General features: G+C 34.8%; 2 protein-coding genes and 1 long non-coding RNA gene across 4 annotated transcripts; 2 read left to right on the top strand and 1 right to left on the bottom strand.

Moving 5' to 3' along the window:
- Window positions 1–11,176: 11,176 nt before the first annotated feature.
- LOC122299182 lies at window positions 11,177–14,414 on the bottom strand. Its single transcript, XR_006239618.1, has 5 exons — window positions 14,272–14,414; window positions 12,949–13,033; window positions 12,191–12,215; window positions 11,893–12,051; window positions 11,177–11,465 (listed from the first exon to the last, which is right to left on the bottom strand). It is a non-coding gene; the product is annotated as an uncharacterized LOC122299182 (long non-coding RNA).
- Window positions 14,415–23,667: 9,253 nt separating this feature from the next.
- On the top strand, window positions 23,668–27,254 carry LOC122301974 (1-aminocyclopropane-1-carboxylate synthase 1-like). Of its 2 annotated transcripts, XM_043113313.1 has the most exons (5): window positions 23,668–23,927; window positions 24,033–24,164; window positions 24,294–24,454; window positions 26,087–26,939; window positions 26,984–27,254. In XM_043113313.1, the coding sequence occupies exons 1-5, from the start codon at window positions 23,763–23,765 to the stop codon at window positions 27,164–27,166; spliced, it is 1,494 nt and encodes a 497-aa protein (XP_042969247.1). In that variant the 5' UTR covers window positions 23,668–23,762; the 3' UTR covers window positions 27,167–27,254. The 2 variants fall into 2 exon arrangements, with proteins under 2 accessions (XP_042969247.1, XP_042969248.1); XM_043113314.1 differs by having other exon boundaries at window positions 26,087–27,113.
- Window positions 27,255–54,450: 27,196 nt separating this feature from the next.
- On the top strand, window positions 54,451–55,803 carry LOC122301659. The gene has a single exon (XM_043113055.1). It carries the CDS (start codon window positions 54,451–54,453, stop codon window positions 55,801–55,803), a length of 1,353 nt encoding a protein of 450 aa, XP_042968989.1.
- Window positions 55,804–72,089: the final 16,286 nt, after the last annotated feature.

Raw genomic sequence — 72,089 nt, 5'->3', positions numbered from 1 at the left:
TTTGTTATTTTTATATATTGTTAAATATTTTAATGAAATTTTTTATTTTCTCTTGCCATTAATTTTTTTCTTTTCAACTTCTAATAACTACAACCTAGAAGGGAACAAGTGGAGAGAAGCTATTAAGAGGCAACAATATTTAATCATCTATGATTATTTCTTTGATCCTTTTATCTTGGAAACAATATATATATATTATTATTATTCTGGTTGTATTTATTGGAGTTTGTTGTGTTGGTGGTTTGTTATTCTAGAGTCGAGAACATGTTGCATTTGTGTTATTATGATTAGTTGATCGCTAAGTAATTGGGAAAAATATTGTAGTTGTGTGGGTTGTAATTGGGTCAAAGTTGTGTGGCAATGTATTTGGAATTGTGTTGCATTAGGCCTTTAGTGAAGGCTGGAAAATGTGTTTTTCTTGAATTTTTGCTTTGTTATATATTGAATGCTTAGATGATGTAGTTTGGGCAATTAGGAATGATAAATCCTTTTCTTGAGTCGTTTCAGTGTTGTGTTAACTCATGAACATTTGACTATATGGGTCAACCCAAATACGACCCATTAAGCTAAACGTGTTAAATTTTTAAACTCTAGTACGACCCGTTTAAACAACGGGTTAACAGGACACAATTCGTTTTGACTCATTATTAATTAATTAGACACTGGTCAACACGATACAATCAATTTCAATTTGTTTTAATCTGTTTTATGTAAATTGGTTGAATTGATCCGCATGTAACGCCCCAGTCTTGCAGGGGTTAGATAGTTACTTTCTATAACTTAAAACTCACATTTCATCACGATAATTATAGACTCCAAAATATAAAGTCATCAGAATACCGTAAAATCTCTTAATAAAATCCGCCAATCCTTAGAAATCTTTTATGAGTAATCCACTATGCTTAAATAATCATCTCACCCATGCTCCATAATCTTGATTCTTAGCTGAACTATTCTAAAAATCACCTGAAAAATATTGTGGAGATAAGGGGTAAGTTATCAACAATTCAGTAAGTAGAGGACATATACTAGTATGTAAATATGAGCATTTATAGAAATCAGAATATAGAACAGAACATTTTCCTTTTCATTTTTAAAGTACAGAAGCAGAACATGTTATCAAACTATTAGAGCGAAGATTCAAAAATAATTTCATTTAAAAATATCCTTTAGCATGGCGTAAATGATTATCATCATTATCATCATATCAGAACATAATATCAGAACAGAGGCCAAATATAACCCTTGTGGTAGGGTTGTGCATCTGCGGATTGCCAAGCAAAACATAATCACTCTGTTACCAACGCGTGCACTCAAACAGAAACCACTACTATAACCCGTGGCAGGGCCCTTTCCACTATTATAACCCTTGGTTGGGCCGTATCCACTATTATTACCTGTGTTTGGGCCGTATCCACTATTATAACCTATGGTAGGGCCTTATCCACTATTATAACTCGTGGTTGGGCTGTATCTACTAGTATTACCTGTTATTGGGCCGTATTCACTATTATAACCCATGGTTGGGCCGTATCCACTGTTATTACTTGTGGTTGGGCCGTATTCACGATTATCCCCCATGGCTAGGCCATAACTGAACAGAGCAAAAACAAAATCAAATTCATAATTAGAAAGACATGTCAAATGTTTTTCTAAAGTCACATCTTATCAAAACAATGTACTGAAGAAAATCATATTGTCTTTAGAATCAAAACGGATCTAGAGCATATTCATATAATCATGCACAATTTTTTTGTATTTTCTCTTTTTGCATAGTTCAGAAAACAACATGCCAAAAATAAGCTCATGTCTACACTAGTCATGATAAAAATGCTTTCTTTTTCATTAGAGTTCATGAGTAATGTCGAACAAATAACTGAGGTTGTTTTCAAAAATCAAAATGCATATTTTTGAAAGTCAATCTTGTTTCATTTTTTTTTTTTTATGTGAAGTCTATTATGGGAACCCCACTTACCTGAACTTCTTAGTCTTTCAGAAATTACTTACAATAGTGCCAAACGAATAATCAATCGTCATTGTGCAGGAAGGAGTTGCATGAAGAGTTGGGAGGTGGACGATGGATACATCGGAGAGCTAGGTGGCTGACCACAGAGAGAGAGAGAGTGATGAGAGAGAGACCAATTGATGAGAGATAGAGAGATCACAGAAAGAACAAGAAAATGTAGAGAGGCTATGCATGGGGAGGATCGGCTTGAGCTTACTGGGAGGTGGTCACGGTGGACCCAGGGTGACATGCGGTTCCCAATGGAAGTTGCTGTGTAGGCGACGATGTCGGGGTGGGGGATGGCCATGTGTCACACGATAGGAAAAGTCTCCCTTGTTTTAGCGTGTAAAAACAAAGCCTTTTACATCCAAAGCCTATTAGTGGCTAGGCATGGAGGTGCAAAGACGCTTTGGGTGGTTTTCGTTGTACGGAGTGATCTCGGCATGCTTGGTTTCCCGTTCGAGGATGTGGTGCTGTGAGATGGAGGGGAGTTGCCACTTGAAGGGACTCACGTGTGCGGTGGCTATGTGGAGATGCAATAGGTTAGGAGAAGTGGTTGCGGCACTACGTGAAGGGGATTTAGTGAAAACTCAAGCTATGACAACTTTGCAATAGAGAAATATGTGTGTATTTATAGAGGTGATTGGAGAACCTAGATGAGAAGAAAAAAAGAGAAGGAATCGTGCATGAGAGTCGTGCACACATTGAACAAAATTGGTCTTTGAGTTTTTTTTTTTTCTTTTTTTTTTTTTTTTTTTTCACAACGTTGGGTGTGGAAGGGTTTGGGCTTTTTCTTGAATTTTGGATCTTGATTCAACCTTTAAAAAAAATTATAACTTGTCCCACTAATTTTCTTGGCCCAACAAAATATTTCACGTAATCCAAAATATTTAAAGAGTTAAACCTACTTGGCAATCCCAATAAAATAATTCGATATTTGTCAAAAAAATAAAATTTATGCTCGTAGTTTATTCCAACAATATTCACAAATCTCAAGTGAGCTTTTCATATGTATAAATCTAAACAAAAAAAAAAAAAAAATTAGAAAGTAGTTGGGTACTGGACCCAAGTGTCACACCGCATGACTCATTCAAACTGATTAACATAATTTTACATATAAGTGAAATCACAATATCTCCCAAAAGAATAAAACTAACTACTAATGAAAAATATCAGTATTTTTAAAATTTTCACATATAATAAAACCAATATTACAAACCTAACACTAATAAATATGAGTATGAGTCCAAAATTAAAATCCTAACATTACTAAATATGAGCATAAGTGCAAAATAACAATCCAAACAAAAAAAAAATATAAATATATTGTAATAATATTAATGTTACAATCCTAATAATAATAAACACAAATATAAATATTTATAGAACTTGAATAAGGAAGTGAAGTGTCATTCTTTCCTCTTGTTGATATCCAACTAAAAAAAACTCCACACATTTGATCGGCTCCTTCATTTCGCTTTAGTTTCCTCAGTTTGAAAACTTGTTGAGACATCTTCCAAAGAATCCAACTCAATCAAATCATATTTTTGCCTTCAATGTATGGGTCATTACTTGCTGCCTTACTCATATGACATTTTAAAAAAATCCAAGTTCATTTTAGTACATGGTATAAATTATAAGATTCTAAACAAACGTGTAGTGAGGAAAGTGGATTAGACAAAAGAATCAACATATGATAGGGAAATAAAAAACATTTAGAAGAGTAGAGTGAACCTTGTAGTTCCATCAAATAAAGGAATTGGTTCAAAAGTGGCGTCTAAGGATGGGGAAAAGTCTCTTTCAAGCTCTTGTGCAACCCATACAAATAAAAAAGTGAACAATCACAAAAATTTTGATAGGAATGCACAAATTAGGCAAACCTTATACAAAACCCCATTGAGATGATGGAAAATCCATATGGGGGAGTTTTGGATTCCGAGACACTTATACTGCAGCCATTGATGGTGATGCTGTTTGAAGAAATCTTATCCCTTCTTTTTCTATTTTTGTTTGCAATCCCACTAGCTTTTATACATTTTTCCGAACCAATATAAGGGGCAATGGTGACCTTTTCGTAGAAAACTTCAAAGCAGTGAAGACGTGTGTAATGACGAAATGAGAATGAGATTTGAGATAGAAGGAGACCAAGAGAGGTGGAAGTGGGGGCGGCGTGAGAGAGTAGGCCGAGAGAGTGAGGTGGGAGACTAGGAGTGGGAACATTGTGAGGTGAGACCGGGATAGTGAGAGATAGGTTAGGATTTTCTGGTTTTTAGGATTAAAAGGGTATAATTGTAATTTTGAATAAAAAATAAAAATGGGTTGACCTGTTTTTTAATAGTGTCTTAATAGGTCAACCCGTTTTGAATTGAACCCTTTAAAATTAAATACAAACCTGCTATTTCATGTCCATGTTGCATGGGTCGTGTCACATATTTTTACTCCTAAGGGCTAGTTTGTTTTGTTTTGTGATGGTTTTTTAAAATGTTTATGATGCATACTAAATGGTGGTTCATGTAATTTATTTTTTAACGTTATGTAATGAATGCCTATATGGTGGTTTTTTTGTTTGTTGGTGTAATTTTATTACCTATTTTAGCATTTTCTTTTGAGAAACACTACTTTACAGCTTGAAGTGTACCACTCGTTATTTTAATTTTTTTTAAATTTTTTTATTTAATGATTAAAGAAGTAATTTTACGTGTATTGGTTTTTTTAAAAAAATATTTAAATATTAAAAAAATGTGAAAAGAAAAATAATTGTTTTTTAAATATACTAGCAGTAACAACGAGCAGTGTTATTCAGGTGGCTAGCATAACTGAATAATTGGAGCCTTTCGTTTATTCTTAATTTTTACTTTGTAATTTGACAGGTGATCATTTGTATTTTTAATCCTAATTTTTAGTTTGTATTTTAGTAAATATAGTAAAAGTATTTATTTTCAGACTATTATGTGTTTACTTGCAATGAAATATCATTTTTTGCAAAACCTACCTTGTTTCCCGTCATTTGCAGGCTAAAAATTGGGGTTAAAAATTAAGTTGAATCTTAGTTTAAAACAAAGTTAACTAAAATAAGTCCAAATTAACATGTCTAAAATAAATCTAATCCAACTTGCTCAGTTTTAATGAAATTAGATTGGATCAAATTTTACGCTTGTTGAATAAATAATCGGAGGTGGATATTGAACTGATTGAATCAGAGTCAGAATTGAAAAAAGAGTAGTGCTAGGCTATCGCACAATATTGACTGCTAGGCATGCCTCCTAATACATTTGAGTTTTTTTTTTTTTTAATTTTTTAATTTCCTTTTCATTTTTTTAATGTATTTAAATATTTTTTTAAAAAAATATTAAGAACATAAAAATCACTTCTTTAATTATTAAATAAAAAAAATTAAAATAACAAACGTGTCATAAACCGACTTCTATGACCACCTTTAGCAGTCATAATAGCCGTCATAATTGACTACCTGTAGCCGTCAATTATGACTGCTCGTAGTTCTTATAATTGACCGTCCTTAATATTTATAATTGACCGCCTATAGCCATCAATTATAACTGTCTGTAGTCATTATAATTGACCGCCTTTAATCATCAATTATAACGGCCAAGACCTCATTTGTATTTCTATATATATGGGATTCTTTAAGGTTTTCAATATTGAATCCTACACATTCTTTCATCTCTCTTTCCTTCTCTCTCTGTCTTTCACTCTCTCTTTTCATTAGTTATATAACATGTTATCAGCACGAGATTCTGTTGATTTTGAAACTAGTAGTCTTCCATTTCAAATAAAAATATCTTTATAGTACTTTTATGATTCTGGGTTAGAAGCTCGTATTGGAAAACTACCAGCTTCCTCTTTGATATGATATTATATAACTATTGAATCAAATATTATAATGCATCAACAGTGATATGATTCAAAATATTTGTATGTTTTTCATGATTATTTTGATCATCCAAAATCAATTATGATAAGTCAAATAGTTTTAATATGAACGTCTATAAAAGAACCAGAAGATTCTTTTACTATAAAGTCTTTCCACCATGAGCGGAAAGAAAAATTTGTTAGAAGCAAATAAAATGAAATAATTCGACCTTATCTTGATTATCATAGGTGAATTGGAAGTTCAGATGATAATTAATTTATGGATGCAATAAGATAAAAAAGTCTTATATTTTAGCTGCTAAAATCCCAGCAAGAATTGAAGTCATTGTAAGACAACTAAGAAATTTAGCATTCTAATGAACATAAGACATGTCTAAAAGCGTGGAAGACCTATTAATACAAAAGATAAAGCATCACGAAAGAGAAAAACACAAAGAAAAGCAATTGGTGCTCCTGAAGAAGACGTACTCACAAAACAAGTAATAAGATCCATCCAAACTTTCTGTACAAAATTCTCTCATAATAAAAACTTCTGAAGAGTATCTCCTAAAAAATAAACTCCTGAAAAGTATAATCTTCCTGAAGAGTATCTCTTGAAAAACAATCCTCTTGAAGAGAAAATTACTGAAGAGTACCTCATGAAAAGGTTTTTCATGAAATGTCTTTTCTTGAAGAGGGATAGGTGCTTGAAAGTAACGAGATCTCGATACATTTTATGAGTATTGGAGAAATTCTAGATAGAAATAAAACCGTTGTCGACAATGTATTTTCATATAAGATGACACTTGATATTACCAGAAGTAATGAAGAAAGTGAGCCAAGAACCGTTGAAGAATACCGACTTAAAAATATTGGCCAAAATTAAAAGAAACAATTATTGCAGAATGGATATCACTAGTAAAATGTGATACATATACACTTGTAGTCAAAACACTTAAGATGTGATACTTGTTGAATATCAATAGGTATTTGTATAAAAGAAATGAAAATGTGATAAATACAGTATGAGTCAGTTTCTCACAGAAATAATATTGATATACTTTTAAAGTGGATGAAATTATATTGAGGTTTTTATTAGCTTGATAGTTACCGAGAGTTTGGATTTGCATGATTAACTGTATATTTATATGAATAATTAATATGAAATGCATGAAACATATAGTCCTAAAGTACTTATTCTATCAAGTTTCAAAAATCCTTATATGATCTAAAACAATCTAAACGCATGTGGAATAAGCTATTTTCTATATATTTTTAGTATTTATATTAGTTTTTATTGCAGTTTATATAGATGATTTAAATTTCATTAAGATTTTAGAAGAGCTCATGAAAACTGCACATATTTGAAATATAAATTAGAAACGCTTTCGGTTTCGAGGGGGAAATGAATGAAATTATTAGTTTTGAAATACCATCTCTTAAATGTAATTAGTATTTCAGATTCATATTACGGTTTTATAATAAATGTGCATTATTAAAGGAGAAATAAAATGGAGTACACAGAACATCTACCAGAAGATAGAAACACAATATAAATATTTGTGAAATATTATTTTATTATCTCGAAACAAAATTACAGAAATTTGATGCTCTTCGTCTCATTCTTTAAACGATTTTACTTTTCAAAAATTTGCATGACATCCCTATTTAAAGGAGTAGAAAATCAAAAAGAAGAGTCAAGCAAAGTTTTTTAATTCCTATTCTCTTATTTTATTGCTCCTATTTTCATGTTGAACTCCAGAAGAAGTTACTGAAGGATAGAAATTTTTTTGTTGAGTTTGTCAACCTCACAAGTTTTGAATTGTAGTCGCTAAGAAAATGCGACAATGGTTGATGAGTATCGAGTACTGAGGCTCACAAGCTTGTAGATAGTATTATTATCTGATTTATTTGTCAGATTATTACTGTATTGCATTATAACACGTACGGTAAAAGTAGAAACAACTAGTGAACGAGATGTAGAATACCTCATATATTGGTCACGAGAAGATTGTTGGGCCATTGCAGAGTAAGAATGCACACTAATTACAGAAAAGTGAAGATGAGATGCGAATGAAGATGAACTGAATATTTCTTTTATAGAGAAAATTATAAAAGTAAGACAAAATTATATATATTGATAGAATATACGCTAAACACATATATCCTACAGTTATTTACTAGGCCATAAAATTAAAAGTAGCTTGCCCCTACTCTCTTAGAAGTTGGACTTTTTCAAATATCCACAGCGAGATTAAATGCAGCTTGTCCTTATTCTCTAAATATTTCGACTTCTTCAAATATCCATTGCTACTGATCCTGAAGATCACGGACATACTGTTTTAGCACCTTATTCTCCTCTTTCAGTTTATTGTTCTTACGACTCTTCGCAGAGAGCTTTTAACGTTATTAAGATATTTGATTATTGAGTTGGTTGACCTCATTCACTTTAGCTAATAACTTCCAAAACATGGTCATAACAGAGGCAAAATATTGAGCACTAAGAAATCTTGATTCTGAAACGACATCAAAATAAATCATTCCAGAAAGATGAATCTCTGCTCCTATCATGAGAGCAATATCCTCAGGTGAGTAAAAGGAAGGACAAAACATCTCTATTGTTTCACAGTGTCTCTCGTGAAGCATCTCTCTATAAAAGACAAGATATGTAGCATCATAGCCTTGCGGCGCCTAACAGTTACAAAAGAGTTATAAAATCCTGTGGTCCTTGTCTAGTTTAAAAATGTGGCCACTGTTTTTGTTGAATATGGAGGTTGGCGACTTAATTTTGATGAATTCTCCACTAACTATGTTATTTACAAGAACTCCAAAAGAGCACAACTCTAGAAGAATAATGAATTTAATGTTAAAAAGATCTTGAATCAATATGGCAAATTTGTTTACTAAAACATTACCAACTGCATCATTTAAAGAGTTGGTACACAATATGGAGATGCATCAACCAAAGACCTTTTAACTATAAAGTCTTGAAGAACTTTTATATGGACAAAACCCATCCCTGAGTACTCCAATGGTTGTTCGATCATTTGATGTGCAGAAAGACCCATTTCATCCTATTGAAGACGAAGAAGAAATTCTTGGTCCTGAAGTACCTTATCTCAGTGTAATTGAAGCCCTAATGTATCTTGTAAATTGCGCTCGGTCTGATATTACATTTTTAGTTAATTTACTTGCAAGATATAGTTTCGCATCAACTCGAAGACATTGAAATGGTATTAAACATGTCATTCATTACCTTCAAGGTACGATTGATATGAGATTATTTTATCAACATGGATCAAGTCCACAATTAGTTGAATATACGGATGTAGGTTATCTTTCAGATTCACATAGATAAATCATTGCAATTCATGAGAAGAAAATGTGAAATTGATGTCAAGCAGATACGATCAAGTGATCATTTGGCAGATTTATTCACTAAGGCATTACCGACTATAACATTTAAGAAGATTGTGCAGAACATTGTAATGCGAAAACTTCAAAACCTATCATAATGTACTTTTTAGGGGGAGTAAATGTTTTGAGGATTAGTGCTAATTGTATTCTTTTTCTTTAGCTAAGGTTTTTTCCTATTGGGTTTTCCTTTGTAAGATTTTAATGAGTCAATCATAAAGCGTTTGACGCTATACATGAATACTATACTCTTTTTCTTTTGCCATTAGTTTTTTTCCCATAGGATTTTTTCTTGACAAAGTTTTAACGATGCATATTCTTTATATGTGGTCATCTAAAGGGAGAGTCACTACAAGGAATATGGTTATTTGCATCGCTTGTTTTGATTGCAAAAATAAGGAAAAATCGATGCAAATATTTTTTTGCATCGATTTTTTATCGTTGACAGTTGCATCAATTATTTGGTTATTTTTTAGTTTCAGCATTCATCTGATGAAATGGTTGCTAATACCTTACATTTTGCATCGATTTTTATCTGTTGAAAAAAATCCAAAATTGGTTGGAATTAGTAATTCCAACCACTGACGTGTTTGGATGCGAATGGACATTTGCATCTATAATAACTCGATGCAAAATAACTTTATTTGGATGCAATTGGTGCAAACAATCTATCATGTTTGTCCATTCGCATCCATAATAACTTGATGCAAAAAAAAAAGGATGCGAATGGATATTTGCATCCATAATAACTCAATGCAAAATAACTTTATTTGGATGCAATTGGTGCAAATAGTTTATCATGTTTGTCTATTTGCATTCATAATAACTTGATGCAAAAATAAAGTTTGGATGCAAATGGACATTCGCATCCACAATAACTTGATGCAAAGATAACTTTAGTTTGATGCAATTGGCAATTAGCATGGCAAATTCAATTCATACCATTCAACCAAATGATATATACACTATAGCATGGTGCAAATTAACCTGGTTTCCAACCTAAAAAAACCTAAAGCACCATAGAAATAGCAACTAAATTTAATGTGAAAATTTTTTGATTAACCCCATTCTGCAGCCACATGATCACCATGTACACTGCATTCCCTGTATTTTCTAAGTATAGTCGTGACAAAAATATAAATTGCAAGCATTCCATTGAATCATGAGAGCATAAAAATCATCAAGACAAATCCAACTATGATTAACAAGTATCTACAAATTGTTGACACATGTATGCATGTTTTGCTCTTTCATTAAGCCAAGTCAAACTCCACATGTATATTAATTAATATATATATATATATATATATATTAGAACATGTAACATGTGATGGGCCGCAACCACCCAGATACTTAGCTAGTTGCCCATTTCCCATTACAAGTACCAGTCATGATAATAACATTCAGATAAATAACTCATTATATATATGTTGTTGCAATCATCCAGGCAAGTGTTATTACATAAATAACTAAATTCCATCTCATCAAATGCTAACCAAAACATCTAAACACTTGTCATGTACTGAATTAGTGGATGGTAAACTTTAACTTCCAAGGGTAAACTTTAAATCTATATTGTGATTACTTAAATGAATTTAGAGTACATTATAAGATAGATGGTTCTTATAATAATTAATAAGTGCCATTGAGAGGTGTTGCTCATGCCTTCTTATCGATTTGAATTCTTTCATTAGTACAAAGAGTATTGTTAATGTTTAGAATCATAGCCTACCATACTTGGAACATTCACAACTTCACTTCAACCATGAGATATTAAACATCTTACCCTGAGGTGTTTTGCAATGTCCTTCTCGTTGCATACTAGGAAGGCATTAATTAACTATAAATAAAAATTAACTTACTAAGAAATTAAATAGAACCACTCCCTTCAAAATAATATTGTCATTGGATGAAAATAACGACTAGCTATAAATACATGCAAGCCATATACCTTAGCTGTAAAAAGAAATCTAATTGCAGAAGAAACAACCACAAAAAGAAGCAATCTTCATAAACATAGGACAGCCATTAACACAAAAAGAAGCAAGGGCCTTCCCATTGAGAGGTGTTGCAAAGGTGCCACCTACATCATATATTACAATCTCGAACAAGGTAATTGCTTTCAAAAGAAAGCATGCATAGAGAAAGCAACGTCATTTGCAGCCACAAGAATTATCTGCAATAATATATTGTTGACAACAAAGCAAATAAAGGGTTAGTAGTGTAAAAAGAATAAAGGGCTAATAATGTATATGTTAGAATTTAAACAATTAGATTTACATCTCTTTTCAGAAATTTAAGCTTTATTGGAGGTCCCTCCCTTCTGTTTATAAAATACCAAAATACAAGGATTAGTATAATTGACCTAAAAGTGTAAAGAAACATGAAGGACATGTGAATAAATTCAGTTTAAAAACTGGAGAAGGTATATGGTTTTCAAATCCTATATAACACCTCAAACATGAAGAACATGATACAGCAGCACAACAAACTAAGAATAAATAAAAACAATTCTTCAATTCAATCCCTACTTTGCTATCCATAATGACATTCTATGAATATATATATATACACACACATACATACATAGAAATAGCACGTACCGTATGTGCTTCTTCAGCTTGTGAAACACTCTATAAAAGCCCTTATGTGGAGAAAAAATGTTTAAAATCTCCATTGTTGGTATGCTTAGCATACGGAAATAATTGGGGCAAATTTAATTTGTTGGAAGGCCATGGACTAATACCCATAGCTTAGAGCACCTAGTACACAAAAAGTAGAGACTTAAATGTATTTAATGAATCCTGAGAAATACAGGTGATAAACATTGACAATGTGAGTACTGTAGCCTATAAATATCATTAAATTAAAAATTATATACAAGATCACCAAAGTACTCACCAATACAAAGTCCTCGAAGTGTCCACTGGTTGAGACATGGCAACCACAAGTCAAAGGACTGAAATTAAAATCTTTAGTGGTCAATTTAAATAAAAGAACAGGAAAAGAATGAAACAACAGTAAATTTTGTGTATGGCATAGCAGATGTAACTAGGGATTGTTTGCATCTATAACCATCTTACATTTTTAGCAACAAAGAGCATAACCAACAGAGCAAGCACAAGGCAACCAACAACAATTCTTGTGGTCATGATATGTGTAGTTGCGAGTATCAAGACCATTCTCCAAAATGACGAACCAAGATCGGGAAGACAAGAAAGTGAAATTTATTCAAATAACAGCTATCGCTACAAGAAATCCCGTACCAGATTGCAGATCACAGTTGACAAGAGAAATAACATCAATTCAGAGAAGGAATAAGAAGGGGCAAATTTTGCAGGCAGGGTTACTGCAGTTGATATCCATTGGATTATAAGTCTTTGTGGTGTTTTTTTAACAACTTTGAATGCATGAAAGCATTTCTTTAACAACTTCAAATGCATGAAAACTCAACAATAAAAGCACTTCCATAAAGGCTTGATGCAAATTGGCCATATTCCATTTTATATGTTTACGTTAGAGGAGGCTGTTAAGTTTGAAGTTTCTGCTATGGTGCTTTACTGTTACACCCTGCAACTCTTCTTGCTAAATGACATGGAACAAGATCAACCTAACGATGATTGCAATTAGAAATGAAGTTTACAAGGACATCAAATTACATCCAGCAGGCAAGATCAACCAGTAAATCCCACCACGAGTTTGTGTTACCCCATCCTCATTTACGTGAACCTCCATTCCCTCTACCTGCATATAAAATTAGATCATACTATAAATATTTTTTTTAATTGGCAGATCACGCTGTAATTACTTAAGCAGAAAAAAATGCAGAAAACAAGCAAATACTCTATTCCCATTCAATAGAATCAATACTTTCTACAAATATTGGCTTTAAAATTGGAAAAATTTAAATGTCACCCTGAACACGCACGCATCAAGACAAGTTACAAATAATTGTAAAATTTGAACATATAGATAGTCATTCAAGATCCAATTTTCTGTTGTGGAGAAAAAATGTTTAAAATCTCCATTGTTAGTATGCTTAGCATACGGAAATAATTGGGGCAAATTTAATTTTTTGGAAGGCCATGGACTAATACCCACAGCTTAGAGCACCTAGTACACAAAAGGCAGAGACTTAAATGTATTTAACAAAGGACATGCCAAAAGTTAATGGTGACCGCATATTCTACAAGTTCCATTGCACAAATTTTGGAAAGCAACGAGGGTGAAGGGGGAGAGATAGATAAAGACATCTGGAGGTACCAGTGGTGCATGAAAGAGCTCTCTAAATAGAGAAATCCAATGGAGGAGGTTGCTAGGGCAATGAATCTGTGGATGAGCTTTACCTGTGACCAAAATCCAACTCGTGATCAACTCTTGGGGATGAACGAAGTCGTGTATACGACACCAGTCACGAAGTGTCGGAATTTGGATAGGAAGAGGAAGAGGACTTGGAAATCGAGAAGGGAAATCAATGGAGGAGGGGGAGGAGGCGAGTTGGCCCAAAAATTTTCCAGCAAGAAAAGGGTAAAGCTTGTAGTGGAAATGAGAAGCTAACAAGCAAAGGGCTTTGACATTTTGCTGTGGAAATGCGAGAAGATGGAGACCAGCGATTGATTTCAACAGAGGAGGAGAGTTGTTGCCTTTCGCCAACAAAAAATCTAATGGAGGAAGCTGGAAGGGGGTAAAAATTCAGTGTTGAATTTTCGAGGAAAAAATACTTCAATGCAAGATTAGTCATGTGGGGTTTTCTCGCTCCTCCCAAAAATCGAGCTCTGCTTTCCATCTACACAAATGGTGGGATTTTTCCGGACCAGTCTTGGCATCCACAATATTTGAAGGATAGTTGTGCCGAATATAGTATCTCCTTAAGAAAAAACAACAATTTCCAAAAAACAAGCCACAAACCCTACAAAAAATATACCAGATTGAAGACAATGGAAGGAATTAAGGAGATAGGGCTTTTTCATTCTGACGGTTACCTTATGATTCATGAACCATTCTTTAGGCTTTAAAAATGATAGAAGGCTTCTTCGATTTGGGAAGGGAACATCGAAAGGTCATGGCAGAGGGAGGAAGATGATGGTGGGCAGCAACGAGAGATTGAGTAGTGCAGGAAACCGTGAGGGAAGAAACAAGCTACGTGACGTTTCTTCGAAAAACAAACTTAAGATTTGTAAGTTTTATTGCGGCGTTTCTTCGAAAATCTCCTTAATAATTCTCTATCATTCAGATAATTGCCGGCACAAAAGAAGTTTCTCTACTGCGATGACAAAATCGATGTAATAGGCAAATATGCTGTCGCAATAAACATTGTCACTGTTCACTCGCGAAAATATTACGTTTGAGCAGCATATTCAATGTCGACAATGCAAATGGATGCAAAAAAGACTACTAGCATCCAATTCTTTTGCAAGAATTGCCAAAACGCTGCTTAAAGCCTTATTCCTTGTAGTGAGTGTTATAAACTGACTTGTATGACTACCTTTAGTCGTTAATTATGACTGCCTGTAGCCGTCAATTATGACTGTTCATAGTCATCATAATTGACCGTTCTTAGCCGTCATAATTGATCGTCTGTAACCGTCAATTATGACTATTCGTAGTAGTCATAATTGACTGTCCATAGCCGTTAATTATGATGATCAAGACCTCATTTGTACTCTTATATATATGAGTATCTTTCAAGACTTTCAATTGAATCCTACACATTTTTTCATCTATTTTTCATTCTCTTTCTTTACCTTTCACTCTCTCTCTCTATTAGATGAGTTTTGTTATATACAAGTAAAGTCACGTATTAATCTGCGTACTAATACTGATTCATTCATATTTAAAATTTAAATTAACACTGTTTTTAATAAAATCTACTTTTTGACTAATCATCTTAAATTAATAGATAAATTAATATATAATTATGCTTATAACTATATTTCTCCTTATTAGATATATATCAAAACTACATATTTGAACATTATACTTCGAGCGCGTGGTAGTTTTTCTCATTGAAAAAAAAAAAGAAAAAAGAAGTTAAATCGGACTCTGACTTGGTCGATTCAGGTTTGTTATTTAAAACAACAAAAGCTGTCGCCTGTCGGTGATCAACTTAGATTGGAGAAAATATTACGCCTCGTGGTTAAAAAAAAAAATTGCCTTTAAGACAGTCGTCCTTAATTCGTGATGGGACGTACGGAAACTTAACTGCACCTGCCAATCTATCTCCTTTGACTGGAAACCTCAAAACTCCCCGGATAAACCGGTTCATGCATGGAGCCTGGAGGTTCTCCTTTTTCCCTCGTACGTACGTAGAAATCAATGCATGCGGTCTTTATAAGGTACTGATCGTATTTTCCAACCAATCATATCGGCAATTAATTTTTATTTAAACCGGCCGTAAGTATACGTTTGTACTGTTTTCTGTTACTACTGCTTTCTTAATTTGTTTCCCGTCCGAGAAATGCGTGCATGAAAACAGGGGAGTAGAAGAATATGAGATTGTTTCAACCAAATTTGTTGTTTTGGACGAGAATCTGGCACGTTTGAATGCTTTGATTCATTGCATTTGCAGCACTCAACAGCTGACCGCTGCTTGCTGCTCTTGTTTTCTCCCAAATTATTATTATTATTATTTTAGGGAGGCATGCTGTAGGAGAGACAGTGTTGATTAACTTCAACCAATTACTTAAAGAAAAATAATTTATTCATATAGGAATTAAATAAAATTAAATCTACACATTTTATGTGAGTTGATGTAGCACGTGAGATTATAAAATTACTTTTATTATAAATCAGATCTAATAAATCTCATAAAATCACATCAATTTATAAATTTATTTTTATATAATCTTTTTATATTTATAGCAGTTCTCCTCTAAAATAGGTATAGTCCACGTCAAGCTTGTGTTGAACCTTAAGAACCTCTTCTCTAAGTCAATGCATGCATGCGAGATTTAATTAATTAGGTGAATGAGAATTAGGTGATCTCATATTATCGGATCGAAAAGTTTTTGGGACTTTATAATAGTTTGATCTACAAAATTTTAATTGTAAACTTGACTAGTCCTTTAGAATAGTATAAGACCATATATTTGTAGCTAGACATATTGCAATTATGTTATCTCTTATATAGAAATTTTGTGTTTAAATACTGACTCTACAATTTTCCTTATTTTTTAATTAGAATTTCACTTGCTTAGCCTAGTTAATCAGTTTGGCTCACATGTGACGGAAGATGAAAATATAATGACATAATTAAATTTACATTTTCTTGTCAATTAATTTAAGTTTTGAAACAATTTATGAATTAACAATATAACCCCATTATTTCACAATATGCAACTTTAAGAAAGAATAGTGGGAGAAGAAGAACATGAGACTAATTAGTATTCTATTTAAGAAAGGAATTTAAAAATATTCATGATTCATGATACTCCTAAAGAAAAATAAAAAATGAAAAATCGAGGGATAATCTAATAGTCGGGCAAAATTGACCTAGCCTGTTAGATGCATGGTTGTCACGACTGCCGATTATTTGGATCGAAGTTCCCCTAATTTTTGAATTGACTTGATGAACACTTAAATTTTATAATTTGATACATTATGTCAACTAACTATTGTATTTGAAAGGAATAAACCAGTATTTATATGTATTTCTTTCTGTCAAATCCTAGCAAAGAGCCACCTTTGGTGCAATGGATATAGGCTTTCTCAATCGAAACCCCAAAACATTAGTGCTCTAATAAGCCAAAATCTAATAATATTAAACGTACATTAATGCAATCTTACTATAGCAAGTTGGCCAAATTTGAATAATAACTCTTTATATTTTGTTTTTTTGTTTTTTTTTGGTTTTCCAACCACATGATCATCATCTTAAGCTCAGCTCTACATGATTTGACTTCACCCAAAAGTAAATCTTAGTTTTGTCAATCGAACTCACGATCGAGACTTTGCATCTGAAAATGAACGAAAATAGAAGGGTACATATTAATTAATTAAGCTTCAATATCGCGTACGTTGAGTGGAAGGGAAGCAAGGAGCCGATCGAGGAAGAATTAACAAAAGCAAAAACTCTCATTTTCAAATCAGGATCAAATTAAAGGACGTAAAAACAAAGAAAAGAAACTTATATATATATATATATATATATATATATTAATTACTTATATCATACGGCGATATTCTTAAATAAATCCGAGGCTCATGATCATGTATTAATCATATATGAAACTTTAGGTCTGGTTTGAATAATAAGCTGAGATGATATAAATTGAGATTATTTATAAATAATAGTGAAATAGTTTGTAAATAGTAATAAGATTGTTTGAGTTAAAATATTTTATGTGATTTTATGACGAGAAAGAAAAAATTGAATTAAGACATCAGAAAATTAAAACATAATTAAAATATAGTTTTTTAATATTATATTTGTTTTGAGATTTGAAAAAATTGAATTATTTTTTATATTTTATTTAAAAATTTAAAAAAATTATTATAATTATTATGTAATGATTAAATAAAAAAATTAAAATTAAAACATATTCATATTTATAATATTTAAATATTAAAATAAAATAAAAATGAGATGAAAGCAACTCCCTGTCTAAAGCGCAGACTTAATAGCAGACGTTTTTTTGGCAAAGAAAAGAAAATTAGGTGAAAATCTCTGGGAGCGTGCAAATAGCCTGAAATAGGTAATCAAAACCAAAGAAAAAACAAAAAACTAACAAAAAGACAAGAAGTGCTGTCCGTCCCCCCGTATAGATGATCCCCTAGCTAGCTAGCTGCATGCATCAGCTTGACATGCACCGTCGACCCCTCATGCACGCACGCGAAGTACTGAGATTTCTCCCCACCTCCACACGATAAGGATCTGTACGTACCCCATGCAAATTTTTATTTTTGTTTTTTTGATGTCGGAACCTCTTTAAGCTAAAACTCTTGAGATTCATCCTTATAGAGTAATTCTCGATTCTGTATATTATATTTTTAATTTTTTTTATAAAAAATTGGTTAAATTATTAATTTTTTATTATAAAAATATGACTTTAAAAGATTATTTACATCTACGAGGCTTTGAACCTTAGATTTTAAAAGAAATGATACTCCAAAATCAAAGCTTTCACCATTTAAACCAACCTCTAGGAGTCTACTCCCATATACTTCTTAGCAGGCTTAATAATTCGGATACAGAAATAGTTTCATCTCATTTAATTATTATAATTTTATCAAATTTTTATATAAAATATAATAAATAATTTAATTTTTTAAAATCTTAAAATAATAATAATATTAAAAAATAATATTTTAATAATATTTTATTTTATTTTTATTTTTTATTTAAATCTATATTATCTTGTGTCACTGTCCAAAATACACCTTAATTATCTCAAGTAGTAATCCTCATGGGGCCGATTTGAGAAACTTTCAGCTACTTGTATGTACGTGGTGAATTATCATGATCATCAGCGATCGTCGCGCCTGCAGCTAGTTAGGTAAGGTAGCTAGGGTTTGCTTGGTTGCTTGAGCTAGCCAGCCTCTCATAACTAATCGCCAAAGCTAAGCTATTTAGCTGCACGCGTATCAAGACTTCAACACCACATACATATGACCTGATATATATATATATATATATATATATATATATAAGTTTTTCGTTTTTCCAAAAAGTTGGTATGATTAATATTGGAAGACAGCTAGACATGTACAAGCTAGCGGGTCCAACTAAACCAACAACCTAGATGAGTTCAATATCCTTTGTCACATCCTGCATATTGGATATATACTCTTTGACAAAAGATCATTGATCAAATCGATCAATCTTCGAATTATTTGTGATCTTAAAGCACTTTTTAAAATTAGGCATGATATATGTATATTATGAATCTCATAGTTTTTAATTTGAGTTCTACATAGACAACATCAATAAATAAAAAATTAGGATTTGGATTATCTCCCTTAACTATAATATATATTTATAACATATAATTATAATTATATATCATAGTTTTAGTACTCCCTGATATTCATATATATATATATATATATATATAGCTGGTACGAGGTTGGATAATATATGCTCGAGAAATTAAAATTCTTTAAATAGGACCTCTTTATAATCACTCAGAACTTTTAGGGTTAAGACTATTAGCCTAGTTATATATATAGCAATTCAACCAACTAGTGGTCAACCTAGTTAGCAGGCCTTGAAGCGAAGTCCATTTCTTATAATATTGTCCAGTCTAATCTACATATAAATTGCTATATATATCCGACAATTGTCAAACGATAATATTCCTTTTTGTGTTTGCTTTTTCATAGTCAAATGATAATAATAGATCGAATAGTATGCAATGGAATTCAGATTGGTTAGGGAAAAAGAAAAGCTTTGGTGACATTCTATGTAGAAAAGTACTGGTCATTGAGATAATAAATTCGATCCGTCTCTTGGCACCGACATAAAAACATGAGTAGGATCTCTAATATAATTTTCAGCAGTTTTTTAATCAAACTTTGGGTCTTTTGGGTCATCATTTTGACTAAAATCAAGGCTTTTTAAGTAAAAGTAAAAATATTTGTACAGTCAAGGATGGTGGCTCAATCATCATTAAATTAGGAATAATATTAGATAGATATAGTTATGAGTTGTGCAAGCGTCGTACCTACTTTTCAAAAAAAAGAATATAGCATTTCATGTATATTCTATGACTATAAATATTAGTCCCATCACATGTTTTGATATGCAGGAACCAAATCTTGAGAGTGAATCCGAATAGAGATTCACATTTAACTATTCATGTTACTAGTACTCTTTTAAGGATTTATTGAATGTGCTAATGAGGTTTAAAGTCTAAACTATAACTTAAACCATACTTGAGAAGTTGAGAGCTGAGCGCCTTCAGCTTCCTACGCATGCTAGGCCTCGATCTTATGTAAAAGAAAACAAAAAACTTCCACATGCATTCAAGGAGTTGGCCATTTGAAGTCTTTGAACTATATACATTTTGTTTGTCAAAATACAGAACTTGGAAAGGAAAGTTATAAAAAGTTTAACGAGGACAATATTCGTTTAATTTTTCCATTAAATACAACATATATCCAAAAGGGTTGTATAAAGTATAGCTTAACTTAATTATGTAGAACTCGATCATTTTGTATAAAGTATAGCTTAATTAACTAGTGTTAAATCATTTTATACATGCATGCCCTAGTACTAGAGAACTAGTTACTGAGGGTACACACACACAAGTTAGAGCTGGTGCTTATGTTGAATGTTTTCTCATTATGACTATAATGATCATCACCAATCTGTGTTTTCTTTTCTTTGCTAATTGAGCATGAGAACTATATATGTACCTGGATTTAATTGCGAACCTTTAATAAGTTGGAAAGTCCATTCTCTATCTTCTTTTACTCAAAACATATCATGCTCTTGTTCAAGATGACATTACCTTTGAGTTTTTTTTAATGATCACACTCACTTGTGGCAAAAAAAAAATATTGTACGTGTTCCATCAGAATTTCATTATAGAGGCCCCAAAGCAAGTTAAAGACATATGAGCTAAACTAGAAAGAATAAATTAAAATTACTATTGTAGAAAAACTAGGCAATCCCACTCTACCAAACAGATCATAAACCAATCAAATCATGTTGGGATTAATCGTCAGCTAATTACCCTGCATTTCCTTATCTACAAAATGGTCAATCTGATCATAAAGCATAATGTGCAAGCTGTGAAAATCTAAGATATTTTCCCATGGCTCAAAGTATAGCCAAGAAGGCTTTTCCTTCAAAACTAATATCTTTCTGTTTTCTCTTTCTTTGAACAGAAAGAAACAATTTCATAACGATAGAATATTGAAAAATCTTTCAGAATTGATTACTTCATATATCAATCTAAAACACTCATGAACATCTTAAAGTATATGAATTAATTTTTTTTTTTAGTTTTTTTAATGTGATTTTGTCAAAAAATAAATTCTTTAGATGATGATAATTTGAGGAAACTCAAAATATCTATTAATGTCCTTGAGATTTTCGCAAAACATTGTGAATATTTTGATATTGATCATGGTTTAGATCTGATTTCAAAATTAAAAGTGTCAAAATAATTTTTGCACCATAAGGAAACTAGCTAATTATTACTCCAATTGAAACATTAAACTATATTATAAAAAAAGTATATAATAATATGAAGAAATATGATTATTCATTAATTTCTGAATGCATCCGTTGCTTGGCCTAAAGAGGGAAGTTTTTAAAAAATAAAATGAACAAAATCCCATGATGTCACATATTATATGAATCTTAACATAGATCGAATATTGGCCATTTTATCTATTGAATATCTTATTAAAAATATGTGAATATTACAAAATCTTGCAAATATATAAATATTTTACAATCTCAAAACGTTTGAAGCTTCGATCATTGTCAAAAAAATTAAAAAAAAAACCTTAAATATTTACATTTAGGAAAATATTTAAAATAAATAAATAAAATGGAAAATGCTACGTCTACAGAGATCGAGGATTCACCGAGAATCCACATTGATCAGCCAATATTTTTTTTTCAAACATTTTTTGAAAATAAAAAAAATTACAAATTCATTTAAAAACACTTCTTTAATTATTAAATAAATAAAAAATAAAATAAAATGCAATTCGGTAGAATATTCTGTAGAAATTTTATGTGGGAGTAGTATTCCAAATACTCACGATGATCATTTTATACGTACTCATGAGCTGCTGGTTGGAAACCTGCATCCACACGCAGAAATCTGAGGCAGAATTTTAGGTGATCACTGGTCATGCTTGCATCAATTCCCAAAATGTTAGCAGTTGCCAGTACGTACTAGCACTCCAGAAGTCAGCGCCAAAACCTATATTGTTTTCCTTATCCTTTCAAAACGTGGATCACGTTTTGCTGCTAATTTGGAAACTTCATTCGTACTATAGTAAAACATAAATTGGCTTCCTTATATGCATTAGAGAAATATTTTTTGTAGTTGAGAAATACAATCGACGTACAGTCGTAGAGAAAAAAGTAAATTAATACGAGACTTACATGAAAAAAAATTTATTTTATTCATGTAGGTCTCCCTGAATATAAAATAATTTTTTTATAATTTTTTTTTATTCATTTTGTACAGCCGACTGCACGTCGACTGCATTTGCCGACTGTATCTAACAAAGCCCTATGCATTATAACTACTTCCTTGAATTTAGATCAACAAAATTACCAAACCCGCGGCTAACCACTATGTACGTACGGTACTATATATATAAGAAAAATGTTTATTTTAGATCAAAATGTTGGTCACAAAAGAAAGTTAATTTCATTGCAAATGAGTCATTTTAGCCTCAAATTTCTTATTTAGAATGAGAGAAATGATATTTGCAATTGAGGAGTGTATAAACGTTATGCAATTTTTTATTTAAAAAAAGAATAAATATAGGATTTACATGAAAAAAATTAATTTTTTAACAATAAATCACACTATTTTTCAAAACAATTGCATAGTACTTAACGTATTTCACGACTGTATGTAATATTATTCATAGAATATACATTTTTCTACTATCATTCCTATTGATGAAACATAGCAAGAGAGGGGAATGAATTGGATATCTCAAACAAAAAATCCCATAACATGACTAAAATCAGTATTAGACAAGAAAATAGTAAAATCTAGTAGTAAGTCTATTTTTTGACGCACTCATGATTAACATATATGCCATTGAAGTGGATCTCACCACGATGAAAAGTATTAGTATTTTTAACTTATTTTTAATTATAATAATATCTCACAACAAGTGGTGTGTTGATACATCACCATAGATTTGCAAGTAAGCATAGAACTCAAAAGAAAATAATAAAATATACCATAGAACAGAGTTTGTGACCTCTAGGAGATCAAGATGTTTGTATTTTATATTTACCCAATACACAAAACTTTCACATGGTAAAACTGAATATATCATTTCTCAATTTTGGTAGCGAGAGTCGGATTCAGTGAAACAGCTTTGATGACATAAGGATTTGGCAGAGGACCGTGCTGTATGCGGGGGCCCACATGCTTACCAGGGGAAATGGAAGTCTGGTTCAGGTTGGATCTGAAAACGGAGCACGTTGGATTAAAAGTAGATATCATTAGGAATGTCAAAGCAAGCCAACTCTAACAATAATTGTGTTAGAAGCTGGTAGATTTTCAGGTTTCTAAGCCTAGCTAATTTGATCAAATTTGAAGATGACTTTTCTCACTTCGATCGTTCCCTCTCTTGACGATTTCAAATTTATCCAACTCCTCTGCCTATTATAAATACCCACATATTCTCTTCGTTCGTTTCTCACAGCTAGCTACCACTGCTCTCTCTCTCTCTCTCTCTCTCTAGATACACATATCTATATAGCTAGACAGTTCAGTACTAGCTACTACCATTTCAGTAATAAGCTTCTGGAAAAACACTGAAAATGGAGTTAAGTAAGAATCCCCAGCTTTTGTCTAATATCGCAACCAATGAGCGACATGGAGAGAACTCTCCTTACTTCGATGGATGGAAAGCATATGAGGAGAACCCTTATCACCCTATAAAAAACAAGGATGGAGTCATCCAGATGGGTCTTTCAGAAAATCAGGTTTAATTTGGCATCAAGCTAGGTCCATTTGTTACTTTTATTTCATTCAAAGTAGTTTAAACAAACTGAATGTTTTTATTATTAATTTGTTTGATTTTGTTCCAGATATGCTTTGATTTGATTGAGGAGTGGATTAAGAAAAATCCCAAGGCTTCCATCTGCACATCTGAAGGAGTCGACGAGTTCAAGAATATTGCCATTTTTCAGGATTACCATGGCTTGCCGGAGTTCAGACAAGTATATTATATAAACTTATAATTCCTTAACTTTTTAGTAATTCTAGCTAGCTAGCAGAATTAATGGAAGTTCAAAATAAGACGTGTGCATGCATGCATGCATGCATGTATTTTTACTGCTTGATTTCAGGCTTTGGCGAGCTTTATGGGGAGAGTAAGAGGTGGTAGGGTTAGGTTTGATCCAGACCGTATAGTCATGAGCGGTGGAGCTACAGGAGCTAACGAGCTAATCATGTTCTGTTTGGCTGATCCTGGCGATGCTTTTCTTGTACCCTCACCTTATTATCCAGCGTAAGGACATCTCGATCTGATCCCTTTTGCCCTGATTTCATGTTTCATTTTCATTGTCAAGTCCAAAAACAGAAAAAAGGTGTTCGTGGTTTTTGATATAGCTAGAGAGAAAAAACTACTACTATACATCATTCTTTTTCCTTTGCTCAATATATCAGTTATTAATTTAATTAATAAATACATACATATATATATACACACACACACACACACGTACACACACTCAATGAGATATGATACTGATGATGGCTTCAGATTTCATAGAAATCCCGTAACACTGAAAGTTCATTACAATAGTTCCTCTATGTGAAAATTTAAAGAGAAGTAATGGAAGACATGCTTCTTTTATCTCTTTGTTTCCAAATGTTTTAAATTTTAAGATTTTTTTTTTTTTTAATTAAGTGATCTTAATTTTTGTTTTATAAAATTTTTATATATCCTTAAGCCCCCCTGGCCTCTACATAAATCATATATGCCTTCGTCTCTATGGCTCATAATTGTTTCCCTTATACGTACAACTGCAAGAGTTGTAAGAAGAATTCAAACTCGAAAGTATTCAAGTAATGGTCTTGAGCAAGTCGTGTACACACACACACACACACACACACACATACACATATATATATATATATATATATATATATTGACCTGCACGTATAAATTACAAACTGGGATTTTGCCTAATATGCATGCCTCTTCAATCGAGGCTAGGTGGTAAATTCTTGGTCATGGCCTGTTGCAGTACCAAATTAAGGTTTTTGGTTCAAATTTGTTTTCATCATACAATTAATTTTCTCAGAAGAAGGGCGGTCAATTAATGTACATGCATGATATATGATACGCATGTTCATTACATTAATCATGTCAAATGTTTCATCACACAATTTGCTATATGTTTGGAACTCAGAAACAATATTGGTTTGATTCAATAACGTCGTACGTAGGTCAATCATATATATATACCTAGCTAGCTAGCTAGTCTGATCATATTAGTCATTATAAAAATACATGATGATCAAGTAAATCACAGATATATATATTATATAGCTGTTGACCTAAAATTGATGTTGGACTAAATTTTCTAAGCCCACTTGGACCAATATTGCTATGAATATACAAGTCTAATATTCATGATCATACAGCTGTAATTTATATCATCAGATAGGATGGCAATCACAGTACATGAAATCAACTAGCTAGCTGGATGTTTAGACAATTTCCGCCTGTTGTACTTCATCATGTCCTCAAAATTCCATATTGTCTAAAAAAGTCTAAACTTAAATGCCGTTTGTTTTGGTTTTTTACTTGGACCGCAAAAAGAATATTGGACATATGTATAAGGAAATATAGCACGTCGGTGGGTCAAAAAAGAGCACTTTTATGAGCTGATTATGATCATGTTCTAAATATATATAATACTTCTAGAAGTATTATATATATATATGATATATCTAAATATATATAATTAATTATCAACGTTTACTGCAAGAGATCTCTTGCAGTAAATTGACAATTAATTATTAGATCTAGATGACTTAATTTAACTCTTTAGAAGCTTAAGCTAATTAATGTAACGTTTCATCTCTTTAATGAGTTTTTCTGATCACACTTAAAATTCTTTTTTGGTTGCAGATTTGACCGAGACATGGGTTGGCGAACTGGGGTGCAGATTCTTCCTGTTGACTGTGATAGCTCCAATGGGTTCCTGATAACAAAAGCAGCATTAGAAGCAGCATATGAGAAGGCCATCGAGGACAACAACAAGATAAAGGGCTTGCTCCTGGCAAATCCATCAAACCCTTTGGGAACCCTTTTAGACAGAGAGACATTAACAAGCCTGGTGAGCTTTGTGAATGAAAAGAATATCCATTTAGTTTGCGACGAAATATATTCGGCCACAGTTTTCAAATCTCCAAGTTTCACAAGCATTTCTGAGATCATAGAAGAGATGGGATCTGAAATATGCAACCGTGATCTCATTCACATTGTTTATAGCCTCTCCAAGGACATGGGACTCCCTGGCTTTAGGGTGGGCATAGTTTACTCTTACAATGATGCAGTGGTGAGCTGTGGCCGCAAAATGTCAAGCTTTGGATTGGTTTCCTCTCAAACTCAACATCTGCTTGCTTCAATGCTTTTGGACGAGGAGTTTGTTGGGAACTTTCTCGAGGAGAGTTCGAGGAGGCTAGCGAAGAGGCATGAAATGTTTATGAAGGGACTTGAGCAGGCGGGGATTACATGCTTGAAAAGCAATGCTGGCCTTTTTGTTTGGATGGATTTGCGCTGGCTCCTTAAAGAGCAAACAGAGGAGGCTGAGATAGTGCTGTGGCGCGTAATCATCAACGAGGTGAAGCTCAATGTTTCCCCAGGCTCTTCTTTCCATTGCACAGAGCCCGGTTGGTTTAGGGTTTGCTTCGCAAATATGGACTATCACACGGTAGAAGTTGCACTCAAAAGACTCCATGCATTTGCTCGTCAAGAAAAAGCTGGAGGAAATTAAAAGGCGCAGGTTGCCCGGCAAAGTACTAGCTAGCTATAAGCAGTACTAGATATTTACGAAACCACAAGCTTCAGCTTAGCTTCTCCTTCGAAAGATACGATAAGTCATGTGTACATGTACGTACGTTATTTCACCGCACACGATGTCCCCTCACTCCCCAGTACTTCCTAGATATCTCAGTACCGATGGTTCGAGCTGCAAGCCGGACTTAGCGATGGGAATTATTATATTTCGATATTCTAACAAAGGATCTTTCTTCTTTCGCTCAAGAAAACTTGGAGGAGAGGATCCTTTGATAGAATTAACCTACAGTACTAGTTATATATAGTTTGATATAATTATTCATGATCAAATTAATTCTTATAGTAAGATATATATGTCTAGAGATAAAGTACTTATAATTCTTTGGATGAATTTCTTAAATATAATTAGTTAATCATGTACGCATGAAGTTAGTTGGAGCACTGTACTTAGAAGAAAATAAGATTGATTGATTGACTGTGGCTAGCGGTTAGCTAGCTAGAAGTATATTGTAAGTTTTTCAGGGGACAAGATTAATTATATATATATGTTTGGTTTATTTATAATTATCGTGAAAGTATTAATTGATCAGATTTTAATGCAATAATTTCCATAAACTGTTTCATAAATATATATTTATTAGGTCACGATCATGATCATCACATCACTACTGATCATGTGAGAATGATCCGTTTTCAGTCGGCCGCAAAATATTGTTAATTAATCATAAATGAATGCAAACTATTTTCGAAATATATATAAGGACTAGCAAATTATCTCCACTACTAGTTTAATTATTTGAATTAATGGTGGTAATTAAATGCCAATAATTAAACACGACATTAATATATATATATATATATATATGGGCTTTGCTAGACGCAGTCGGCAAATGCAGTCGACATGCAGTCGGCTGTACAGAATAAATAAAAAAAAATTATAAAAATATATATATTTTTTATGGTTATACAGAATGAATAAAAAAATGTTATAAAAATAATTTTTTTTTTATATATATAGGTCCCATATTAATTCATTTTTTTCAAAACGACTACACGCCGATTGTATTTACTGACTGCATAAATCATTTCTCCATATATTTATATATCGATCGTCACTATCATGATCACGACCAAGTCTATTCGAGATAAAACTCCAACTCATCCGCTTACGTACGTATGCGAGAGCTAGCTAGCTGGCCAATATTGGATGGCCATGATGTTGATACATAGCTAGCTAGCTACCACACTTCTTAATAGTTTTTCAATTTGAACAGGTCATCACCCATATTTATGGCTACCATCAATCCTAATTTAGTTAAACGAAAAGTTTTATTTCACTTTCACTACCTACTCATGATCTTTCGGTTTGCAACTCAAGCTGGAATTATTAACTATCAAATTGTATTCAATTTACATCCCAAATTGTTAATTTGTATCGTCATTTAGATTTGATTTAGATGGCCAAAAATAAAAAAAAAAAAAACAGAAAGAAAGAAAGAAAGAGTACGTGACATACACTACAAGGATTTAGGCTTTTTGCAGAGCCGAAAATCCTTGCAAAAACCTCCTAAAAATGCTGCAATAAATCAGTTGCAGCGTTCTAACCTTCCTTGCATGGTCGCCGCTATTAACTTTTCATTTTTGACCAATTGCAGCGCAACACGAAAAACGCTGCTGTTAATTTCTTTTGCAGCGTTTTCTCATCACTGCAGATACGAAAATTAATACCACGTTGCGAAAACCATCTGAACGGTAGCTCATAAACACTGCAAAAGCTTAATTTCAGTGATATTTTTCCTCGCTTTTATATAAATTTTCGCTGCAATAATATTAGTAGACAGCAGCGTTATTTTGTTGTCGTTGCTTTTGTTATTTTTTACAACGCCTATAAATCGCTGCAATAGCTCCTTCAGCGCTGCAACTGGTCAATTACAAATGCAACATTTACGTATGTGCATTGCCTTTGAGATCAGTAGCAACGTAAAAATATCGCTGCAAAGGATTATAAAGCGTTGCAAATAGGCCTAAGGCAGAAGCAACAATCTTTTTTGTCGTTGCTTTAAGAATCTATTCCAACGTCATTACAGCGCTGCAAAAGCCTGTAGTCTACAAAAAACTGATACTTTTATCAAATCAGTTTAAGATATTGCAACGTAACAAGAAACGTTGCAATTGGATTATCTCATCGTTTTATATATCTTTTGCAGCATTTTGAAAACTTTGATGTGTGATTTTGCAGCAATAAATAAAACGCTGCAATTATCAGAATGATGATTTTTTTTCCCCTCTTTTCCGCTTCTGCTTACGACGTGGGGGTATATACATATATATACAAGTCACTAAATTATTTAAAAGTCCAATTTAGTGACTAATTAATTTAAAATACCTAATTATTTATATGCCCAAGCAACCTGATGAAATAATTTATTAATTTTGTTTCAATACAAAAAAATACTGCACTTAATTAATAGTCCAATTTGGAACAAATCTTTTTCACCTACATGCCAATGACCACAACGTTGAATGAAATCCAATAGCAACTGCTTAGCCGTTAGTCTAAAGAATAGAAAATCCTGAAACATGATCCATCCAAATGCACTCATTATTATAAACTATTAATAAGAAAAAGCACATTAAAAAAAAACACATCCATTCCTTGCAACATTTTTTAAGCAAACACACTCATTCATTCATCTAAATCCAAAAGAGTAATTCACATTAATGTAGTTCATGGGCTATACATGTGGTGGTATATTGGAACCAAGAAGTTACAACTTACAAACTACTAAATAAATAGAACACATTTTAGCTTCTAAACATTAGATCAAACCGTCACTACATTCTCTTATATATTTCAAGCTGTCCTGTTCTTCATATTGAATATATGATAATCATACCATGTGCACCTGGGCATTGTAGATCAGGCCAGAACAACTTCAAGACAACTGCAGCAATGTGTGGGGAATTCATGGCAGCACTCTCTTCCAAGACGCTGAAAGGAGCCAACTCCAACCTGCCCATGATTAATAAATTTCTAGTCATGAAGATTGCAAATACTTATTTATAGCGATTTGTCCTATGACGAAATTTATTTTTTGTGAAGTTCACGGCACAGTAGTATTTGGAGTTGCTAAAAAATATATATTGGGTGTTGATCAAAGATATTTACCCAAGAAACAAAAAACTGATCAATTCTCACATTATACTTAGAATAATGTGAGATTGTATATTAAACATAATGTCTAACTACTTTAGATATGATTTAAAACCAAGCATATGATAGAAGAAAAAAGTTTTCATTATCTGTTTCATAATCCATTGCAGCATTGACTCATGAGTTGATGGGGATAATGTTTTTATCCCCCAGGTTAGTCACTTAGATGAAACTGAGCTGTACAACCATCAAAACTGTAAAATTTCAGTTTGTTGAGTGGATATTCTTAATTATATTTAGGTTGATTCTTCTCTTAAGATGTGAAAGATTCCTAATTTTCTTTTTGAAGGAAAAACAAAAGCCTGGAGATAAGAAATGTGGTATATAATCCAAAGCTACTTTTAAATGGAGTATCTAACCCAAAACTCCAATAAACATTTCTGCATAACTTCTGATATTCTTATCAAAAGCCACCTATTTGAATCAGTCATGGTATGCAACAGAGACACTTAATGGAATTCTAGTGTCTTCAAGTGTAAAAGCTAGTATGGCAAGTAACAACATGCAAATCAGAATGTACGTAAGGTCCCTCAAACAGAATTACTATTGTCTTCTCATCTCACTAAATAAACAGGTTCATTCATTCAACAAGATTGGGTATTTGTGTACCTGTTGATTACTCTTCACAATTCCCTCCATGGAATCAACAAGTTTCTGCTACCATCAGCAAAACAGTTTTGGTCTTCTTCGAACTTCACATGTTGGAATGTACAATCTAAAGGGAGTAGCTTATAGCAGTGACTTTGAGGATAACAAACCTGGGGCACATAATTAAAGAACAATTATGTGAGCAGCAGTAGTACATCTTTTTGTTTTGGTTCTATAGTCATGCATTCTCTCATTGGTGGCCATTGCATAATGCATTAAAATATTATATAAATGCTCATGTCATTTATATAAAAGTCTGATATGCAGCAGGATCAGAATTATTGTACTTTAGCACATAATTAAATTTCCTCTAAAGAAGCAGTCATTAAACATCTTTGCACACATGCTTCGAGTTCTCAAGTCATGCAATCTCTCATGCCATTAGTAATTAATCATTGCATTAAAATGGTGCAATAGTTTTCACACCCCATCTAACATGATTGCTATCTGCAGCAATCATGTTAGTAAGCCTTTATGATTTTTGTGCTCTGCATCACCTATCCTAGACCATAGAATTTAGCTCTTTCTATATAAGTTAAGTTTTGTAGTTATGTAATTCAGTATTAAGAAATCATCCATAAGTCCCAAAAAATTTGACATGCTCAAATCTATACTAATATAACAAGCTGCTATGTAAAACCGGGGTGCCACGTTCTATCAAGTCATGACAAATACTACTTCACTATCCTCTCATAGATATCCAGACAAAAGTAATATTCCTTAGACTTTGAGCTCTTATTCAAGACCTCCAGCTGAGAAACATTTAATGGATATATACCTTCACCATCTCCAATCAGAACCATTTAATTAGAATGGAACCATAAGAACCATTTTGTCTGCACCATGCAAGACCCAGTAGTCTGGATTTTGTATCTATGAGATTAAGATACTGCAAAGTCTGGGTAACAGAGGGAGAGGGAGAGAGAGAGCAAGAAGAGCATTCTTTAAAAATCATCTAGATCTATCAGCATACAAAGCCTGGGTAAGAGAGGGAGAGGGAGAGAGAGAGCAAGAAGAGCATTCTTTAAAAATCATCTAGATCTATCAGCATACAACATTTCAGCCCACTTTTAGCATCTACATGGGAACTTATTCACCATTTGTTGTAGTAAAAATTTTCAACTTAAGGCTCTTCTTTTATACATTCCAAAAGCCTTTAAGGCTCAAAACAGGGTATAAAAGAATGTGTGTAACAGTTTTCACACAGCTGGACACGGGATTAGTGGATAGTGACAATGTACAAACCAAAGACATAATGGAGTTATTACCAACTTGCATTATGTAACAAGTACAAGTGACCAGACCATATATTGTAGGATGGTGTACGCATGTGACAAAAGATGACGATATTTCCCACCCTTACTCCCCCAAACCCAAACACATTAAGAAAATAAAAGTGGACTAATATATACATTACAATCTTATTACTATTTTCCATTTACCTTCTTCGCAAGATATATGAGACCTTGGTCACTCCAAGTGATATGGATGGAAGATTAATTTGAAGTGCTGCCAGCAAAAGCATCATCTTTCCTATGCAAAGCCAAAATAGGAAATGATGTTAAGATAAGCCTCAACCTCTCTACTATAAATATTCCTAAAAAAATAACTTCACAATGCAGCATATTCCACAACCACAATTATGTATAATATCACATACCATACACAGAAATGCTCCAACATATACATTGAAGAAACTTGACTTAGATCAATTATAGGCAGCCTTCATGAAGCATAGCATAAATAAGTTAAGCATGTAGACTCGAGCAAATACTATGTTGTGGATATACAAGTGGATCTATATCTTGCATATTTAAAACGATCATAACCTAGACTATTATGTTGCCTTAATTATCACCACCATTCATATAGTGTACAGATTTAATGTATGAGAAGGAATCATAGGCTTACTTAACTTCCAGTCGTTTTTCTGAACACTGCACTGACCATTAATCCTTCAGAAATATTGAAAGGTTATTGTCACTCAACACTCTGTTTCGCCCCGGCTTTCAATCCTTATCCAACAGCAGACTTTCATACAGTTGAGTACAACTTATCCCAACATCAACGTCCAGCTCCCTCCAACACAATACAAAATGTTTTCAACCTTCCTCTTTATATATATATATATATATATATATATATATCTACCATTGTCAATATATATATATATATTAATTTATATATAGGCCACCCACCATCTCCCAATACCAAAAATAGCCCAAACTACCCAAAAAATCCCAGCACATTATTTCTTAACAGCACCATCAAGGAGTCTCTCCACGAGACTGCTGAGACTCTGTGTGTGTATGGAAATTCTGGAAGAATGCCCTCATCAACAAATTTGCTTCATTTTGCCTCTCATGAAGTCTCAGTACTTCCTCTTGAATTGCATCAAATTGTGTCTTGTACTTGTCAGCATCTTTCCAGTAATTCTCAGCATCCTTCTTGTAAGTGTCTGCATCTTGCTTGTGCTTTTCAATCAAGGCATTCAACTCTTTTTCTCTTTGGCTGTCCCGTTGTCGTGTCGAGTCCGGGATGATCATCTCTCCTAGTCCCCTTGAATATCCTGGTCTAGAGCCAAGGACCTCCCTAAATACACTTGCTGCTGCATCATTGGTTCGTTGTTCAGGATCGAGACCATCCAGCTTCCCAACCATCTCCTTCTGCACATGGAATTTTTAATTGGTTATTGTTAAGTCTTGTAGTGACAAATGAAAAAATCAGTAAAGTAGTCAAACTAATAATGCATACTTTTATTCGCAATATATAACCTAATTTAATTATCATACTCACATAGCTGGCCTCAGTTGCTGCGGTGACAAATTTTCCGGTCTTTTTTGACCAATGAGTCTCCTTATAGAACTCCACCAAATCCGCATTTGCAGCCCGCTACAAGTGTGTAATTTTGTCAGATTTATGTTCAATGATTTATATTGATTCATCTGGAAAACATATACCCATGGAATCTCAACCACAAAACAACCAATTGATTACGACACCCCATGCACAAACAACATGTTGGGCGTTCTCAAACAATATAAGTTAGAAGTAACCAACATTGGAAATTATTTTGGTGTAATAAGACATGTAATATAATAATGGAATTCGTAGACCGCATTTTCAGGAATTATTCGTGATTGAAAAATTATCACAAAATGGGTTGTGACATCATACTAGGCTGAAACATTAATATAACTTACATACCTTCTCCTCCAAAATCCTAACAAAGGATTTCCTGCCTGCTGTGTGGTTGATGGTTTGTGCCTTTCTATTCTCCCGATTTTGCCTTGACATTGTCTGCCATTAATACCTAAAGTCAGCTTACCCAAACCACATAGTAAACAAACTATGTATGTAGTACCAATTTTAAATTCCTCTAGTTTCGTATTTTGTATAACCAAAATATACCTTGAATTCCTCGCTTCCCCACCTCCGACACAAGGTAATCCAAACATTCACGTCGACCATTGGACAACCAGAAGCCAATGCTTCTTCGTGGCTTCTGTATGATTCATATTTTCTGTGTAATTGGTGATGGAATGCATTAAACCTCTTACGCAGCTGCTTCAAGACGGTTAACTTGTGATTCTCCCGATCCCAATCCAACACGAAGTCAACCTACATGGATGAACATCACAAAAACATAGTCATTCTCTATTGTAAATAAACTCCAATGTGTCAATATTAATGGCAATAATCTTACCCTCACACGGTCGATCAACTCGTCCTTTTGTGCCTGCGGCACATCGGTCCATCTCGCATAGCTCATGTCGCAATGTTGTTTGATTATTTGTGTTACCCGTGCAGTGAACATGGATGAGTTCGTACAGCAGGGTGTAGTTTCACCGTCATTGATCTTCAGAAACACTTTTCCTTACTTTCTCAACATCTCGAACGCAATACACTTGGCTGGCTCGCGTTTCTGTTTGGGCTGCTCCATGTTCGAGGCAGGCATTGTGGGGGCAGTCGCATCTGTATTAGAAGATAACGTTCAATCATATCAGTCTTCAAAAATTAAATGATTAAAACCACATGCACTGGGGGTTTCATAATAAACATAGAACATAAATGGCAAGCATACCGATATTTTCTCCGTTGTGTGGGGTCACAATCGTACCAATATGATCTCTGTTCGGTGGGGTCACAACCAGAGCAATATTGTCCCCATTAGGTGGGGGTTCTCTTACAGGTGAAGGCTCTCTACTCGGCTCGGGTGGGGGCATCGGAATGGGACATGATGACTCCCATGGATGACTCGGAGGCTGAGTTGAGTCATCCGATCCTGACTCATGATCTTCATTTAGAGGGCTATGGTATTCAACGATACGAACTCCTCATGGTCGGCGTGCTCTAGTACCGTATGGTACAAATCGCCGGCCACGGAAACCTCGCCGGCCTCCTCTTCCGCGGGAAGGTCCTGCCATCGTGTCACCTGTATTTATTTAGAAAAGCCCATTTAAGTTAGAAGTAATTCCAACTTAGTCATTCTATGCAATCAGTGTATCCACATTAAATAAAAAAGCCCTCTAATGCCCACCTTGTATACGACTAATTTCTACTGCAGATATTAGTATTGCTTTTTTCTGTGTAATACACGTATATAGCAATCACGACCTTAATATACTTTCATTAGTTCGGAAGATGATGCATGAATGCTCATCTTTTTAACAATTGTACCCACCAAGAATTGGCTTGGAACTATTTGCATGAAAAAGTCATTGATTGTTTACCGAGTACAAGGAAGTACTTAATGTGAACATATTTACCTCCGGGGTTGTTCGTCATTTCTTGCAGGGCGATGTTATTTATAGTCAAACTTTCTTCTATTTGCGTCTGTGTGTTTGTCGTTGACCTGGTTACTGGTTATAGAACAACAATAATCATACACAATTCATTAACAAGCTGTCGGACAATAAATACATATGCAGTAATCTTGACTTTATATATGCTTTCTCTATGGAGTTGGAGCTAGTTAAAAAACGGTACAGCAAAGAAATGACCTACATGATTTAAACTGTAATATGATTACTTAGGGATAGATGACAGTCATTGTACACTTGGGAATTTAATCATTGCTACCTAGCTATGTAATTACAAAGTTAACTAGCATTAATCATGCTAGACACATGCATCTTAGAAGCTAGGACTGGAAACACAAGTCATTAATGCATTAATCAAATTCATACCCATTATTAAAGAAGCAATGCCATCGTCAATTTTGAGATTTTCACACTCTTGATCATGTACTAGTCCGTTAATCATGTGGGGCAACATGATTAATGGAATTTTCATCATGGAAAAGCTCTAGATTTATGTACAAGTTGCATTTAAAGACGAAACTATACATTGCGATTTTTATCAACTTTTCAGTCCCAAAAATGGTGCAACAGTTTTCATAGATATTAGTATTGTATTCATAGTGTGGGCATTCGGTAGTAAATGCATGAACATAATGACTGATTATTAAATCATACATTACAAGATTTAAATTGTGAAACAAAACTAACGGGATAATTATAACTACAATCAAAGTCATTGATTGTATTTCTTGATACCTTATATTGTCCATTTACAGCAAAACAATAAAGGTAAAGTCAAGATATGGAAGTTATCAACGATTTTAGCCGGTTGTCTACGCTGATATAGACTCCTCGTCTGTGTAAAGGTCCTCCTCATCTGAATATTCTCCAGCAACAGAAGCATCTCCTGAACCAGAATCAATTATGCCATCGTTAATGAAGTCTGCCGAATTCCAATTTTGACCAGCCATACTTGTAGCTTCTTGTGCATCAATCAAGATAGGTTCTATATCATTCCTACTCAGTGGAGTTGACATTGGACATGCATCGCACTGCAATGGTGCATAATCATATGACTCCTCAGTTTCTTGATATGCATCATCATCACTTGATGAGCCATCAATATCTTCTAACACCGTTGGCCTCGATGGAATTTCATATACATTCCTGTTCATGTATGTTTGCACCACAAACCATCGCCCTTTTGCCCTTATATCTCTGACGTAAAAATACTGGGAAGCCTGGCATGCCAACACAAACGGTTCATCCTTATACCAAGTCCTATCCATGTTGATACTAGTCATATGGTTATCAACTCTTACCCCTCGTCTTGGATCACCAACATCAAACCAATCACACATGAACAAGTACACCCAACGCCAACCCATGTAGTGTAACTCCAAGATCTCATTTATAACACCGTAGAAGTCTACATTATTAGTATTTTCGTCCCCAGTTACCAACACCCCTGAATTCTGTGTTCGCTGCCGAAGTTCACGTTCTTTCATATGGAACCTTTTGCCATTTATAATGCAAGCAGTATAGGATGCAACCCACCGTTCAGGACCGCAAGCTAATGCATATAGATCATCGGTCACATCAAGTGGGTTGTTGATACGCTGGTCCTGAACCTACAAGAATATTTTATATGAAGGTCATCACTTATAGTATTTTCAATTTAATCATAAAGGGTCGGGTTCATCAAGATAGGTTGTATTTGATCAAACTTGCACGTTTCTTCAACCACGTTGGAAATTCAGATTTATGTGTTCGATCGATAAAATTTGGGCTGTCCACCTTACACTTCTCATAATGCTCCCTGCATTTGGAGAACACATAAACCATGCCGCAATATATGTAAGTTTTGCTAAAGTCAAATGACATGAAAGGATTGATGGGAAAAGACATAAAATCATGTTGAAGTTGGAGTTGAGGGATAACGGATGTTTACTCTAGGTAGGGTCCAATCTCAGCGCAGTTGTTGAGGACGTACCATGTTGTTTCCGTAAGGAGTTTATCTGATAATTGCCTGTTGGAAGCAGTACCAATGGGCCTCAGTTTTTGGTTGAAAATTTTGATTCCATCTATGTCCTCCGATTCACCATCAATGTTGCGGTCCACTCGAGTAAACTTCATCTCAACGTCTTGGAGATCCAATGAGAAAAATGTCAGGCATTCAATGTGAATGTAGGCTTCGGCTATTGAGCCTTCTGGTCGGGCTTTATTCTTAACATACCGCTTGAACTTGCCAAGATATCTCTCAAATGGATACATCCACCTGTATTGTACTGGACCCCCAAGTATCGCCTCGCGGGGTAAGTGGACAGCTAAGTGAACCATGATATCGAAAAAAGATGGGGGAAATATCATCTCCAATTTGCATAGAATTGTGGCAATATCAGTTTCAAACTGGGATATTTGATTAACATGCAGGGTTCAGGCACACAACCCCTTGAAGAAACTGCACAGTTCAATCACGGCCAATGCAATATCATTTCTAGGAAATAGTCTTTGCATGAAAACATGATAGTCATGGCTTTTCGACCCGGAGATTCTACAATCTCATACAGATACACAATGCGCGATGTTCGAAGCGAAGCCATCTGGAAATTTCACATCGACCAGCCATTCACAGAATTTTTTCTTTTCATCACCGTGTAATGTATACAATGCTTGTGGCATTGTAACACGTTCACCGTCATACTTCAAATGCAATTCTTTTCTGAATCCCAAAATCTCTAGGTCACGTCGAGAATTAATATTATTTTTAGTTTTACCAGGAATGTTCATTAATGTGCACAATATGTTATCAAAAATATTCTTTTCAATATGCATGACATCTAAATTATGTCGAAGACGTAGGGTTACCCAATACGGTAGCTTGAAGAAAATGCTATTTTTGGTCCAGTTTAGCTCTTCAACAGTGCGTTTTCTCTTTCGATGAGATTTACCAAATTGGACATCCCCAAGCATCAGCAGTTGACCCAAAACATCAGAGCCTTCTACAACCCTTGGTGGTCTGCGATGATCTTCTTTACCATTGAATAAATGCTTTCTCGTTCGCTAGGTGTGATCGGCCGGCAAAAAACGCCGATGTCCCATATAATAATGTTTTCTCCCATATTTCAACCAATTGGAGTCTGTGCCCTCATTACAAGATGGACAAGCCAATTTTCCTTTTGTTGACCACCCAGAAAGAATCCCATACGCTGGAAAGTCATTGATTGTCCACATTAAAGTAGCGTGCAACATAAACGTTTCCTTCGTGGAGGCATCATACGTAGGTACCCCATGTTTCCAAAATTCAAGCAATTCATCGACCAACGGTTGCAAGTAAACATCAATGTCATTAGACGGAGATTTTGGCCCAGGAATAATGAGGGTTGTCATGAAGAATTGGTCCTTCATGCACAACCACGGCGGCAAGTTATACGGGATCAGGATTACTGGCCAAATGCTATATGGTTTTGCCATATTGTTGAATGGATTGAAACCGTCACTTGCTAGACCAAGCCTAACATTGCGAGCATCCTATGCGAACCAACTATGGTCGTCATCAAATCTCTTCCAGGACTCAGCGCCTGCAGGATGTCTCATACTAGACTCATCGGTTGGCTGTTGCTCTTTATGCCATCTCATATCACGTGCTATATTTGCTGTCATGAAAAGACGTTGCAATCTTGGCTTCAAAGGAAAATGCCTCAACACTTTTTGAGGGATAAGACGAGCCCTGTGTGTATTAGGCACTCACATTGAAGCAGTACAGATAGGGCATTCATTAAGATTAGCATTTTCCTTCCAGAATAAAATGCAGTCATTGGGACATGCTTGAATTTTGTTATAATTCATACCCAAACCCTGCTCCAATGATCTTGACTCCTCATATGAATGTGGCAATTCAACATCAGGAAAGGCGGCCCACAACAATTTAAGTAGCATATCAAATGACTTTATTGACCACCCACCAAGTGTCTTAATGTGTAACAACTTCACAATGAATGATAGTTTTGAGAATTTGGTACAGCCAGAAAAAAGTGGAAGTCGGGCATCCTCTAGTAGCTGCTCAAAAGATTGGCTTGGGGAGGGATCTGGAATAGATCCACCAGTTGCTAGTGGAGTATCATAACCTTGGGGAACATCAACAAATTGGCCTGCCCGAATGTCATCTAACATATGGTCCATATCATCAATGTAGTCATCGGCATAATCAGCAACACTATCATCATCGTCGTCATTGAAACTTCATGTTTCCTCTTCCCCATGAAAGATCCACTGGGTATAATTTGGATTGATCCCTTTCATGTACAAGTGAGTCTCCACATCAAAGATAGGCAAGAAGAGAGTATTGCAACATGAATGGCATGGACATCGAATGCGATCACTTCCTTGAGAATGGTTTCGTGCCAGGTTGAGGAAAGTGTTAACCCCTTCGGCGTATGCAGGCGATCGAAGTCTATTGGTCAAGTTCATCCAGCTTTTGTCCATCTAAAATGGTTGAAATCAACATATTAGTTACTCGGATAGTATTTAGGGTTCAATTTAGCTATACGAAAGATGGCTTCAGAATTAGAGAAACTGACATGGTTGGCTTTGAATATTGTCCATTTATTCAAAGCCAGATCTTGTGGATCACAAGAGAAGATGGAGGTGATAATACTAACCGGAGTTGTCATGAAGATCGTTGTGGAATGATAAAAGTTGTGTTGAACAGTTTGGCATGTCTATGCCAGGAGTATTGAAGGGCAACAGAATATGCCATCATGTTAAACATGGTACAAGAAGGCCACTTGTTGGTGAATGGCAAACTAATGCATATAAAGAAGCATGTAGAAGTGGAACTAGTTTGGAGGTTAGGTTGGCGTGTAGTTTGAAAACTTCAGTAAATGGAAGTATTTATAACTTCTAGCTACTTTCTAGATGTGTAGGTTGTTGTTCACAAGATTATGAAAGGCAAGTGTAAACGAAAGTACTTGGGCAAGATATATGAATCTTGTGAAAAAGGAAGTACGTGTCAGGAGATGTGGATGATAGTTTAATGACGAATTCTTGTTTGACTTGTAGATCTAAATATTAAACCTCACATGTATAACACTCGCAATTTTCTCCAAATTGATTCTCCAATTGGTATATGGCTGGGTGTAGGCATAAAGTCAGACAAGGTTAGGATTTTGAAAGGTTACGAAGCGTGATGTGATGGTCATACATAGGCATATAAACTAATAAGCATATGTATTCAGATGTAATTATAACTCGTCCAGAACCACAATGATTTTAGCCGGATGTGAGAATAATATGACATGCACGTTACAATCTAGCAATGGAAACATATCAATAAAAAGGTGAATATCATTGCTACCTAGCATGTTTTAAATTAAAACAACCGGCGTATGCAAACTAAAAAACTGTACAGTAGAAAACAGGTTTACACTGCATAATACCAATTGGTGTGTAAATATATAACATAGGCATCAAACCACAAATCACACAAAAGATATATAATTAGGAAAAATTCCAACTGATACACAACCTCCACAGACCACATTATATTTAATGTCTTTTTAGTACAAATATTTAAGATATGCATAATGAATATCAAAAATTTAATTAGTTACAGCAAAATTTTATCGGGAATTTTTTTTTTCTTAAGTAATAAAAAACCATATTATTAACTTATGGTGTGTGGAGGTTGGGAGGTTGTGTAGCGGATTTGGTTTCATCGTTGCAGGATGTGTTCCCCAATCTGATTTGCTGATGAAATAATAATTCTCCTCCAATAAATACATAGGATGGCTTCAAACATAGAATTTAACCAAGTGATATGTTTTAAAAGTAAGCCAGGAGCATAAGAGTAACAGATACATACAAAAGAAGCCACATGCTACAATCAACTAGGCTTGGCCTAGACAAACCATGCTATTTGTTTGGCGAATAGCATGGTTTGTTCATCCAATATCAACGGAATCTCAGTCAAGGAATTTAATTGAAGGAAATTATTTATGTCGACAGTAATTACCTCAAAAAGGGCCCTTGTCATATGCGCTGCAAGTTTTTCCTTGCGTGGGAAGCTCCAACAATTGTAGTTCACATTGTAGACTTCAAATTTTCCTATAAACAAATACAATGATGGCATTTGTTTAGGAAACAACCATGCAAGATAACAAAAAGGGAAGACTGCAGTTCGAACAAACCTATAGATAAATGAATCATTTCAAAAGATTTAGTATGTGCTTGAGAGAGAAGAGAGAGTTTAATCCTTAACAGCAAAACAGAGTTGGTCCAACACACAATGCTAGAATAACACAAAATCTCTTCAACTTTTTGAAAGCCACAAGCAACAAAAGCATTGTCAAAAACTCCAATGGGTGCCTTGACATTTTGAATATGTGAGTACAAATTTTATGATTGGTGATTCTAAGGTAGATACTGTTTGGATAAAGTTTAAAGAAGAGATAATATTACGGAAAATAAAAGTGGATATCCTTCTGTTTTTGTATGTATAGTCAAACAAATCACAAGTATTTTGTGCGACCAGACCACAACTTGACGGTGCTTTCCAAATAAACACACGGTTGGGTTTAACAAAAAACCCAAAGGAACATTTGTTATTATGTTACAGCATCCTAATAAAAGGGTGTGGCAATGTGAGTATGTTTGTTGAAGTTGTATCACTGATCAAAAGTGCTCTAGTTGATATTCTAAACAAAATAATTAAGGAATTAACTAAATTCCATAATTATGCTTGGATAATATTCAGCAATATGCGTGGAGACATTATTTGAATTCTATATAAGAATTCAAATAATTATGAGATATATGAATAACAACCTATTCAGGCCTTTAAAGCTCAATGAGATGCAGGTAAATATTGTAGTGTTGGAAGAAAAATCAGCACAAGTATGGAACTATAAATATCGATGTTAGGTGGGAATTAATATATGCAAGATAAGTAGCAAGAAACCAGATTCATAACAGAAAAAGAGAAATGCTCATTTCATGTCTAAACCGAACTTAACTTTCTCATCAATAGTACTTATTTGTAATGCTGCAAAGAAGAATGAATATCCCAAAGATGGCACTTAGATATCCAGATATTAAGTCAAAATCAATCTCAGTGTAATATTTTAACAATATTTTATTCAATTTTTAACTTTCATCCTAGCTCAACTGAACATCCAAACATAACCTTAATCCAAAGCTATATATTCAAGTATAATGTGAAATTAGACTAGGTATCTATAAGCTAAAATGATAATATAATCCTATTTCTTTTTTAAAATATTTTTAAATTCAAACTGTCTAGAGTCCACAAGCCAAATATGAAACAAGGTCACAAATTAAATCCTAACTATACACCAACAACCCCACGATTCAAATACAAAATCATATCTGAAATTAAAAGCAAACTGTCCAGCCAATCGCCCACAATCCAAATACAAAACAAGTTTGGAAATCAATCCAAACCATACACCAACAGCCCCACAAGCTAAATACAAAAAAAGGTATGAAATTAAATCCAAACCATATATCATCCATTTCCAACTGCCAAACTTTAAAACATTTACCAAAAATCAATGTTAAACCAAACACCAGATCTCATAGTTGCTGCCCAGCCACATATATCTCCAAACTGTCCAGACTTGAGCATGTACACAAGTAAAAATAATTCTCCAGCCATAAACACATACACAAGTATAATCTTTAAAATCTGGGGCATATACAAAAATGGGCAGTTGGTTTCTACCATTGTTTCCTATAATCTTTAAGTCTTACTATAATATTTAATTTCAAATATTAGCTTCAACAAACAAAGTTTGAAATCGTTGTAAACGGTTGGTTTGGCAAACAATTATCAAGGGGAGTTGTAGTATTTCCATACAAGAGGAGATATTAAAAAAAAAAAAACAATTCTAACATCATTAATCAACATGTTACATATATAAGAGCAATTAATGTCTTCTGATAAAAGTCTGCCCCAATTACTGCATTGTTCAACCAACATAGCAACTGGCCATCGGCATTCCCAAGTTAAACCAATCCAATGAAGTTTATATTTTTATAAACTTCCTCATAAATATCATCCTTGTATTCTAATTTCTAGAACTTAATAAAAAAAAATTAGATATATGATTTTTGCAACTAAACCCACAGTTTCACAAAACTCGATCTTCTATTTAGATGAAACATGCATTAAACTAAATAGACTCGAAAAAACTGAATTGTAATTTATCTGATAATTTACTTTACCAACCTCAACTTAGACTACACGCATGCTTCATTAATTTAGCATAGCCAACCTACTTATCCAAAGAAAAAAAGTATATCATAGCCAACCCACGAAAACAATTAACCAACCAAACCATTCTTCACTATCAGTTTAGCATATTGACAAAATATTCCATAATTTTCCGACCAAACCATACTTGCCAACTCTCCAATCAAATAAGCCTAGCAACTAGAAATAACCCATTCAAAGTCAATTAGGAAGCAACCTTCAAATTTACAAATGAATATTTCCAAAGAAAGCACATATCAAACCACAAAGCAAGCACCAATTTAAACATTATGCATCGAAAGCACCATAGATCAAATGCCCTCCAAAAAAATCATTCATGTGTTTAGGTATAGCTACATGTATTATTTGTCTTATCTAAAATAAGAGAGTTAGCATGCCAGGGAGTCCCCATGTCAAAAAAAGGTTATTGCCAAACATGTTGCACATCTCTAAGCAGGTTGAATGTTTATTAAATTATGACCCTATATGAGTTTGGACTTAATATAGGGTTTTCAAGAAAAATATCTATGAGGACATGCTGCCAGAAGTTTTGAATAGCTAGCCTACAAATCACCCATAATAATACATCTGTTTCAGAATGTAGTGTCATGAACAGATTGCATTAAAGTTAAAATTAATGAGCTTTAGATTCACATATGCATAATGAATCTAAACCTCATCACGTCAGTTAGCATAACAAGATATTTAAGTAAATGAGTACAACTTCTACTTTTGTAATGAACAACCATATAATAAGTGGTATTCCAACCTTAGCTCATGTACAAAAGCACAAAAGATTCCATGCATAGAGATGAAGTATAAGTATTTCACAACACATACAATAGCAACAAAACAGAGAACAAATAAAAGGATAGTCTCTGTTTTATTTTTGTCTTACTAATAGTAGTACAAGCTGCCAATGTCTTGAATGTACAGTAAAGCAGAGCATCACGCTCAGTTAAAACAAAGCAAGTGGAAAAAGCTATCCACTTCCTTTTAAAGAAGATCTAGTCCTTGTGAAAGTTTCTTAGCTCTCATTCTAGAATCTGAAACAGAATAATGAATGCTTACACTTCAACAGGGTCGACACCATTAATCAACAAAATGTGTACTAATAGTTGACACTTGTATCAACTGCTTCAAGTTCAATATCTATGGAAATCGTCCATGGAACAATATATTTTATATTCCCCAAAGATAATACTAGTCTGTAGGGCAGTAAAAGATTGTGCCCATCATAATTTGGTATCGATATCAGAATGTAGCAACTTTTTACCATAACCAGAGAAACGCTGCAGCCAAGACGCTACAGACAAATATTGTCTCCACCTAAACTCCAAACAGATCTAGAGCACTCATTAATATTATCTTTGGGGCTTAGTTATTAAACTTGGGAATATCCAATAGTGATTGCACAAGCTTGTCCAAAATGGTGCAACAGTTTTCAACTCTAGGGTTCTTTGAACTGACATGCTATCTCCACGTTCTAGTAAATCAATTTTATAGATAGATCTGGTAAAACGGTGCAAGCGAGAGAACAATCTCAGTGCTAGAACTCAAATCTAAAGGGATGCAAGTAATTTTTTAATGCAGAGTGTAGATCAATACATTGTTTATTAATTTTATATTTTTTATAGTGTGTGTGTGTGTGTGTGTATTAATTTATATAAACTGATATAAATGATTTCTGTTTCTACATGTAAGCCATTACTCAATAATGGTTGTGGTAGAGTAGGACTATATGAAGCATTAATCTAATTTATAATGTTATGACTCCGTTATGAAGGGCCCTAGCTATATAGCCTTGGATAGATTGCCATTTTGAACCAAATTACAAGGTATGAAAACTATTATATATATATATATTTATATATATATATATATGATATGGCAACTACCCTTGATATCAAATTGGAGAAGATTGCCATTATACAAGTATATATGTTTCATAACCACATCATTATAATTAAATATTATTCTTTTAGTCCAACCAGTTTGTTTAATTTATGGCAGCTTTGGGGTTTGTACTGATCATCATAGGTTGAATGAAATGTTGGGGGCGATGCTGCCTATTGACCTGGCATTCTACTCTATACAAGTCATCGATGGAGATGTGAGTAGAAGGAGACAATTCTAAATGAAGAATAAGCTAAATAGGAACACGATCAAGTCATAGAAAGAAAGATACATTTTCGAATGCCTTTTTGAAATTACAATTAGGCATCTCAAAGGAGTCAATTTTGTAAGCCATAGATGACGTACATAACATTAGAAAAAAAAAAATAAAACATAAAAAGTGAAAAAGGGGTCGGGGAGAAGTAGGTAAATGTAGTACCATTGCACACCATACTTTAGAGTTGTATTGCATCTTTGCATTCACGTTTTCTCAGCAAACTTTTGATTTCATTTTAGTTGAAACTAATATACACTAGCTGTCCAATTTTCCTAGGCTATTGAAAACCTAACTTAGTATGGGAACATTAGTCATAGAATTAGGGATTTGAAGAAAAAAAATAGTCAATCAGAGGCCACCAAGGAAATTTAAACTACCACTGCCAAATTATGAACATCAAATACCCAAAATCACATGGAGCCAAAATGCAGGTAAATACAAAATTAAATTTCAGTAAAAATGGTGCAAGAAAGGAGATGCTGAAAGATTCAAACATCTAACATAACGTCTACAAACAAAAAGCCCCCATTTTTGTAAAGTATCGAGCACAGATGAAGGGGGATTGAGAGAGAAATGAGTTGCAGAGATACCTGACCTAACAGAAGGGCAAACAGCGCTGAGTTAGGTTTGACAATGTCAACGTCCGCTACAAAGAGAAAATCGGAGAAGAAAAATCATGTTAGATAGTAGATGGAGGAACAGCGCGGGATGGGGAGAAAGTGATGACCGGGGCTTCCATGAAAGGGAAATGAAGTGGAGGAGAACCTAGGCTTCTAGTGTAGTCGACAATGGAGGTAGATTTCCGGCCGTGTGTATCAAGTTGGTGTGGAACAATTACCGGTAGGAGAAATAGGGATGAACGTCGAAGTGGAGAAGGGCTACGGGGTAACGTACAGTGTGGTTTCGGGGGGGAAAAAATAAAAGTTATGTGAGATTTGGCGTCCACAACACAAAACCAACGACATTTCCTCGCTGCAACAACTTAATTATTATGGCAAGGGGCATTTTCGCCGCAGCTGATGAAGAATTCGCTGCAACAATTAAAGCCAAGCGCTCGCCTTCACGAAACAGTATATTGTTGTCAAAATATTGCAACAATACTAATATTCACTGCAATAGATTACTTATTGCAGCGTTTTCAATTGCAACAAAATAAAATCGCTGCAATAGGCCGATTTTCTTGTAGTGATAACCCGAACAATCAGTCTTGATCAAAATCGTAATAATGAAGTTTAAAGTACTAGCAAATTGAGTACAAATTGAGGATTAGAGTAATTTGAGAAAAGAAAATTAAAAGAAGAAGAAGAAGAAGAAGAAGATCAGTATCATGTACGTCACTACAAGAAAATACACTTAACCCAGCGTTTTTTGAACTGTTGCAAATAAACACGCTGCAAATGGTTATTATTTGTAGCGTTTTTCACATCACTACAAATATGTTAACACATTCATCACCTGTCCGAGAGGAGGGTGCTGAAATTATTTGTTACAACGATTTTTTGATTAATAGCGGCAATTAATGGTGTTGCAAATATAAATGGACTTGTTACGGCGCTGGGAGCTACGACAGGATCCAGCTGGGCGCCAAAGTTGTAAATATGTTTTTATTCCCCCCCCCCCCCCCCCCGCCCCAACATTTCGCATTGAATAGTACCTTTCTTCCCCCGTGTTCAAAGAACTCCCTAACCGCAAGCTTCTTTAGCAAAACCTATTTGCCCTACCTCCACCTGCAAATCGCCCGTTTGACCAACTGTTTTGATGCGAACCGAACTTGAAGCTAGAAGGATTCACAAGGCACACACGTTCACGTAGCTCTCTTTCAGTTTTCGGATCGAGTCCCATTTTCCCACCCCCTTCCCCCCTAGTTCATGTAAATTCCTCTGTTTTGCATTTCGATTCCGAGTAGTGAGCCCCCTTCGCTAAGCATAAGGGCACAGTGCCCTGTTATTAGGCTGTTCACCGCAGATTTGGGCTTCAATTTGCTGTCGACCGATGCTGATTTTCAGCTCATAGTGGTCATCGTGAAGGTATGCTTTATTGTCCCTCTAATTTGCATAATCACTTCTTAATAGTTTTTGTGTTCCTCCACCGATTAATGACCACTAACTCGCTGCCTCCACCCATTTGGTGCTTGCAGAAGGAATTTTTGGGTTTTCCTCTTAGGAATGTAAACACCAGCCCATGTGTTTGACCCATTATGCTGAGATTTTTTCCACAAAATGCTCCTTTTTGTATATACTAATCCCCTCTGTTATTGTTGCAGCACGATCCTTTTCTTGGTGGCAAAGGGTTATTGGTATCGCCTCTTCCCCTTCATTTCCTCCACTCGGTTGGATGACATACAGCTGGTAAGAACCTCTGCTTTTTTCCCCATTTAATAATTGTGTTTAGGTCAAGTATAAATTAGCATAGACTCTTTGTACATTAATTTTTCCTCAATCCAGTTAGCCTAAAGTAGTTAAAAGATACTGGGAAATTTGTCACAGATATGCCTTTCTCTTTCATTTTGTTTCAAATTGCTATTTCATTCCATGGTGTAACCAAAATTATAAGTTACTTCAATATTTTACTTCAACACTAGTATACTTTGTGCACTAGTATTCCCTCATATTCTTTTAAATTGCTTGGAAAGAAAGAAACTTTGGAAGCTGAAATAATATGCAAACTATTGGTTGGTGTAGACTTGTGTTAAAAAAGCATTGACCATAGTTTACTTGTAGCTTGTTGTTGGTGTCCAGTTAGCAAAAGAAAACATAAATAACCACCAATCTTAAGGCTCTTTATTTGCAGCGTTTCATTTTCTGAGAAAACTACAAGTGTTTCCCTCCCCTTCTCAATATGATCTTGTGGATAAGCCAACACGCCCACATAAGATTCTTTTACCCGTTTGGAATGAAAAAATTATTCAAAATTCTGTAGTTTCATCTCATGAATTACTGCTCATGATCTTAAGTGATTATTATTGTTAACTATTCCTGCTGGAATTAATGAAGGATATTCATAAGATCTTAAGAACTCTATTTTTTGAATCATAAATGTATCTCCCTAATTAACTTATTTACATTCGGAATGCCAAGTTGCAATAAACCCATGCACCTCAACTACTTGATCACACATTCTCTAGAGATGTTATAAGTTTTATTCTTTTACAAAATCTATTGATATTGGATAAAACAGGGAAATAGATATATCTAGTTTAAGAAAATAAAATGAAATAGATATTTATTCTTAATAACTATTTCATCCATGATTCATACAAGCAAAGCTGTAGCTTATAACTTGACTATAATGGAAGAATGAAAAACTGATTTAGAATTTTTTTTTTATTTTTTATTTTGGTATGTTAGAGATAATATCAAATCAAAGATTTAAATTAATTATTATCTACACTTGATTTTCATATGTATCAAATGAAGAGATTTGGTTTTCATAATTATCAACCAAAGAGTTGTTGGTTTCCTGCTTGACCAAATCAGGGGATTTTATTGCCAACTCCATTAAGATACTTACTTGATCTCATCTCCATTTAATATTTCTATAAATATGGATTAACCAAAATGTATTCATCACCCGCTGAATATAGCAATGATGTAGCATTCAAGGTCTTTCTCTCATTCTCGGAGTTCTCTTTGAAACAATCTCAATTTCTATTACTTGTATTTCTTATTTTCAATCATGGCATCATAGTTCTTAGCTAACGCCATGCTTCATTTTGTAAACAATTTCTTTTAAAAACTTTTTCACTAGCTTAGCGTCTTACAAAATCTTCATACCCCTTCAACCATCTTCCATCTCAAATTCATGTCATCCAAGATTCTTTGTTGACATGTAAGCTTTTTTGTTAGTTCTTTTGTTAACCCAACTATTCTTTTCAACCTTTTCTTAGTATTGTTTGAAATCCCAAACTCAATTTTGATTTTTTATTTTTGGTCTTATAGTTGACATTAATATGGACACACCAACCACTTCAGATTATTTTTTCAGAAACAGTCAACTCTTTCATATCAGTATGCAGTACTTCTTCTTGATCTTTTCTCTTAAGGACCTTTGTGAAGTTGAGTTGCATTTGATTGCAAGACATCAAAATAGAAAGTACTTTAGTTATATAGAAACTATATATTTAGGATGAATTTTGGGAAGATTAATTATAAATGGGGGTGTCTTTATCTTAGGTAAGAGAAGAGCAAAACGTCCCACCAGAAAAGTTAGTTAACCGAAAATATATATAGCAAAACTTTAAATATGATCTTGTAGGGTATGTAAGGATGTATATATATATTTAGGTAAGATGATTTACATCGACTGATCACCATTTAATTAGATGAAGCAAGAGGAGTGGCGTGTTGGCATGGGGAAGGTACTTACATGATAACCCTGGAAGGGCCTACTTGCAGCTTGCTTATGGAGAATCATACACAGTTTTATTAAACATGATCTCAAGTCTCTATCTACTAACTGTCCCACTTACTTGTTTTTGTATTATTTTTCTCTTTTCATTTAAGAAAAGAGAAAACATTCAATATGAAACATCATTCTTTTTTAGGGAAAAGTTATGAGGATATTGGATATATAGAGAACAAAAATGAGAGCAGACCTGCAACCATGTTTGGTGGTCAAAGTTATATATATATGTATATTATCATTAGCATTTTTGCGCGCTGTAATGATCGATCTGTTGGAATTGAACCTAGATGCACCTAGCTAGCTAGCTAGCTAAGCTATGATTTTATATAAATAAAAGTTAAAAATGCAAACTAACATTTTGAAAGAACACTGTTGGAAGTCGGCATTTATTTTTTGGATTTGTCTATTGGAATACTTTAAACATATTACAATATAATTAATGCATGATGGATTAATTTCCACCATGCTGCTTGCTTTTCTTTTGACCTGATTCCACAGCTAGCCCGCCCTATGATCTCCATCTCATGTAGTGCCGTGTTGCCAATGCATTATTGTTCAGATATGTATAATTTGGTAGAACCTAACTTATAAGCTGGGATAAGCCATCACACACACACCTATCCATTCGCTAGCTAATACATGAGCATTATCTTTTGGCTTAATGGGTTTTGAGGAGGGACACGATCTAATGTTGATGGCTTAAAGTCTCTTGGCAGTGGGGACCATGAATTATACCAAAATTCTGCAAGTAGTACTTTTATTCATCTCCTCGAGCGAGCTTGCCTAGCTAACCCCTAATATTGAGATCATGATAATATACATTGTTAGATTAATATATATATATATATTGAAACTAATGACCTTAATGATTATTGTAAGTTCTCTTGGAGGTAATTATTATACATCCCAAAAAGAAGTACTTCCAACTTTACTCTTGTTCTGCCCAAACCTAACTTGTAGACATAATCTATCAATATATTTTCTCATTGATAGATATGTACTGTTAAAGAAGTATCTTCTTCCATTTAATAACATTGATGTCATCTACTGTGCTTGGTAATCTACTCAGTTTTCTGCTCATATTTTTCTATTTTTTTGCTTCTCGTTTTTCCCAAATGTTTTGCTCATCTTGTTAGAAATGAACTAGCCTCATGTATTGCTCTTTTAAAGAAGCAATACAGCTTTGTTTTTAGTTGTAGTATTTAGTAAATGGCTAACACTTTCTATTGGGATACAGCTCTGTTTTTTTGTATATGGACTATGTTGGTATACTGTCTTGCTCATCATGGCATAATAGTACCATGATTTGATTTTAAATGTGTGTATCCCCATCAATATATTACTGATGTTGTACTGCTTATAAGTGATCCTTACCAGGCATAAAAGAATAATTTTTTTTATGAACTTTTCTGCTGGCTGTTTTGTTTCTAAACTTTTCTGCACCATTTTGTTTCTGAACTTTTCTGCACCATTTTTTTCTTTTATTTGCCTCCAGAATAAAAGAATAATTTTCTTTTCTGATCTCTTTTTGGATTCATCAAGATTTCTACCACCCTACCTTTCCCGAGTGCATTTACGTCGATTATTCTAGCTATTTTTCATGGATCTCTCTTCTTTGCATCGTAAAATTGGTTTTCTAAACTCATATGAAATAAATGGTTCATATGTGGCAGGGGACTAGATATAAACCATTATTTACAAAAGTTATTGGTGATGACAGAAAATCTACTTTAGTTGAGAAGTTTTAAAATCATGAATTAGATTGCAGAAACATTTAAAGCAGTCGCAAGATATGTGTGAAATTAGGTGCTCATCCCTATGTTTCTGACTATATATTACAGTCTTGCCATTCTGTCCGCTATCCACTTCATCTCCCATTTCTAGTTACAAAGTAGAGTTTCATGACAAGCTGTATGGTATGGCAAGGAGGTCTCTTTTGTCATGTTTTCTTAGAAAGAATCATATACTGTGAGGGCTAAAGGTATAAAGCGAATAGCTTTTTGTTGCTACAGTCTTTTGTGATATATATTTCTTTAGATCACAAAAAATGTGTGGGATAATTTAATTATGACATGTACAGTTTTTTTATAGTTTCCTAAATTCACACTCTGGTTCCGACTTTATGATCCTAACATTAGTCTATAGATTTTGGCTATTTTCTTTGTTCCATACCTGTTTTCAGATTTGGTAGACTTTTAGGGTAGCCACTTGATCTTTTCACTTATTTGGTTTCTCATTCCGCAGATTGTGTGACCCATCGTTCCCTCCTCATACTAAAGCCAAAGTCTAATCTCCATATATGCTGTCCGACTAACTTGGCACGGGCATTCCATCATCGGCACTAATAGCCAAAATAGATTAGCTTGGGACTCTGTTTTCTGCACCACAGGTATCTCTCAGCTACAGGGATAGAACCTGTGTAGTATAATCTTTTAATATTCACTGTAAAAAGTATACCTCACATGATACACCTTTGCTTGCTACCTAAGGGATATATTATGATAGATATTGGTGGTTTTTTTTTTCTCTGCTTGCCAAACACTAATTAATGGATCCTTGAATCAATGTCTACAAATGTTGTTGATAAGAGCAGAATTGTATAAGTTATGGGTAGGAATTGTGTAATTATGTGTTTTTTCAAGATTAAACACAATGCCTAGTTTGGGATAGGCCTGCTAACTCTAATTGAGAGCAGTACTATGCAGGAAAAACACTAGTACTTGGTAAATAGAGTTATACTTCACCTAATTTGCATGCAATTAATCTTATACTGAAATATTAAAACACACTGGCACGACGAAAAGTCTCGAGTTATCCTTTTCAATATCAGAAACCATGATTTGCATGGCAAAAATCTTAGAATAGTGTTGCCCTATAAGGCTGGAAACTACTTTCAGCCCCTTCTGTTCTTTTTTGTCATTTTGAAAGTCCAGCTTCAACATTCCACACAGCAACATGCAGTTATTATCATAGTTCTAGATATTGCATACAACAAACATGACATACATTTTAAATTCTAAAATCATAACATATGACTAAGGGAATAATCTCAATGTTTCAGTTTTAATTGTCACTTTTAAAACTGTTTTCTATGAATAATGTATCACGCTTATTATTTAAAAACTATGTAATAATATCCAGTTGCATTCCAAGCATAGCATATTCTTTTTTAAAATAATGTACAGATTTGTTACCCCCTAAAACTATATATTAAACCTCTCTTCTTCAAATATCCTTGAAAATATTCAAAATGTGACACTACTTCCATGAATCAAACCAGTGGTTATTCTTATTAGCCTATCATAAAGTTTGCACGTCTTGGTAATTTCTTCCGCAGTTAAAATCCAATTCTTCATATATATGATACTATTTGTGTCCAAACGCCTACCATGGCTTGAAATGAACACTATAACAGAAAATACCAAGAAATGAATACGTTCATATCTTGTTCTAGGCTTTTGTTGTCGACTTGATATTGTGTCTACCTCTTTTTTGACTTAATGTACCTTTCAAGTGTATTATAATTAATAATACACTTGGAAGATTTCTCTTATGGAAAAATATAGTTGCAAGCATAATTGTGCACTAATCTGTGCACCAATGTGATGTGATTAATCAAAAAGTAGATTTTATTGAAAACAATGTTAATTTAAATTTTAAGTATGAATAAATCAGTATTGGTACACAGATTAGTGCGCAACTGTGCTTGTATGTAGAAAAACTCTTCTCTTATTATGTTTATTATGGATAATGTTTATTATCACCTCCAAAATGATACTACTTTTTAATTTAAACATAAGTTTAAATATTTTTACATTAACATGTATATCATTGTGTGTGTTCGACTAGCAATTTCCCCCTACTTGTATCATGCTCCACATGCTAGTTTGTTCTAGAACCTACTGCTTTTATTATTATGACTTCATATCAAAACCATTCATGCCTTCTTCTTTTTATTAGATGGACAAAAGTTGGATGAGTGAAGGTGATAGACTTCTATCACCTGTTTACGCTGAAAGGGTTAAAAATTTCCTAACAATGGCACGAACCCATTCCATAGGAAGTGATCGCATTTGGTGTCCGTGCCGTTTATGCTGTAATAATCTCTTCTTGCCTATATTTGAGGTGGAGTCTCACTTGTTCATAAAAGGGATAGATCCAAACTACACCCAGTGGATATTTCATGGGGAGGAGGAAACTCTCCCCATCATTGACGATGATGACGATTCCGAAGTAGAAAGTGGAGACGTCTACATTGATGACATGGACCGTATGTTTGATGACATACGGGCAGCCACATGCGAAGATGCTCCTGATGACAACACTACATCACCAACTCACTCAGCAATACCACAGTCCTCCCCAAACCCAACTTTTGACCAACTATTAGAGGATGCCAGCCGTCCTCTTTTTGACGGCTGCACAAAATTCTCAAAGCTCTCTTTTGTTGTGAAGTTGTTACACATTAAAACACTTGGTGGGTGGTCAATCAAGTCTTTTGATATGCTCCTAAACCTTTTGCGGTCAGCCTTTCCTAATGCTGAATTGCCACAATCATATGAGGAGGCCAGGACATTGGAGCGAGGTTTGGGATTCACGTCCCACAAAATTCATGCATGCCCTAATGACTGCATATTCTTTTGGAAGGAAAATGCTAATCTTAATGAGTGCCCTATCTGTAAAGCTTCCCGATGGATGCCAAATACACACGGGTCACGAGTGATCCCTCAAAAAGTGCTTCGGCATTTTCCTTTGAAGCCAAGATTGCAGCGTCTCTTTGTGTCAAGCAAGATAGCAGGTGACATGAGATGGCATAAGGAGCAGCGGGTCACCGATGACACTAGTATGAGACATCCTGCTGACTCTGAGTCCTGGAAGACTTTTGATCAAGCTCACCCCAGATTTGCACGGGATGCTGGCAATGTTAGGCTCAGTTTGGCAAGCGACGGATTTAATCCATTCAACAATCTGGCTAAACCTTATAGCATTTGGCCAGTGATTCTTGTTCCGTATAACTTACCGTCGTGGTTATGCATGAAAGACATGTTCTTCATGACATCCCTCACTATCCCTGGCCCAAAATCACCAGGAAATGATATTGATGTTTATTTGCAACCGTTAATTGATGAGTTACTTGAACTCTGGGAACATGGGGTACCTACATATGATGCATCTACTAAGGAAATGTTCATGTTACATGTTGCCTTATTGTGGACAATTAGTGACTTTCCTGCCTATGGAAATCTATCTGGGTGGTCAACAAAAGGGAAAATGACATGTCCGTCTTGCAATGCACAAACAGATTCCAATTGATTGAAGTATGGCAGGAAACATTGTTATATGGGACATCGACGTCTCTTACCAAGAGATCACATTTGGCGAATGAGAAAATGGTTGTTTAACGGTAAAGAAGATCTTCGCATGCCCCCAACAATGGTTGAAGGAGCGGATCTTTTAACTCAATTACAAATGCTTGGAGATATTCAATTTGTAAAATCTTGTAGGAAGAGGAAATGCACTGCAGAGGAGTTGAACTGGACTAAGAAAAACATCTTCTTCAAACTACCTTATTGGTCAACTTTGCAGCTTAGACATAATCTAGATGTTATGCATATTGAGAAGAATATTTTCGAGAACATTTTGGGCACTCTTATGAACATTCCTGGTAAGACAAAAGATAACACTAATTCACGGCGTGATTTAGAGATCTTGGGCTTCAGAAAGGAATTACATTTGAAACGTGAAGGTGAACGTGTTACAATGCCACATGCAGCATACACATTACATGGAGATGAAAGGAATAAATTATGTACGTGGCTTGCTGAGGTTAAATATCCAGATGGGTTTGCTGCCAATATCACTCATTGTGTATCTGTACGTGATTCCAAAATCTCTGGGCTCAAAAGCCATGACCATTATGTTTTGTTGCAAACACTACTTCCTATTGCTGTGGGGGGGTTCTTAAAGAGGGATATTGCATTGACTTTGACTGAACTTAGTAGTTTCTTCAAAGAGTTGTGTGCCCGAACACTAGATGTGAATCGTCTATCAAAGTTTCAACTTGATATCGTCACCATTTTATGCAAATTGGAGATGATATTCCCTTCATCATTTTTCGATGTTATGGTCCACCTAACTGTACACTTACCCCGTGAGGCCATTCTCGAAGGTCCAGTTCAATATCGGTGGATGTACCCGTTTGAGAGGTTTCTCGGGAAATTCAAGCGGTATGTTAAGAATAAAGCCCGTCCAGAAGGTTCAATAGTGGAAGCCTGGGTTCACATCGAGTGTTTGACATTTTGCTCCATGTATCTCCAAGATGTGGAGACGAAGTTTAATTGACTAGATCGCAATATTGATGGTGTTGAAGAGGAGAGTATATGTGGGTTCAAAATTTTCAACCAGAAACTTCGTCCCTTAGGTATAGCTAATAATGTGCAATTAGAAGATAAACTTCATGCTGCAGCCATTTGGTACGTGCTAAACAACTGTATTGAGATCGGACCCTATTTAGAGTAAGCAATCATTTCTTCCTTTCGTGCTATCTTGAAACAACCTACTACCATTTGTCATTTAATTTACGTCACTGACTTAATCTGTTTTCCTATTTGTGTTCTACAAATGTAGGGAACACTATGAGAAATGCAAGGTGTCAAAACCGAATTCTATAGAGCGCACACAACAAGCTGAGTTTCCCATTTGGTTCAAGCAACGTGTAAGTTAAGAATCCTATTTAGACACTAATTCACGTTTTAAACCCGACGCTGATATTATGATGTCATTGAAACTTACACGTTCACTCATTACCCCGATTGAATGTAGGTTCTGGACCAACGTAGCAAGAATTCACTTGATGTGTCCCCAGATTTGTATGCGTTAGCTTGCAGACTTGATCGGTGGATTGCATCATATGCTGCTTGTATTATAAATGGTAAACAGTTCCATACGAAGTCTCGTGAACTTTGCCGACGTTCACAAAATTTCGGGGTGTTGGTAACTAGTGACCAAGATACTGATAATGTAGACTTTTATGGTGTTATCAATGATGTTGTGGAGTTACACTACATGGGGGGTCGTAGAGTGTACTCGTTCAGTTGTGATTGGTTTGATGTTGGTGACAAAAAACTGGGGGTACGAGTAGACGATCATTTAACTAGTCTCAATATGAATAGGACTTGGTATAAAGACGAACCATATGTGTTGGCATGCCAAGCTTCCCAGTGTTTTTACATTAGGGATCTAAGGGAGAAAGGGAATTGGTATGTTGTGCAGAAGTACAATAATAGGAATGTGTATGATATTCCACCAGTGCAGAGGGTTTTAGACAGCATTGATGGCGAATCGAGTGACGATGATGCCTATCAAGAGAATGAGTCCCCATATGACTATCCACTTTTGCATTGTGATGCATGTCCAGTGTCAACTCCACTTAGTAGGACTGATATAGAACCTTCCCTTATTGAGGCACGAGACCAGATGGAGTCGGGTGGTAATAGTAGAATTTTGGGAGATTTCGGGTGGCTCCATCTGGTTCTGGAGATGCTTATGTTGATTGGGAATATTCAGATGATGATGACCCATCCACCGAGGAAGAGTCTGACTCAGAATAACCAACTGACAACATAATGATATTAGGTGAATTCTCATATCTTACCAAAAGATACACAGTATTTCGATACTCGACAATTCTTATTAGTTTAATGCATTATCTTAGTTGGAGTGTGCACTTATATTTGTAAACTACACTTGAGGTTAGAGATGAGAGACTAATTTAACTATGATCTCAGGTCGGGTGAAGAAGGAAGAACATATGCGCATAGTGTTCTAAAAGTATCCGTTGCAATCCCATCTCAACTCATAAATTCTCGAGAAGCATGAACGGCCCAGGTTGATATTCAAACACTTTTTTCGCTTTATATTGATTTTAGACTAATTATGATCCTAACACAAATGATATGTCATTTAAATGCAGGCGAGGCAGTGGGATATAGTGGCCGAGGTCGGCCCAGGGGCCGAGGATTTCGTGGTAGAAGAATGGTGCCTTACTCATGCCGAGCTCGCCGGCCACGAGGTGCTCGAATTAGTTCATATCATAGTCCAGATAATGTCGATGAGGCCAGCTCGGATGACTCTACCCAACCCCCAAGCCATCCATGGGAGCCACCATGTGCGACCACAACATTGGAGGCAGAGCCTAACAGAGTCACCTCACCCAGTATAAGGCCGGATACAAATAGAGTTCCAATCAGTATAGTTAACATGTTTATGATTTATTACATATTCAAAATATACATATCATGCAGTTCTATATATTTGTAAATTCCATTTCACCCTGACTACATATTAACACTCAATGTGATACAGGTGTGGATGCCCCAACAGAGCCTAACAGAGTGAGCGCACCCAATATAGAGGCAGAGCCTGCAAGAGTTGAAATTGGTACAGTCCACATATGCTGGCTGTTTTTTATGTTTATTCTTAACCATTTACACAAAAATGGTGTTACAATATATTTTTAAATTCCATCAGAACCTGTATGACATTATTTTTATTATGATATATAGGTGTGGACGTCCCCACGGAGCCAGCTCAAGTGACCTCACATGATATAGAGGCAGAGCCTGCAGGAGTTTAGATCGGTAATGCTCACATAACCAGTTTTATAATCTTAATGACTTATTATCATGGTTTTAATGCTTAGTTTTATATAACATCAGATAATATAACCATATAAATTTGATGTTAATTATGAACATACAGGTGAGGACATCCCCATGGAGCCTATACCAAACCAAGCTCAGAGGAGACGTGGACGTGGCCCAGCCAAGTGCACTTAATTTGAAAAATTGCAGAAGCATGGAAAGGTGCTGTTGAAGATAAATAATGGAGAAACAGCACCATGCTGCTCAAATGCCAACATGTTTACAACACGATTAACATGGATAGTCAAACATCATTGTGATATGCAAGATGGAGCGATGTACCCCAAGCACATAAGGATGAGTTAATCGATCGTGTTCGGGTAAGACTTTTCCACTTTAATGTTGGTAGGTTGAAAGTGGTCGTAGTATAATTGATTAAACCAAATACATTTGATTATATATGTAGGGGGATTTTGAACTTGATCGGGAATTGGAGAACCATCGATTGACAGTAACGAAACAACTTTGGAAGCGATTTAATGCATTCCACCATGAATTGCATAGGATATATTTATCATATGCCAGCCATGACGAAGCATTGGCTAACGGCACAGTTTTGGTTAGCCCCCTTGTTTGGGTGAAATTATGTGGTAGATGGGGTAGCAAGGCCTTCAAGGTATGCATCAAGGGTGGTCAATACAAACTTATTATTCAGTTATTTAATGTATCACTGCCTTGATTGGATGTTACTCAACTTATATTGTAAATGGTTTTAATTTAATGGTTTTTTCATGGCAGGAAATATCTACTAAAAATCGGGAGAGTAGGAAGAGGCTGTTTATTAACCACACAGCAAGTCACAAATCCTTTGTGCGGATTCTTGAAGAGAAGGTACTAGGTTTAGGCTATTACACTTGCCCAATAGAATTCCGTAGTAAATTATTTTCATATAGGGACAAAGCATCTTGTCCCTATTGAAATGTATAGCATTTATTTGTTACTCTAATAAATATCGGGATTAAGCTACCAATCCCGGTGTGGAAATATGTCGATGTCTCTTTCCTGACTGTGTGTTATACCATGCCACATTCCACACACATTTGGTAGAGGGCTGAATTGGCGAATTTAGTAGACTTCTTCAAGGAAACCCACTGGTCAAAGAAGAAAAATAACTTTTTAACACCTGCCACCGAAGACAAATATGTGAGTAAATTCGTAAGATTCAAATATTTGCCTAACCGCATTGCTAGTTCTTTGTTATTTGATTGAATAACAAAAATGCTAACTTAACTAGACATCACTGTAGTTAATGGATTTATAATGTTGTATTTCAGAAAGACATGGTTTCGAAATTGGATACTCTAGAACCGGAGCAACGAACTGACGAAAGGGTAGCGGGTGTCTTCAGAGAAGTACTTGGTCATAGACCAGGTTATGCAAGAGGATTGGGAGAGATGGTAATCCCAGAGTCTATGAGACAACGCACATTGGCACGAGAGAAAGAGTACCTAGATTTGATTGAGAAACATAAGAAAGAGGTTGAATCGTCCAAGAGTGAGATGGAGGCAATGAAGGCAAACATGCAGCTTCTGTTGGAGAGACAAGCGGAAACCGACCGCTTATTGAGGTCTTTCTTCGCTGCTAACCCAACCCCGCTTAGTGAGTCTCAGTGAGAGACTCAATGAGTGGGGACATGTGAGAAGATACGAGAAGGTTTTTTGTGGCTTTTTGGGTGCATTTTTTGTTGTTTCGATGGTGTTCTTGACAAGATATATATATCCAATGGAAGGCTATATGTATATGTTTTATGGGAGCAAGCTGGGTTGGGTAAAACTATTTTTTGGGCCCTGTGAGATATCCTTAAATATATATAAGGTCAGTTTGGGCAACCAACAATCCATGAGATTATGCAATGTGGTAATATCATAAAGGTAAATATCTAAGCCACCATTATCTTTATAAATTTAAACATATTGTAGTTGCTAGTCAATAAGTCACTTACTACTTATTGATGACTTTAAAAACTAATGGTAATATTTCTGTTGGGCTTGACAACATTATGTACAGGATATGCATAATAAAAACCATGGAAAGGTCTGAATGGTATGGGTCACTTTTTGCAATGGCATTGTACTTTGATTGGCATGCTTGGATAAGTAGATTGGTAAGGTGTGGGCCTGTGTGATGAGGGCCAAAATAGAGGCTGCCTGAACTTTGGAGAGAATCAAAAGAGGAAGCTGAATTTCAGGTGATGTCTTCATTCCCTGTCTTTTCTTCCACCCACTGATTCTTTCCTCCACACATGCACAGATTTGGATGACATACATTTTAATTGACTGACCTTAGCTTTTAGGTGGCAGTGATTATAATTGTGTGGAAAACACTAGTATGATAATTTTCTATATACGATAATTTCACGTATGAAACAAAAATCTATTTCACTTCAAAGGTTCATGTAGGGTTAGTATTGTGATTACTGCATTTATGCACCTATCTTAGAATGTTTTTCAGATTTTTGGGGAAAACTTTGGTTATAATTGAGGAATTGTGCATGAACACTTTTGTTTATAGGACTTTGACGCAACGGATTTTACTGGAAGATACCTACGTTACAAGAATAAATAAATAAATAAATAAACACCATGATAACATCATTAGTAACAATGCACATCATTTGAGTTTAATATGTTAAAACACATGTTGCTACATGTAATGGAAAGGAAAGGAAAAGTTTCACTGATCAAACATCTACACTAGTTATTAGCCTCATGTATTGATCTATCAAAAATTATGAATATACTAGAAAAGGTTGTTGATCTAGTCCCAATAATCTTCGATGTCATCGATTCTTGTAGATGTCGATTATTGGGGCTGAACTTGGTGTTTTCTGCTAGTTCAGGTTATTGGGGAATTTATTGGGGTGGTTATTTACCCAAAATTATAATGCTGAAACCAAAGGAAGTTGTGCATATAAAATGGGTTGTTTTTATGGAATTGGCATGATATAGTTGACATGATGGGTCTAGTTGACATGATGGGCATGATAAAGTTGGCATGATATAGTTGACATGATATAGTTGGCATGATATGACTTTGATCTGTTTGATGCGATTCATCTAGAGAGAAAGAAATGACTGGTGTACATTTTTTTTTAAATGAACTAGAAATGACCAACGTTTTGAACCTCTGGTACAAGAGCAGTAGAAGGCCTTAAAGTATAATATTTATGTGTTCATAATTATCACTAGATTGTAGCCCATTAAGTCTTAAGCTTCCAGGATTTTCTTTGGTAGACCACTTGAAGGAACGACTTGCTATAACCATGTGCAAGAAAAAAAAATCAAAAGAGTGGGGATTCAAGAATAAATAGCAAGAAAAGTTAGTTTATCTAACACGTGCAACCCTGCTACAACCATATGCAAGTAAAACCTACCAAAATTCTACAAAAGACATAGAAGAGAATGAAGATATCAAACAGAAAAAACAAGATTGCAGGAGCTCAAAAAGATGAAATTAAAATTAAGCATACAGTACATAGGGGGAAATAGGAAAGTTAAAAAGAAAGGATTTGATCTTACATTTCGTGTCTCAATAGTTCGATTTCTTCCCAAGGCAATGACCTTTCCATCCTCAACAATCACACAGCTGGCCATCAGCTGAAATAATAAACAGAAAATCATACACAGTGTAACCTTCAACCCGAATTCTTAGGATGGTTACCTTTCTAGCCATTCATCTCACGCACATTTAAAACATACACAGTGTATTTTCTCTTGGAGGTTGAATGTAAAAGATAACATTCTGCATACATGTAGAAGCATAAAACTCTTGTTAATAAAGGCAGGTGTTTATGTCTCCAAGGACCAAGACCCCATACTGGAAGTCATCATGTGATATTCTCATAGTTTTCTGTCAAGTAGTTGAGTACACCAAATGGAGTTTAGGCCCATGCAGCCATAAATTAGGTAATCTTCAAGTTTGGTGTAGTTGAAATTGTTGATCTTTTTTTCAAGCTGTTGAGAAGAGTCTATTACTTGTTTAAAGGACTTGTATGCAGCATCTTAAAAGCCTCAATGTCCTGTTCAATCAATCCTCCATCACCTCATGCTTTAAAGGCCTTCCATCTCTAAACTCTATTGTTAGTTCAAACATACACCCCAATCTGTTTGGCCTTTTATTAATGAGTTTGAAATGTGTATATATATATAGAGTTTGGATGTTTTTAATTAGATCTTAAATGCAAAGTAGTTAATCATGTTTTATTTGATATATATATTATATGTAGATAAGTAAATCTATGTGTAACCCACGTAGAATACATTGGTGTACTGCTGCATGATGATCCAGACTTTGTTTCAAGTGGCCCACTACAAAAAAAAGCAAAATTGGCGGCGTTTATATCCGCGGCGTTTGTTTATGCGCCGGCCAATATAAAAATTTACCGGCGCTTAATGTTTCTGCCGGTAAATTATTGAGATTCCCGGCGTTTAAATTTTTATGCCGGTAATAATGTATAGGTTTAGCGGCATTTATAACAACGCCGCCAAGATAGCAATTATGCGCTGGGAAATTAGTAGTTTCCCGGCATTTATATTGTTACGCCGGTAATAATATATATTTTTGGTGGCGTTTACACAAACGCCAATACTTTATTAATTATACGCCATTATATTAACCGTGTTTGCCGGCGTCTGTAATATAGCGCCGGTAATAATATATAACATCAGTGGTGTTTCACAAAACGCCAACAATTGATAGAGTTTATGTCGATAAAATATTAAGTGTTTTGGCATTTATTTCGTTTGAACAAATGCCGACCTTTGATTAATTTTATGCTGGTAAATAAGTAGTTTTTCGGTATTTATATTGTTACGTAGGTAATAATTATATAGCATTGGCGGCGTTTACCAAATGTTGAAAATTGATCAATCAAACGCCGGTAATTGATAAATGCGCCGAAGTATTTATTGTGACGCCGGTAATAATATATAGCGTCAGCGATGAAGGCTATTATAAATTTATTGATAGTAAAATAAATAATAAAAAAAAACTTATTTAAATGATACGAAAATACCTACAAAATCTTAATTGAATTTCTAGGATGCCCTATTTGTAAATGCCATATATCGCATTCCAGTTCTGGAGGGAGGGAGGCTAAATAGAACCAAAGAAGAGAGTTCACGCGTCAAGATCTTACTGTGATACTATTTAAATTCTTTCCTTTAATATTTAATAAGTAATTTATAATACACTAATGTAAGTATTGTGCATTCCTTTTAAAAATTGTGCAAGTGTCGTACAATATTGCTTTTGAAAAAAATAGTCTATTATTAAAAATTTAATCTTTTAATATAGATCTCGTATTTATTCTAATTTTTTTTAAAAAAAATGTGGCGTTTGCGAACTTTATGACAAAATATGTTAAACATCATACTAAGATTCACAACTTCTAAAAAGAGTAGTAAAACTAATGCATAATCTAGCACTTACCTTTTTATAATCTGTCCTAATTCCAACTTAGCAAAAGGAGCAAACGTGAATATATGTCATAACCATAAATTTAGTCTTAATTAAGGAAAGTTGCAAATACCATTAAACAGAGCAAACGTCAATATATGACAAATACCATAAATATAGTCTCAATTATAGTCTAACTTATAATCCTGACCCTCAATCATTGTCCTCATCGTTCTCTTCCTCTTCTTCATCTTCCTCTTGATCTTCTTCCTCTTCAACATTTTCCTCTTCTTCATCTTTCTCTTCCTCTTCAGTAGCATGGTAAGATGCCCCCCTATTCTCTCCCCATGAGCATGCCAAATGGTGTAACCTTGAGAAATTCCATAACTAATCAAATGATCATATACCATGTTGGGGATGAACATCTTACATTTTCTACATGGGCAACAAATCGATGAATTTGTATCACAATTCTTGTACGCAAAGTTCAAAAACTCATTGACACCATCGATATACTCTTTTGTATGTCGAGGTTTTTTCATCCAACTTTTGTCCATGGCTTAACTATATTTTAAATATGTAAATAGAAACCTATGAGAATGCAAGATCATCAATATATAACTTAAAATATAGTATGGAATATAATTTAATTGTATGAGTAAAGCAAAATAAAACTTAAATTTGCACATAATCAGAAGCATAAATTTGCATATAATCAGTGTATGGAGGGTTATGCTAAGAAACCAAACATAAGAATAAACAAGTCAATAATGTAGAAGCCAATAAATTTTAACACTATTATAACCACAAGAGTAAACAAGCCAATAATGCTTACGGTGATAAATTTTAACATTATTATTTTCTTTCAAAATTGCTAATTCACGTCTTAGAAATGTTATTTATTTTCTCTGGGAATTACATAACAACCTCTAGATTTTTACCTTTGGTTCAAAGTAAACCATTAGTTCATATTGAGTTGTTTTTCTATAATATCTGTCGTTTCAAAATCAATAGGATTTACCCATCAGTGGTTCTTTGTGGAATAAAGTGAAGAACAAACACTTGGACTTGAGTCCTTTATACCTACTGAGAAACCCTTTACAGGAATGCCATGCAATATTTAACAAAAGAAAATACAAAGAAAAAATAAAATCTTTATTAGACTATGTTTGTTTTTAGGATCTTTTTACGTACGTTTAAGTAATTTCTAACAAATACGTTTAACAAATACGATTTTGGGGATGTATTATAACGATTTAACAAGAGTTAATATGTGTTTGTATTATAATATTGTTCGGAATAATGGTTAAATTGCAGGGACATCATGTACGGTAATGGTTAAACTAAAGGGAATAATGAGTTAGAGAATCTTACGTATGGTATCATTTGCTGGTGGAGAGGTGTTCTGTGGCGCCTTCTACTGCAGTTGCTGGCGGTGGCGTGGGCCGTGGCTATAGGTCTAAATTGTCAATGTGGTTAGCCGGTGTTCAAGCAAATTGCAGTGAGTTTAAGGGAGGAAGTGTGACACCCCGTTTTTTATGTGTATTTTCACTAAAGGAATATTTTAATTTAATTAATATAATAGTTCTTTTATTTTAAATTATCGGATTTTAAATGGATTTTAATTGCTGTTGAATTTAAATTGCTGTTTAATTTATTTTAGCTTGTCTTTGGATTTAAAATTAAAAAGTTTGTTTTTACTAGTTAATTATTATATTTTAGCTTTACGTTGTGTTTAAAATATTTTCTTAGTTTTATTGCTTTTAAACTTATTTTCGTTGGATCAGTTGTTAGACTCCAGAGGTGAGGATTGTACCTCATTTCTTTTCTTTTCTTTTTCCTTTTCCCTTTTTCCTTTTCTTTTCTTCTTTTCTTTCTTTTCTTCTTCTTTTTCTTCCCGTTTTCCTCCTCTCCCATGTACGCACAGCTGCCCCTTTTTCTCATTCCCGTCGCCGCCACTTTGACCGGCCAGTTCTCCGTCGTCCGGCCACCGTTTAGTGCACCATCACCACCATTCTCTTCCCCTTCCACCAGAGATCATCCCCACCAATTTTCAGAGCCATCGGACCAACCGTTAGCCTTCGAGAGCCGCCGGAAGTCACTGCACCTGCTCTGTTTTTGCCCCTGTCGCCGGTTGCTTTCGCAGCCCAGAACCGCCGCTTGCCGGTAGCGTGGCCTACACCACCCACCCATTTTTCTTCCCCTCTCACCGGTGAACATCCCCACCAAGTTTCACCTCCATCCGAGCCACCGTTAGCCGCCACGAGCTCCTCCAAGCCATACGGTTTTTCACCGTTTCCGACGCTGTCGCACCACCTCCGGCCACCATCTTTTCACAGCTTCTTCCCCTACCTCTTGCCGACCTAAACCACCCATTTCCGGCCTCGATCCGTTGCCGGAGCAGCTCCCACGAGCTCAACTCCGTTCAGCCCCTTTTTGGCCTTCGACCGCCATTTCCATCACCACCCATGGCCAAAACTCGTTTCCTTTAGCTTCATAAATATCTCAAGACCATTCCCTATCAATTTCGTGCCTTGGTTTGTCCCCGTTCAAAAATGGATAATTTATTACCCACGGCAACAGTGTAAATTACACTGTTACGTTGCTCTTCCTCCGCCGTTTGCAACGCCGTGAGCTTTCTCAAAATACCATATAGCGCTGTAAGTATTTTTCAAACCCTATTTTCAGATTTAAATATATATTGCTCTTTCAATAATTTATCTGCTGGTTGGTTGATTCCGGACTGAGTCCGAGGAGTTCGGGGGTCGGATGGATGGAGGACGGAGTTACTTGTTTTATTGATTTATGTTGGTTGGTTATTTTTGTGCATTGATATGGCATTACATGGTGCATGCACGTGTGTTTTTGTTTAAGTGTGAAAAGCCTGTTTATTGGCGTAAGTGGACTTACGAGTGCGTGTGTATCACGACCCCAAGCCGGGATGGGGTATTATCTCGGTGGAGCTCCTCTGGTCACTCGGGAGCAGAATCAACTGAGTGACGTCCCCTGGGTTGTCGCTGGGCGACGACGGGAGCGGGGTTAGGGGATGCTTGGCTACGAACGCGCCGGGCGCGGAACCGGGCATCACTCTACTCACCGACTCCGTGGCCCTTCGCTGGCGAGGGCTAGAGGATGCTTGGCTACAAATACGCGGGGCGTGGAACTAGGCATCGCTCGTTAGGTGTCACACGCGTGGTGGTACTCTGCGGTGTGGCACTGGAGCCAGGGTGTGCGGATAACCCCTAGGGGAGGTCATGGTGCATACGGATAAAATGGATAATGGTTTGAGATGGATAAAGGCCAAATGTGACTTTTGGCGTGATTTTTGGAAAAGATGTGTTTTTGGGCCAAATGGGATTTTTGGCGTGTGTGGAAAGTTATGTTTTATGGATTTTGCGCATTTGCATCATTTCATGCATGTTGTTTGAGTTCTATGTGTTTTTATCTGGTGGTGTTTGGGTTTTACTTACCTGCGGTACCATTTTTGGTTCCGTAGCTTTTGGTGCAGGTTTTAAGGATGAGGAGGAGGAGGCTGAGCTCGAGGATGCGGCTCCGTCGAGTTGCTGATGTTATGCTTTATATTTGATTTTAAAACTATGTTCGTGTTTTGTAATATTTTATTTAGTTATGTTTTAAACAACTTGTATTACGTTAAGAAAAAATTCTGGTACTTAGTTATGACTTTCGTTATCCGCTGCGTGTTTCTTCGTGCACACATGTTGCTTTTGCACACACTTGGCACCCGTCGTTAGGGTGGTGACCCGGGTTGTCACCATCCGGACGTCTCGATTTTCCCGTGTCCGTGCGTGGGGATTTGGGGGCGTCACAGGTGGTATCAGAGCGGTTCGGCTCTGGGTAAAACCATATGTCCCATAGGTGGAGTACCAGAAAGTTTTAAAAGCTGGTGTTAAAATTATTTTAATTTATTTAAGTTGAATTGTTTTTTTCTTTAACTTGATTCGATTTTATTTGATTTGAATTTATTTTATTAATTCCATTTGATTTGGTTTGGTTTGATTTTATTTTATTTGAATTGGAAGTATGTTGTTTATTTGTTTTATTTATTTTGTTTTAAGTTGTTTTGTTTTGTTTTGTCTGGAGTTGAAGTGGGGTTGAGGATTGTGCTATGGCAGGAGGACGGTATTATTGAGAATGTCGTTGATAGGAAAAAAAAAAATACTTAGTGAAGTATGGTTGAATTTTATAGAGGTGGGTTACTTTTATAATATTGTGGCTAGAAGGGAACGACATGGATTAGGCAATTTCTTGGGAGTAGGAATGTAAGTTGCAACTAAGGAGGGGAGTTAGCTTTAAGTCGCTTAAGATGGTTGAGGTCTAAGGTTTTGTGGAATTTATGTAATGAAGCTATAGAATAGGAGAGTGTAGGTTCAACGAACTTTAAGGATTGGTTTAAGATAATTTTATCTAAGGTTTGAGGCCTTATAGATTTTAGGAAATAAGATTTTGGTAATTAAGGTTTTAGGTTCGACAAGCTTTGGGGGAAATAATTAAATTTCAAGTTTTAAATTTCGCTGATTCGGATGAATAATTTGGTGGCAATTGGGGTTTTAAAATTTACAAGTTTTAAGGTGAATGTTTTGGATTAAAGCTATCAATCTCGAGGATTTCAGAAAATGATTTATTATCCGTTAATGTATTAGATTTTAAAAGCTTTGGGAGCCGATTATTCTATTATGGGGTGCAAGCTCATTGATCTTAGAAATTTTAGAAATTATTCTTATTTGATTTAAGGTTTTAGAATTGCAGAGTTGAAGGACCAATTTATAATAAGAGTTGAGTTCTTAATTTTACAGACTTGGGGTGCTAGCTTGATCCACTCTGGAGAGTGATTAGTTTGCAACCATTAAAATGGGGTTGATCAGAGTTTAGTTAATAATATGAAATTTTTCTGGAGTACATCTCTTTGAGAATGGAAGGTAATGATTTAGCTCATATACTTCTTTGAGGATTGTAGATATTGACTTAGTTCAGAAAATGACTATTGTTAACTCGAGGTTGTAGTAATCGATTTTAGGAAATGATTTTTGTCGGTTCGGAAGAAATAGATCCATTGAGGTTTTGGAAGCAATAGTTTAATTGTTGGTATTGAATTCGATTGAAGTTGAGACCTTATGTTCTAGAGACTTTTGGGAATGGATTATTAGCAGGTTTAAGGTTATTTTCAGTACAAAGCTTTAAGCGATAACTATTTGCTGATATTAAGGGTATAAGTTAAGCAGATATAGGAATGATTCATGTTGATTTGCGGATGTAAGTCCAGATGATGGAAATAGTAGTAATGGATTACTTGTACGTTGGAATGACTATTGGTTTCGGCTAAGGACGTATGAGACTGACACGTGATAGTGGTGAATCGATTGGAGCATTCAGTCGAAGCATGTTACTCGATGGAATGTGGGTTGGCAATAATTGTTATAGCTCGAGGTTATAGTGACAAGTTTTAGGATTGATTCATACCGAGTTGAGGATAATAGATGATGCAGGTTTTGGGGAATGAAATTTTGTTTATTTTGAGGATAAGATACGGATGTTGGAAATGGAAGTGATGGATCACTTATACGTTAGAATGATTATTGATCTTAGCTAAGGGTACATGATAGCCATTTATAGTGGTGGTGAGGGTGTATGGATTTCGGAGAGTACAAATCCTAGTCTCTTTTTGGCTTGAGAGAAGTGGCTTTGGTGAATACTGAAGTGGATTAGATGTGATGGTATTAAATTCAGTAGATTTTAACTTCGAGTTCTTAGTGAGTTGATCGGAGTGTACAGTTGAAGTGGGTTACCAATTGGAGTGATGGTTGGCATTTATTGTTGAGACTATCTTCAAGAATTAATTGTGACTTGAGGTCACACAAGAATTTAAATTTTGAGGCTATACTTTCCTTTGGAGTTTGAGTGTCCAGTTGGGAGAAGTATATACATTTTATTTAACTTGAAGAGAGATTGTTGAGTCGCCATGTGTAGTGGATAATAAAATCTTGAAAGTGGAAGTTTGAGAATCAATGGTGTTTAGCCTAAACAGGTACGTAAGGTAATAAGTAGTAGAAGTCAGGAGGGTAGTGCCATAGTTTTGATGGATTGGAGGTTTGAATAGCATGGCCTATCTTGAGATTTAATTTTGTATGCAATTGAAGGAAATATTCGTGCTAATATTAGGGTTATGAGAATAGAAGTAGGTAAGTGAGTTTATAAGAAGGGTTTATTAAGGTTATCGTGAATTTAATCGTGGTTTGTAGTCAATTTAGTTATCTTTAAATTAGACGATATTCAGAATTTAGGTGATGATCTTGAAAGTGTAAGTTGTTAGGTAGGAGTTATAGGTGCCTTATTAGTTGGTCGAGACGGATTCGAGCCCTATGTTCTTTATCTTAGATGAGATTGGCGTATTTTGAGATAATGATACTTGTTTTTAATTTGGAAGGTTGCAATTGATTGATATCGTCTTCTTTGTTGATGATCATGGGTGTCGTTGCGGAATTTTGATTTAGTTAAGGTAGCTAGAGATAATTGAGGAAATAGGAGTGATAGTTCATGATTAGGTGTGCTGATTTTGAGTAATTAGTGATGACTTAAAATTTCGAGAAGGTGCTTGTAATTGGAGAGTAATATTTTGTTTGGGCGAATTATGTTTATTGATGGTTTGTTTTGGAAGTGACTATTAGGTTACCAAGATATAGTATACAACGAAAGTTTCGATGATATAGCATGAAGGTTGATTGAGGTTAATACAATTCATTCTAAGAAGTAATAATTTTTAGAATTTTCTTGGGTGTAGTTTTGAAGTTCTTGACGATATGGTGATTCCGGTTTACTTGGCTGCTTTAGGAGTTCTAGACGTGATGCGTCGCTGGGAGACTAGTACGAATATGATGGGATTGCTTTAGGAGTATAATTGGAGAGATCTTTAATCATACTTGTGTGGAAATGGCTGATGGTATGATTTTCTCAAGTATACTCTGAGTTGCGTAGTGTATCCTACTTGGCGCTGATATTGATCTCACAAATTTCGAGGACGAAATTTATTTTAAGGGGGGGAGGATGTGACACCCCGTTTTTTACGTGTATTTTCACTAAAGGAATATTTTAATTTAATTAATATAATAGTTCTTTTATTTTAAATTATCGGATTTTAAATAGATTTTAATTGCTGTTGAATTTAAATTGCTGTTTAATTTATTTTAGCTTGTCTTTGGATTTAAAATTAAAAAGTTTGTTTTTACTAGTTAATTATTATATTTTAGCTTTACGTTGTGTTTAAAATATTTTCTTAGTTTTATTGCTTTTAAACTTATTTTCGTTGGATCAGTTGTTGGACTCCAGAGGTGAGGATTGTACCTCATTTCTTTTCTTTTCTTTTTCTTTTTCCCTTTTTCTTTTTCTTTTCTTCTTTTCTTTCTTTTCTTCTTTCTTTTCTTCTTCTTTTTCTTCCCGTTTTCCTCCTCTCCCATGTACGCACAGCTGCCCCTTTTTCTCATTCCC

The sequence above is a fragment of the Carya illinoinensis genome, chromosome 2, assembly GCF_018687715.1.
Source record: "Carya illinoinensis cultivar Pawnee chromosome 2, C.illinoinensisPawnee_v1, whole genome shotgun sequence".
Taxonomy (NCBI): domain Eukaryota; kingdom Viridiplantae; phylum Streptophyta; class Magnoliopsida; order Fagales; family Juglandaceae; genus Carya; species Carya illinoinensis.
The sequence above is the reverse complement of the archived record's forward strand: the minus strand, read 5'-3'. Positions and strand labels throughout refer to the sequence as shown.

Excerpts from the sequence above, each read along its gene's own strand:
- LOC122301974 (XM_043113313.1), top strand. The coding sequence starts at position 23,763 with ATGGAGTTAAGTAAGAATCCCCAGCTTTTGTCTAATATCGCAACCAAT. Across the intron at positions 23,928-24,032 it reads TGGGTCTTTCAGAAAATCAG|ATATGCTTTGATTTGATTGA; the intron begins GTTTAATTTGGC and ends ATTTTGTTCCAG. Across the intron at positions 24,165-24,293 it reads GCTTGCCGGAGTTCAGACAA|GCTTTGGCGAGCTTTATGGG; the intron begins GTATATTATATA and ends GCTTGATTTCAG.
- LOC122301659 (XM_043113055.1), top strand. The coding sequence starts at position 54,451 with ATGGACAAAAGTTGGATGAGTGAAGGTGATAGACTTCTATCACCTGTT.